The sequence below is a fragment of the Scleropages formosus genome, chromosome 15 (genome assembly GCF_900964775.1).
Source record: "Scleropages formosus chromosome 15, fSclFor1.1, whole genome shotgun sequence".
Classification (NCBI taxonomy): domain Eukaryota; kingdom Metazoa; phylum Chordata; class Actinopteri; order Osteoglossiformes; family Osteoglossidae; genus Scleropages; species Scleropages formosus.
The window spans coordinates 17,822,241-17,892,972 of record NC_041820.1 but is presented as its reverse complement, the minus strand read 5'-3'; the positions used below and the strand labels follow the sequence as shown (position 1 = coordinate 17,892,972).

Below are 70,732 nucleotides of genomic sequence, written 5' to 3'. Positions count from 1 at the left end.
AAATGTATATAAGTAGTGTAGTGAAGGAATCATGAATGCACCATTTGTTTAAAAATTAGTATTGGTTGCAGATATTTAATAGTTAAAAATTAAGATTTAGGAAGCTGACAAAGTTCACCGGAAGCTGACAGGAACTCTATGCTTGTACATCAGAATTCAGAGGACTGAAACGAACAGATTCAAGGGCCCCTAAACCTATTTAAAAAGTATGCCTTAACTTTTAGGGGGTGTGGTGGCTCAGTGGGTTTGGGCGGGTCCTGCTTTCTGGTGGGTCTGGGGTTTGAGTCCTGCTTGGGGTTCCTTGTGATGGACTGGCGTCCCACCCTAGGAGCGTCCCCTCCCCCTCCAGCCTTGCGCCCTATATTGCCAGGTTAGGCTCTGGTTCACCGTGACCCTGCTCGGGACAAGCAGTTTCATTCTGTGTGTGTTCAGCCAGCCTTAACTTTTGTGAATATTTTGGTCACTGATGGCTGAAAGGCCTTTTTCTATCAATTACTGATCTGAAGGTGAAATCAGTTCATCCAAGTTGAACTGAGATGAGTCACAAAGAGGAAAGTTGTAGTATTACCCCTTCAAGAAGACATCCAAGACTTTCAGCTTCAGATGACTTTTGCAGTTTCCCCAACAGGTGTATGGTCCAGACCCCTAGGAGGAACAGTTCCGCGGAGTCATGTCTACTGGCCGCCTAGCCCATCTTTGATGTTTATGCCAACGATTCTCTTTTTGACTAGTTTTTCTCCATTGAAAACTAAGATTTTACCGGCTGCCTCCTCTCTCCAGTTCCTCTTCCTGCACTGCTCACGCGTCATTTTACTGGTCCAGTTGGAGGCCAACCGATTCTCCTGCGGCTCCACCTCATTGGTTGAGAGCGTTCGTATGTCCATTAAATCACTGCTCTTGCCCTGAAGTGTCACCGTGCAGCTAAAGGACCACATGGGAGGGACTCTGCTGGAACTAAGGTCCTTAGCATAGCTCATATCGTCGTCATACCAATATTCATAATGCAGGGAATGTGCATCTATGTTTCCTCCTCTGTCGGTGAAATGCGCTTCTGTTTACTCTGGTTTGCACATCACTTTGAAGAAGCGTGTCTGCTAAATGAATAAATGTAAATGTAACTATAATAATGTTCCAAAAAGCTTTTGTGCAACATTGTTGAGCACAATAGTTGGTTTTGTTCCACATGTACAGAGAAGCTGCTGCATCGTTATGCAACACCTTTTAGTTTCACTTGAGAATCTTAGCTGTAGTAAAAGCCGTATGTGATTAGGGCAATTTCCAGTCTGGTATAAATACCTGGAAAATTACTGCGAAACTGTCAAACTCCACGTTCAACTTCCTCGTATCGTGATTGAGCCGTTCTGGCTCTACCGCTGCTCCCGTGAATCATCGCATTATAATAAGCTAAAACAATATTCTGGCGCCATTAAGTATTTGAGTACTAATAGTTTCAAATTAGTAAAGGTCTCACGGGGTTTTGCCTACTGACTTTGAAAGGGAATCACTCATTCCACTTCATGTCATTACCAATAGAAAAACGCTCAAAACAGAGCAATTAATCAGTATTAAGACCTTTAGCCACAGATTATAATTTTAATTAAACCTGAGATAAAGGAGTCGGGCTCCCTCTAACGTGCTCACGGTCCATGTGACCGTTTGGGAATTTATATTATGCATGTCATCTCCATGTCAGATGCAGCCTTTGCACGGTACCAAGTGACAGCTTACGGAAAACAACGTTTCGTAGGGCGAACACCTAGCGAGAGTAAGGCACGGCAAACCGCACACCAGTCCTCCCACAGAAAGAACGCTACTAAACCTTGCGTCATCTCGATGCATCTTAAAAATAGAATGCGATTTAAAGGATGAAAGTAGTCAAAATGAAACCATCCAAAGTGACTGAATTAAACCATAGGCTTCTGAACCGAAGCGCAATTTGCAATGCAAATTAATGAATTAACGAATTAATCGGCTTACGTGCTTCTTTCCGCTGCGCGGTTTCTGAAGTCCGCATGTTCGCGAGCGTGGTTTTTGATCAGATCGTGCCAACTAACCGAACTAACTAGCAGCACTTACAAAACCTGTCTATGCGCTACTGCTCACCTAGGAAAGCACAACCCTTGCACTGAAAGGGATTCCTTTGGTGGTCATGGTGGAGATTGCGGGGAAGGTGATTTTATGCTTCGAAGGTATTGGTCCTGCCCAGTCTGTATTTACATTTTCCTACTGATGATACAAGGGGGCTGTGGTGATGCAGGGGGTTTGACCAGGTCCTGCTCTCTGGTGGGTCTGGGGTTCAAATCCTGCTTGGGGTGCCTTGTGACAGACTGGTGTCCTGTCCTGGGTGTGTCCCCCTCCTCCTCCAGCCTTACACCCTCCGCTGCCAGGTTAGGCTCCAGCTCCCTGCAACCCTGCATGGGACAAGTGGTTTCAGAAAGTGTGTGTGTGCTTATGATTCACGTCGGCATAACTGAACCAATGCCTTGCAGTTCTTGGTTTGTGGGTTCGGACTCTGATTTGAATCCAGCTCGGCCTGAATAGTCTGGACTAAAGTTTCCCATTATAGTCTAAAGATGTGTGTTGCAGGTAAACTGGTGATTCTAAATTGCCCATAGTGTGTGTGTGTGTGTGTGTAATTTCCTTGTGATGGACAGGCATCCCTTTCAGGATATACCCCTAGGCTCTAGGTTGCCAAACACTTGCACTGGATGAATTGTTGCTGATATGATGGAGAGACAGATGATACAGTGCTGTTGTTATGCTCAGGGCTGCTCCCCACACCTAGAACCTGCTGAGTTGCATCCTGTTTGCGATATCTTTTGCTCACAGCACCGGATTTCGGCTGTATAACTGTGAGGGTCTCCAAGTGGCTCGCTGCCACTGCTTTGCCAGAACTTGCGGCCGATTTGCTTTACCGCATCGTACGCCGAGGAATCTCCTCCGATGACCGGAAGACAAGGCTCTGTGAACATTTGGCATAGCCTGGAGTGACCTGGAGGCGGTGGGACAAAGCTGTTTGTGTGCAATTACAATAAGCAGTATCTCATATTAGATTCAGCATGATTGGATTCCTTCGCCAACGGGACTGCTCAGTCATGACTGAATAAACAAATGCACATGTGTAGCTTCCAAAAATATGCTTCGTTTCTTGCTCGGAACACTATGTTCTTCATCTCAGCTCTCCTGAGCTCACTGCATCTCAGATATTGTTTTTAGATATTCAGAGACCATAATGGGATTTGGTGATGTGTGAAGTAGACCTGAAAGTATTCCAGAAATTCAGGATTTAAGTGATCCCTGACTGACAGGCAGTCACCACCGAAACATTGTAAAATTTAGAGGGAAATTTTTGCATTATGCAGCAGCAGACAAACATTAACATTTGCTCACTTAGCTGATGCTTTTATTCAAAGTAACTTACAGTTATTTACCCATTTATACAGCTGGGCAATTTTACAGGAGTAAAATTGTGGGTTTGGCCAGATCCTGCTCTCTGGTGGGTCTGGGGTTCGAGTCCTGCTTGGGGTACCTTGTGATGGACTGGCGTCCCGTCCGGGGTGTGTCCCCTCCCCCTTCAGCCTTGCGCCCTGTGTTGCCGGGTTAGGCTCTGGGTCACCATGACCACACTTGGGACAAGGGGTTTCAAAGAATGTGTGTGTGGGTAATTCAGGGTAAGTACAAGGGTACTACAGCTGGAGGGGAGGGGGGATTCAACCCTGCAACCTTTGGATCCACTACCACTTGTCAAACGGATAATAAGTGAACCTTCCCTTGTGCGTTTACGGTCCATAAAATGGAAAGAGATGTTCTCTAATCACTGATGTTTATTGTTCGGTTAGCAAGAGTGTTACGCTGTGAATAACAGAACCATCATTACAATAATGATAGTTATCCCTCATTAGGGAGAAACTTTTGTCAGAATTTGGTACTGAGGCTACCGTCATTGCCAGTTTGCATTTAACATGAAAATTAAGAAAATAAATATATAGCTGCAGCAATATACTTAGCTACACTTAGAAACAGGGCCACCACGAGCTTTATGGGGGTCCGAAGCAAGATTTTAGTTTGCGCTCCCCCAGTGCAATCAGTACTGCTGCACCTTTTTAAGACAAACTTAATGCAATTATAATACACAAACCCACAGTTTATACGCAACCTTATAAATAAAAACTTTGGTCTGTTAAGTTTGCTGGAGGCAGCAACATAAGAGAATATTTTTCCATAGAAGCAACTATTTTAATGACACCAAAGCACAAAATTACAAAAACAGCAATTTAGCAGCTGAATGTTGACTATGCCTAAGAATATACACACACACACACACACACACACACATTTTCAGAACCGCTTGTCCCATACAGGGTCACGGGGAACCAGAGCCTACCCGGCAACACAGGGCGTAAGGCCGGAGGGGGAGGGGACCCACCCAGGACGGGACGCCAGTCCGTCGCAAGGCACCCCAAGCGGGACTCGAACCCCAGACCCACCGGAGAGCAGGACTGTGGTCCAACCCACTGCGCCACCGCACCCCCCTTAAGAATATAATGAATTGGAAAAAAAGGAGTAAAAATACAAGTATAATATATACATTTGAAAACACTAAATTCTAGCCTAATGCAAAGATAGAGCGAGCAACAATAAAAACGATGCATTTTTGATACATAAAACAGAAACGATGTCCTCAATAAAACAGCACACATTGTTCCCCATCTAAAGCTACCACCTGAAATCAAAACAAATAACACTGCAGTTAAAACTAAGGAAAAACACTGCTTTGACTACAGCTTTCTTTTATTCTCTCTGTTCTCTGCTCCTGACAGGTACGTTCTTTTTTTGTGACGTTATTGGCATTAATCAGTTTGTAGCAGCTCACTCCCAAGCAAAGGGTTAGGGTTAGGGGGCCCCTGGCACCGGCGGGGCCCTAAGAGACCGCTTACGTCCTTATTAGGTAGGGTCTCCTCGGCTTCAGAAAGATCTAATGCCAATATGAAGAATAAGTTACGGAAAGTGAAATTTGCGGTCCTTTAGAAAACACACGCATTCACATCAGTGTGTATTAATGGCTCTAAAGACCATTTCCAATCCCAGGCTGCAGATGCCAGCAAATACGCCAGGACCACATGGAAGGAGGAGCATCTTACACCACTGCAGTGAGTAAATTAAGGGCCACCATGCTGCCCAGACCCTGTTATGGCATCTGGCGCATCGTCTGCCAGTGTTGGAGCAGGGCTGCTCTTTCCTACCGCGACCACGGCTTCGGTGTGGTATGCGGCATCGAGGCTCGCGCTCGGTGCCCGCGCATTGTGGTCACCGATTATTATAATTACCCTAATCATCGAGTCCTGCTCAGCCACCTATTCTCTGCAATCAGCGGTCGGCAGGCGATCCGTGCGCTCATGCGAAGGGTCGCGACTTGCTAAGATGTTACAGAAAGTTTATAAAGCCTTTCAACAGTACTAAAGGTGGTGAAGGGCATCGCAATTAAGGCTGAAGTGCTGCACCTTAAGCGTAACACAAAAGTCCCTAATGAAAGGTAAAAAAAATGAGTTACAAAACCGTGTAATAATTACCGGGAATTCTTTTACATACGTCCTGCTAAAGGTGAGCTCTATATGTGCCTCTTGCATTTGCTCCATTGGGTGGACTGGGTTGGAGAGACCAGGTTCTACATCTTGCTTTCTTATATTTCTCTCTTTATTCATTTAGCTGACACTCCCCTCCAAACTTACAGTTATTTACCCATTTATACACCTGGGTAACTTCAGCGGAGCAAGTACCTTACTCAAGGGTACTACAGCTGGAGGTGGGATATGAACAAGTAACCTTTAGGTTCAAAGGCAGCAGCTCTAACCACTAAACTCCCAGCTGGTCCTTTCACAGTGAAAAGCTGAAGAGTTACACACACCCAACACCAGCAAAGCATCTTTATGTATGTGGAAGAATTGGGAAAAGACAGGTCTCACAGGCTGGTGTCAAGCGGGGCTACAGTCCTGACTCTGCGCCCCTTGACTTCCTAAGAGCTTTGGTTACTTGGCAGCGCTTGCATTTATTCATTTATCCACCTTTCACCAAATTCACACACACACACACACACTGAAACCGCTTGTCCCACACGGGGTCGCAGGGAGCCGGAGCCTAACCCGGCAACACAGGGCGCAAGGCTGGAGGGGGAGGGGATGCACCCAGGATGGGATGCTAGTCCATCACAAGGCATCCCAAGCGGGACTCGAACCCCAGACCCACCAGAGAGAAGGACCCCATCAAACCCGCTGCACCACCACCCCCCTCTTTTCCCAAATTCCCATTTCACTAAATTTTCCTCAACGCTTCTGTTTTCATTTAGTATTTTCAGCACCATCTGTGAGCTACTTGTTAATTAAACAGTATTTTTTTCTGAAATTGCTTCCCTGTTGTCATCTAAGAAAACCCGTTTCATATAAGTGGCTGAAGTGATTGAACGGTTTCGAGAATTCGAAGTCGGCGATGAGCCACATTCGAAGGTTTGACCACCTTGTAAGGTGGGGTGGAGCTTGTGCGGAGCTCCTGCTTGCACATCTTTGCTCTATGCTGCTGTCACCGATGACCACTCACAATGCCCCAAAACAGTGTTCCCGCAGGCTGGACTGTCCATCGCGGCATTAACCGGCACAGACTGACCAAAGAACTGTGGGGTTGATGTCTTCAGGCTCATTCTTAGTTTCTCTTGAGCCTCCAGATCTGAGGGTAACTAAAAACTTCAAGTCTATCTGCAAGTTCCTTGTTGGCCTTGGGGTACCAAGCATCTCCAACACATTTATTAATTTAGCTGATGCTTTTCTCTAAAGCAACTTACAATGTTAATCTACTTACAATTATTTACCCATTTATACAGCTGAGTAATTTTACTGGAGTGATTCTAGGGCAAGTACTTTGCTCAAGGATACTACAGCTGGAGGTGAGATTCGAGCGTGCAACCTCCGGGTCTAAAGATAAGAGCGCTACCCACGATGCTACCAGCTGCCCGCAAGCGTAGCTGGTTTTATGTCTCAAGTGGGAAAATGGCAACGATTTACCTGGATGATGTTTTCTTGAGGCTTCTGGAACCATCAGTCCCTCTTGCTCCTGGGACCTATGTTGGTTTTGCGTGATCAGTGTCAGGCATCCATCAGCAGCAATAGCACACCACTTCCTATAGCAGTGCTCATTCACGTGCTTACGAGTCACATGGTGGAGGGGGGCACCTGTCTGAGGAGCTCTCCACAGCCAACCGTTTCGTGTCAGCAAGTGTCAAAAGGACCAGGTCCTTGCTTGGTGTCAGGCTAAAAACGCCAAGCATGGGGTCTCTTAGAGGCTCATCGCTGACTGGTTGCAGAGGTCCTGTATGGTCCAGCTGTGTAACACTTTGATCTATAAAGGTCTAAGGTGTCTTTCCAGGTTCCCCCACCTGGAAATGTTTTACACATAGAACGTGGAATGTCAGCCAGGTCCCAGCAAAACGATAGCCGTTGCGGCGTTTCGTGCGACGTAGAGCGCAAACGCCTTCGTGGCTCTTTTTCGCTCGCGGTTTCAAACGACAAATCGGCGCCACGGCCATCGGCAACATCAGCACCCTCCGGTTCGCTTCGTGCTGCACGACGAGTCTGAACCGCAGCGCTCGGTATATCAAAGCGTCCTTGAAAAAGCCCGTTTTAGATCCTCTGCCTATCAATTGTTGAGGAACACGAGTGTGTCTCGAGTGCCATTCAGCAAACACAAACAGCGGTCCTCTTCTACCACGCCGCTTGTTTTCCCTCTGCTATTGATCCCAGATGCGCACGCCGATGCGTGCGAGACTAGACTCTAGCCTCTCGGCATGCCACGGCCTGTGCTGCCCAGCTGCTCGTCTCTGGGGGCAGCGGGGCATGGAGCAGAGCTCAGACCTAAAACGCTGCGTGGCCGTGAATAATTGTTTTCATTAAAGCCGGCAAGAGAGGAAATCACATCTGCCAGTTCTGATGTGTTGCTTTATAACCGAGAGGCAGCTGGGCAACCAGCTGAAACTGCATGCCTCATAGGTAGTGTAATCATATATAACAAATGTCCTATTTGTTAGTCATATGTCCAATTCACATTACATATCCAAATGTTGATTGACACATGCAGTGTGGTAAGAGGGAGCATATGACCTGGTTATGTTGTACCACACTTATTTAAGTCTCCGCTGGTAAACGCTGTGTATTATTTCCATTCCAAACAGTGCGTGCGCATTTATATTGAAGCCAAAACAACAAAATGACAAGCATGGACCCATGGCTGCGTCAGCTCAGGTAATGAAACGGGGGACCAGTTTGATTCATCTCAACGCATCTGGCTCCCCTGACTGTAACTGCTTCATGACAACAGGAGAGGGGTTTGGAGAAACACACTGACCCAAATTCACACTGGCCCGACTTGTTCCCGCAGCATGCTGGAAACACACTTAATTTTACAGGAGGGAAAAATCTGTTACGCTAGCCGACGGCCAGGACGTCCTGCTCGTTTCCTGCGGCATTATCCATTTTCTTTCTAACATTGCAAACCGTTGCATTAGCTCAGTGCTCACATACTTCCCAAAATAAGTACTTGGATTTTCAAATGCAGGGGCAAAAAGAGGCCCAGTATTCTACTTTACTTTTCAGTGGAAAGGAAAAAGTGATTCGTGAGAACAGTGTACATTTGATTCTTGAACATCAGCATACAGCCCCCCTGTGATGTGCATTGTGCACAACATTTACATTTATTCACTCAGCAGACACTTTTCTCCAAAGCGACTTCCAATGAACTCTATGCAGTGTTATCAGCCCACACACCTTATTCACCACGGTGACTTACACTGCTAGATACACTACTTACACTGGGTCACTCACCCATACATCAGTGGAACACACACACACTCTCTGTCACTCACACACTGTGGGGGAACCTGAACAGCATGTCTTCGGACTGTGGGAGGAAACCAGAGCACCCAGAGGAAACCCACGCAGACACGGGGAGAAGATGCAAACTCCACACAGACTGAGCAGGGATCGAGCCCACGTCCTCTCACACCACCCAGGCGCTGAGCGACAGCGGTGCTACTCATTGTGTCACCGTGCCACCCAACAGCACAACAGCATAGTGTTTTCACCTATGGTCCCCGTTTCTTTACTTTTACCTTGTTTATCAGGGTCATGGTGACCACATGCAACATCACACTCTTTGGAAAGTTCACCTTACCTTTCCCAGTCTGAACTGTGGTACTGAACCAACATAAAACCCAGACTGCCACACCCCCCCACACCCACACAGCCTCCTCCTGCAGGGCTACAGCAAGCCCAAGGAGACCAGCACTCTGATGGCTGCTTTAGAACCAGGTACAGGAATCTGGGACCTGGGGTACAGGACTGCTCCTCCTAGATACATCAAGCGGCCTGAGAGTAAAAGATGGTCAAGAGTGCATCAGAGCGCCTATATTCGAAGTCAGCAGCCATTCTGGTAGACAGTGTCAACATCTAGAGAACATCTAAACAAAACATGTGACACTACCCATTCAAACATCAGACCTAAACACTACCCATTCAAATATGGCATGTAAACACCCTCCATCTAGTCCAAGCATGGAAATTCTCTGCTGTGTTAAGAACACCCCTCAACTGCACCATGTAAATACTGCTTAAGTAGAATGTTGTGGAAAAAGTGTTTCTCAACATATTTGCATGTATGGATATTTGATCTTTATTTCAAAAATGCTGACAAAGGTGATCTAGTTTAACCAACAACAGTGGAAGTTATTCTTTGCAATCGCCTATTCTCCAGAAAAGTCAAGAATGCAATTGACTGCTGTGGGGAAAAAAAAAGACACAAGAGACTCAATAGCTGGTGTTGCTCCTTAGGCAGGAGCCACTTATAGGTGTTTCCTGTAATTGTATATCCATCTCCTACATTAACTTGGAGAAATTTTTGCCCACTCCTCCCTACACAACTCCAGCTGTGATGCCTGAGGACCGTTTTGCATGTGCTGTCAACTTCAAGTCCACCTACAGCTTTTTAAAGGTGTTAAGACCTGGGCTTTGACTTGGCTGTTCCATATTCCTCCATACCCTTCCATGTGTTCCTTCATAGCCATTCTTTGTGGATTTGCTTGAGTTTTTTACATTTATTCATTTAGCAGACGCTTTCCTCCAAAGCAACATACTTCTCAGAGAAATACAATTTGTGCATTGCATTAAGAGAAAGAGACATGGCTGCAGGAGTGTGATTCTTAAGTAAACCTAGTTTTGTTACTTTCCACTTGATGCATCGATGTTCATTGCTCAAGTAGGTGCATAAAACGCAGGATAGATGAATCCTGATGACCTTCCTACAATTTTTTTTTAATTTAATAAGGTACACAAATATTTACGTGCAAAACAGGAGTAGTGGCTGTGTTGTAAAGGCTTATCTGGGCAGAATCATAAAGTCACGGTGCATCAACATTTACACCATACATGAGTTGGAGAGATCTTGGGCAAAGCAAGTCCGGAAAAGGTCAGTTTTCAGACCCTTGTTGAATGTAGACAGAGTTTCTGCAGGTCTAAGTGAGAGGGGGAGATCGTTCCACCACAACGGAGCCAGAACTGAAAACCTCCGTGCTTTTTGGGTCATTGTCTTGTTGCAACACCCACTCATAGTTCAGCTTCAGCTTTTTGACAGATGACCTCACATTCTCCCCAAGTGCTCTCTGGTACAATGTGGAATTCATAGTTGATTATGTTGGCAAGCTGGCCAGGCCCCGAGGTAGAAAAGCAATCCCAAACCATAATGCTTCTTCCACCATTCTTTAGTTTGTACAAGTTTTGGTCAAAGGCACTTTTATTAGGTTCTTCACACATGGCATTGTGGACAGAGAGCTCTACCTTTATCTCACTCAGAAGTTTCACAAGTTTGTTCCAGTAGTCCTGATCTTCGTCTGGCAAATTTCAGTCATGGATCAATTCTTCTTCGAGACGTCACACATTGGGTAACGGTGCAGTCTCTTTCGGATAGCTCACTCATGCATTGTGAAAATGATTGTGTAAGGCTCACCTGTAAACCTGTTGATGTTTTCCTGGGGTTCTTGAAGACTTCCTGCAGGATCATCCGGTCAGCTATTGGGGTAATTTGATGGGATGACCAGATCTGGAAAGACTGCCAATGGTTTAAAATTTTCTCCATTCGTGAATGATCATTTGAAGAGTGGAGTGATCGACAACTTGCTTGGAAATGGCTTTAAAATCCTTCCCAAACTCACAGGCACCAACAATCTTTACTTCTGAGGGCCTCAGAGAGCTCTTTTGATCTTGGCATGATGTAACCACACACCTCATTTGCTAATAGGAAACCGGACCCCATCTTTCTGATGTTTATATAAGGCCCTGTCCTCCAAGTTACTCTCTAATGATATTCCAATCATTTGCACCTCCTTTGGTGAATCTGATTCTAATTTTAGGCATTTGATGCAATGATAAAGGTAGGGATGTTCTAAATTTTCCCATACAAGGATATTGGACTTCTGTTGATTTTAATAGTACAAAGGAAGGTAAAATATAATTTATCTTTTTCAAATAATGAAGTTAAATAAACACCACTGCTGATCAGATAATCAAATATCCTTTTATTGAAAAATGTCAAAAAAAAAAAAAAAAACAACCTTTTCATGGGGTCTGCTTACTTTTTCACATCACTGTAGCTCTAATAGTAACAGCACAGAATACATGAAGTCATTTCGTGAAATGAATGGCAAAGGAAACCAAAATTTTAAATGACAGCAGTCATTAGCTACAGGCAGGGTTCTGCTCTCAGATAAGAGATATAATGAACTCACTGACACAAACACACACACACACACACACAGTCTGAGACTGCTTGTCCCCAATGGGGTCGCAGGGAGCTGGAGCCTAGCTCGGCAGCGTGGGCCATGGGGGACGGGACACACTCAGGGTGGGACGCCAGTCCATTGCAGGGAACCCCAAGTGGGACTCGAACCCCAGACCCACCGCAGAGTGGGACCTGGCTAAACCTACTGCACCACCATGCCCCGCTTATAATAAGCTCACTAAGGCTTTTTAACGTTTGTATTAACTTTGAGCAACATTAAAAATCAAAAGATTTAAAACGACTGAAAATAATACATACTACGTATATTCAGTCCTTTGTTAACGGATTCATCCAATAAATGTTGGTACAACGTGTCATCTTGTTACTGATCACTAGCAGCAAATACCAAACTAAAGCTGTAAATGAAGCAAAAATGAGTTGAATTAACACTGTCCCACTCCCCTGTTGTGTCCACACACCTGGATTATTAAGTTTTTATTTGACTGTGAATAATTTAATTATGAAAAGATTTCTGGTTCTCACTGTGTATATTGTTTTTCATTTCTAGTGACACACTAGAGTCGATGGTTGAGATTTCATAAGAAGCATTCATACTGCACAAGCATAAAGAAAGGTACAGCTATAGCTGTAATAATTCAGGATTAATATTTGGTTACACTGACATCTACTGTCCTTGTATAGAATTTAATTTAAAACCAAAAGGAAATGAGCACTAAACAAAATGAGAAAACATTAAAAAAAACAAAGGAAATTGTTTCCAAAAGTGAAATGTCTTTAAATTTAGGGGTTACACCCTGATCATATTTAAGTGTTAAAAGTCTGGCGTGAACAAAGGATTCTTAAATTTTCACAGTTGACTAAGAAATAATTTTATAATCTTATTCCACATTCTGGTTGGCAGATGACACTGACAAAACATTTAGCCAAAGTGTGTGAAGTCCAAAAAAAAAAAATTTCACAAAGTAACCAAATGACATTATGTGCCACATGACAAATACCTTCATTTTACTTCAGCTACTGTCAAAAAACAGGGACGTGACAAGGAGTCATTCCAAGGAAAACGATAGCTGTACTTATAGGAGCAGCTGCCTTTGGACCCAAATCCCTCCTGCGGCTGCAGTACCTTTGAGCAAGGTACTTACCGTAAGTTGCTCCAGTAAAATTACCCAGCAGTATAACCAGGTAAATAACTGTAGGTAGATTAACATTGTAAGTTGCTCTGGAAAAATGTCAGCTGAATGAAGTAAGGTAATACAGCTGATGGTCCTAAATGAGGTTGATTTCAGGGTTCTACAACGCCCTGTTGCTCAGCAACACAGTATTTCTGGTTGATACAAACCCTACAACAGGAGGTAGACTGTACATACAGTGCATGAGCTGCTCTGTAATGCAATAGGTTTCAAAGTGAAGCTCACTGTACTATTGGCTGGAAATGGGTTTTATGAGCTTACATTACATACATGACAATCAGTTTATTTGGAACATGGTGGTCTGTGCTCTGTCTTTGTGCCTTTCTACTCCGGTACGGTTGGCCTGTGTCGGGTTCTGGCGGAATCGCCCGAGCCCCGAGCTCGGCTGCACTCGTTTACCGCACTTCACACCGGTATCTGTTGAGATTGGTTTCCCCACTAGTTCCACCCACAGCCTGCGGAGGCTGTTGGGCAAAGTTGGATGCGTTGGATTTAGAGCTTCTTTACTAAGGTCAGATCTCCTAGTCGAAGGGCGGGAATAGAACAAACACGTTCTGGCTGGGACGGCGTTCGACCTGCCGGAAAGAGAACCGGAATTATTTGCAGACGCTTAAAGAAGTTCCACAGCCTTGGTTGCGCTGCGGTGCGACGTGCACATTTCTCTGATCTCTCTTTTCATTGCGGTAACATCCTCCTTTCTGAGAGAAAAGGGTCAATTAATTAAAACTGTGTCCACTGGAGCTGCAGGACCGGGACTGGTGACCCCAAGGTTGCAGGATCAGGTCTCAAAGGAGGATTTTTGTGTTTGTACCCATGAGGAAACACTAAGGATTCAATAAAACATCTAGCAGAGTAACTGGAAATTTAAGGTAAAAAGCCTCGTTAAGTAATCGAATAAGGAGCGTACCATAGTACAGGCAGCTCTCCCAGGGTAACTGGGGGAAAGCCCTGCCCATCAGCTGCTGGGGGTGGCTGTCCTGCTCCGTGTTGCAGTGTGACCAAAGTCTCTGTGGGGGTCACACGCACTCCTCCAGGCCTTAGCACTCCGGCTATGTCCCAAGGGACCTTCAGGGTAAAAACAGTATTAAAGAGCGCGTTGCCAAGTCCGCCGAGTAACACTTTTACCGCCTGCATCGCGCTTTTAGACCAGCTGGTCTTTTATTAATGGGATCGCTTTGAGTAACGACTGGAGTAGCAGCATCGATCAGGAGGGTCTTCTGCACTCTCCACTCCCTGTATTGCTCCCTTAACCATTAAACTATTTTTAAGAGCTGGATCAATTTTTTTTTTGGGTGGATATAGTATATTTATGCTCTGAGGGCCATGTCCAGTAAGAATCTGACTTGTGACAGCAGGAGCTCGGTTTCTCTGAATCAGCAGTTCTGACCCATCATACTGCTGAATATCTAAACATGGCCCAAGGGAGTCACGATGTGTACCTGCTCAGGACGGTTTCATGTTAACATTAAGGGCACTATTTTTATTCATTTATGTTGAACCTTTCTGTCCCAGCTATGCAGGCTCTGGCTGTCTCCCTGCTACGGCAGCAGCATTGACATCCTGAGTGGAGGTTTATATGTCGAGTACTGCCAGCTCATGGACACCCACATCTTGCTAGGATGCAAGACATCGCAGGGTTGCGATCTTGTCAAAAAATGAAGTGTCCCAAAAAAAAAAATATTTAAAAAAAAAAAAATGGTCTCCTCCCCTACCCTCTACCTCAGGAAGAACGACATATGCAACAGTTGCACATGATGTGATAACTTACAACTTCAAGAAATTAGTTTACTAATTTCTTCTTGTTGAAGATCGTTTCCCTACAGTAAGACCTGAGGAGGCCGACTGGCCTTAATAGAAGCACTCCATGCTGATTGAAGATGAGCAACTGCCATGATGGAGAAGATATGCCCTGCTCAACTGAAGGGGGAAAAGAAAAAAAAAAAAAAAAAGCTACCATACAGCAACAACACTTATTACCTCTAATCTGACAGTCTTGTTTAATAGAGAATGCCCAGGAGGGGGGTCGACAGCCACTGCTACTTGGACACCGAGAGGATTTTTCCTCCAACTTTCAGTTGGGAGTTCTCTTTCCATGGCCAGTAAGCATACCTTATGAAAGCACTGATCGTGTATTATGCTAGTCTGTACTCAACTGTCCTGTTTGTCTGATGCATTCGTTTTTTTGCCTTATGACTATGTTCAAGCGCCGTCTCTGCCTGAGGAGAGGATCCTATAAAAATAAATTGAATTAAACAAGATTAAGCACCAACATGCACACGAGAGCAGGGAGGTCGTTATTATAGAGCAGTTATTCAAACTAGGAGGATGGCATGATGCCCTCAGACTTCAAGCACAGCACAGCTTTAATGCAGAAAGACCTTCAATAACTGTGGTTACTTTACAACTGAGAATGTCTTCACTTTTTCAATGAATACAAGGAATAATTGCTTTCACTCCTTAGCATTGGAGGTTTAATGGAGTAGCCGATCTGGAGGCCTTACATTTATATAATATATAAAATAAAAAAAAAAAAAAAAAACACACATTTCATTTAATGAGTTAAGTCCATAGAATGACATAGGTCTTGAGTTAATTGACTCAGTTTCACAGGACAAGAACATCTTTCCTTATGAGGCAGTGAAAACAAAGACGGGTTGTGGAGGAGCACTCCACAGAAAAAAACCCTGCTTTCGGCAAGTAGACGTCCTGCATGCGGTTCAAACATGCGGCAGAAGGAATTTCATCTTAAGCCCGAGTTGTTCCACTCAAGTAGGAAAAACCAAGTTATTAACCTTTGAGTTTCAAGTTTGAGTTGCTGGAGTCAGCTTTTTCTGTTCCAAAACGGTACTGTTACTAAGTACCACAAGAGGTTTGCAGCTGAAACAATTTGTTTTTACCAACATGCATACCCAAGTTATCCAAAAATATGACAAACATCAACCCCTTTGCAACACCTGACTAAAACATCAGAAATGGAAAGTAGTACAAAGTGTAAAAAATATAGTTTACAGGTAAACTGGACAGCCAGTGCTTGTTAAATGCTTCAGTCTTGGGGTTGATATTCAATCAAAAACCCTTTGCACCATCCCTGATTTCCGCCCCCCCCTTATTTATTGTTTGCAGATGTTGATGTCAGAGACCCAGATGAAAAGTCCATCATGACCTATGTGGCCCAGTTCCTGCAATACTCCAAGGACCTGCCAATGTCTGAGGAAGACATGCAGGTACACGTGGTCTCTCATGACAAGTACAGAATGTAATGAATGAAATATTGTCTTTACCTTCATTCACTGTTATGGGTCTGCTTATTCAGCCTCTTTGGGTCTTGTCCTTGCGCACTCATCTAACCTGATCTTTCTGCCTGTCGGTGCAGATGCACTACCTTTCTTCACCCAAGTGCTTATCTCCTGTCAACTTGCCTACTCACTTCACCCCTGCCATTGGTGTGTCTCCCTTTCGCCAGGTACAGCCTCTCCATGGATGCTGCTTTGTGACAGCAAGCATTAGCCTGCCCTCCTTATACCCCACAGAAACTGCTGTCATTCAGTATGTTACCAGTTCCCCTTTCTTTTGAATATTTCAGGTATCATATGCTGTAATTCCAGCTCCGTTATTTTCTACTAAGCCTGGATTTCTCTGCTGTGACAAAGCCTCAACTGATTCTCTGAAACTTCCTTTAAAACGTCACTATACTGAGCAATACGATCCATACAAAAGAGCTCAGTCTCCTCTGCCAGGATCTCCCACACCAAGGAAAGAAGATGTCAATGTTATTAATGAATCCATGTCCATTTAAAGTGAACAATGAATTACATTTATGCTAAATATTTCCTAAAAAGCCAACACAACTGCTTATTTCTACTAAGTTGTCCATCAAATCAAAGAAGCTTATTTGAAAAGATTCACTACCTTATAATTACTGCAGATGCTGAGTGTTTGCTGAGAGAAGCAATGGTTTAAGTATAGCACACAGGTGACTAAAAACAGTACCATTCAAGGATTTCATTTACACATTTACTCCAAAGCAATATACAATTAACTGCTATCTAGCAAACTCTTATTCAAGGCAACTTAAAGAGCTACACAAAGACCTTCAATCATTTTTCTGTATAAAGCAGAACTCAGATATACACAAATGGTACCTTAGAGTCACCACTTCATCTGAAACTCAGACATTGACTCCAACCCCACACTGAAGAGACAAAGGTATCAAAAGGTACCTAACCCAATAAATCATGCCAAACCAAAGGAGACCAGCGGACTCTATTTATTATACACTGAAATTTCATTGTGATATTTCAAAACACAAAAAGTTAAGACATTACTTTTTGGTTCAATAGTAAAGCTTAAATATGTTTTTTTTTTGCACAAGTACTTTAACACCACACATTTAATGCTTGGTATACCCTGGGTAACCAGGCATTTATCCACTCTTCACAGTGCCTCCTCCTATGCCTTGACAGCCCTGTCAGTCCTCTAAGACAGCTGCAGTACCCCGTCTGCGCCGACTCCCTTTGGACATCAGGCTCTCCTTATCTTTTTACATGCAGTCAGTTCAAACCTAACTCAGTCACAGACACAGTATTCATGGACAGACTGAGATGCTCTATAATGGAACAGGCTAAAGAAAACCCTGTCACACCAAAACAGACTTGTATAGCGAAGACAATGAATACACAATTTATTCTAGCTATAAAGGCACATTTACAGAAGAAAAACAAGTATGGTAATATCAAAAATGCTTAGCACAAGCTAAAGCGGAATAATGAAACTGGGTAGATACCCAAGAGGCTTGCAAAACTTTCACCGAAAGAACAACATTTCCCATAAAGTCATCCTCCTGAAACACCTACTTTTCTTCATACAAAAGTTCTAAACACTGAATCAACATCCTTTCTTCTGGATACCACCATACTAAGGGGTTCCAATACAAAAGCTAAAACTTTTCCAATAGTGTACTAATCTTTTTTTGCATGGCATCCTTCCCACTTAGAGAAACACACATACAACAAACATGTAACAATTATTCCAAAACGGCAGCGACCAGGTAGTCATCCAGACAACCAGTGTGATTATCAGGTGGTCTTCACTCAAATCTAAAAGCAGTAGAAATGGTGAGGGCTGACAAGTTTCAAAACAGCAAAGTACACAGAGGACTTGAAGGAAGAACAGATAGATTCATATTTGCCCATAAGAGTGGGGGTCCCTAAAGGCTCTTTTGGGTAAAAACTTTATGAAAAGGTGCCTATCGTTATCACTTTGTGTGACAAGTGCAAACAAACAATCACTGAGCTGCACATAGTGGCTCTCACCTTGTTTAAAAGTCACTTTTTAGCTCAGTTACAAATTAATTTTAAATTGGGGAGGACCAGGTATGGAATTTAAGTTGTTGTTGTCATTGCCATCATCAAAACATACACATGATGTTTTTCCAGGGAGAACAAAACCTCTAAACTGCTGACATAGGTGATGCCTGTGGTCAGATTAACAAAAAGGTTCTAAAGTACTCTTGACAACAAAACATAGTATATACCAGTCATTGTTAATATGTGACAAACCTTTTTCAAAAACACATTACCATTGAATAGTTTCCTTTAGTTATTTTAATACCAAAAACTTGCATGGATTTTAATTCTAAACATCAAAGTCAATGAGAAGAATATTCCATTCTTCCCCTGAATCATAAAAACTATTTTCAGTCAGTCAATGTGAACAAAACTTCAAAGCAGTCGATTTTCATTATTTTCAATTAGAAGTCTAATCTGAGAATTTAGGTTATAATCAAAGTCTGTTACCCAGTAAATGTACACAAAAGCAAAAACAGAAGGAAAGCAATTAATGGGCAGGTAATGGAGAAATGTTCCACTAATCAATATCCCTTAAGTGGAATGTTTCTCAAAGACGTTAGTCTCAAAAAAGCTCTGCTTAAGATACGTTTACTGTTCCAGCACAGTGTGAGCGGTTTTTCTCCCTTTACAACAATACAAAGTACATGAGGCAAAGCAGCACCTTAAATATGGTACAAGTACTTCATAGGCCAAGACAACAAGCAGGCTATTAAGATACTGAAAAAAGTAATCCAGGCTGCATGAGTGTACATATAAACAAATCCAGTAGTGTGTCATTAAGTATCTTTCCTTTCTGTAAAGGTATTAGGCTAAAGCTGGACTGCATCATCATATGCTACATTTATTTCAAGTATTATCCACTATCAACAAGTGGCCATTTTTAATTAAAGATTAATTCAAACAGCGCATTATACAAACACAAAACAGACAAAAAACCCTTTCTTATACATCCAAAACATCAACTGTGCAATATGACCCTTGTACTATTGGGGTTTGTTGCAGTAAAATGCTCCTCCAACCAAAACAACAGCAAGATCACAGATTCATCAGATCTCTTCCTTTTTAAACACTTAATTTGTATTAGTACACCCCCCAGTATCCTGGCAGAACTTAAGGAACTGGGGGAAAGAAGAGAAGAGAAGGGCAGAGTTAGGAGGAGAGAGGGGAGGAGAGAAAAAAAAAAAAAAAAAAAAAAAAAAACCCCCCCAACCCAACCCTACAGCACTCAAGAAAGCACGAATTGACATTTAAAAAACAAACCCCTTACTAACAACCCTGTTGATTATATATATCAACTGCACAAGAGTACAAGGGCAGTGACTCCCCAGTCCAATGTGATTGTGTGACAAAGTGAAAGCTTCACATTTAAAAATCAACACTTCTTTGCATTTTGTCTTCTTTTTCTTGAAGTCCCCTGTAAAAAGACAAGGATCAGTTAAAAACATGTATATGCATTCTACACCTGTACAAAATCATGGGCGAATGGGGTACAGAGAGACAAGAAGTTTTGTTAGCCTCACAGGAAGATACAAATAAAAGTTATTTGTATAACAGGTATTGCTTGGGTAGTTTTAACTGATTTTTAGTGGTTTTAGTTGGAACATTTTCAAAAAGCCTTAAGAGATTATCATTGAAGAAAACCAGTAGAATCGTGTTCATGACTGGCCAATTACCACAAACAAACAATTACCAAACGCACGGTTAGAATACATATAGCAATTATTAAAACAGTAATTCGGAAAGCACAGGTGGCTCTCAGCCTTGTTAGTAGGTTAAACAAAGTCTCAGATTACTTCAGTATAAGTTGGAGAGCAGGGAAGTACCCATTCAGAGTCAATCTATGAGGGGAAAAAAGCACAGATGAAGAGTTCTCTGGTCCATATTGCTTTTCAACTTTCAAGACTTGCCTACAGGGGGGTCAAAAGTATTCCACATGGTCTTAGTCATAACTGAATTATTTAAATTCAAACAGTAAAATCTGTCATCAACAGGATAACAGATGGTGCCAGGAATGGCATGTACCATCAGTAGTTTCACAGTTCTAACATCAAACCAAAGCTGATGAACAATGAATCTAATACATGCTAACCGTTCTGAAAAAGCCAACACAACCCTATTTTTGCCATCTATGAATGAAATAAGTCTACTTGTCTATAAGATTCAACACCTAACAACTACTGCGGACCTGAGGTTTACTGAAGAGACAACGCAAGTATGAGTAAAGCATGGTTAAAACTATGCAATAAATAAGGAATTGCTTAAACCAATGAAGACCAATGGGTTACAGCGTTAGATCACAGTGATGCTCACACATTGTCTCTTACAGGAGTTAGATGCCCAGCTGTTTGACCTACCTCACTGTATCACACACCCAGTTTTGTGTGTGTCGCTTCCAACTTTCTGGGTTAGAAAATTAAAAACAAAAATGACACTAAGGTAAACTGCTAAATATTTGCAATATTTCTAATAGTCCTACAGTACATACTTTACAAAACAATTTAAACTGTGGATTGTACGTTTTTCCATTTTTAATCTAGCGGAAACTGTTTGCTTAGCTTCCAAATTAAATGCGTTTCTATATTCAGGTAGTCCCCAGATTACGATCGAGTTCCATTCCTCAGTCTGCGTTTAAGTCGGATTTGTAGGCAAGTCGGAGCAGTTCGGTACGGTTCGTGTCTAACGTCAGCCCGTCAAATGTTTGTCTTAGGACATTGTGTACCTTTCTATGCATAAAAACACTTCCAGGTACACTAAAACATCTTTAACAATACAGTAATAAAATGTAACAATGTATTGAAAGATACAACTACAGTAAAATAGACAAGATAATGTTACTACAGTATTTATAAGAGGGGGAGAGTAGGTATAAAAACACTGGAAAAGCAATGTTTGCTGACGTTTCACCTTTTTTCAATTGCTTTATCATTTCCACTTTAGTTTCAATCATTATGGTTTTACTTTTCTTTGATGCATTACCATCACTTGCACCACATTTATGCTTTGGTGCCATGGTTAGGAGGGTAAAAAGGAAAAAAAAATTAAAGCCAAACACAGTAACACATGACACTTAACAGTAACGTGGTCTGACAAAAGGAGGAAGTCTCTGTCCTCCCTTGAGCTCACGAACCGCTGCAGACATGCAATGTTTTGATGCTCGTTGCGAAGTAGCATCCGTTTGTTATTACTAATCATTCTACACAATTCCAATTTTTAATACAGTAGGCTTTGCGGGAGGTGGTTCATAACTACGGGTTGCAGACAAATCATATGTTTGTAACCTGGGGACTGCCTGTACTGAAGTCAACAATGCCTCACTGAAAGAAGTACATTCCCTTCACTCAGACATACTGCATCTTAAACCCACATTCCTTAAATCATAATCTTGAGCAGTTCACAAAAATGAAGCCCATACCTTCGTCCCTGCTTTTTTTACGTGCTTCTGTTTTTTAGGTGCTGGGTCAGGAACAGCAGAGGCAGACACTGGTGCTTCCTGTATGTCTGGCCAATCAGGTACTTTGCAGACACATGTACTCTCAGCCACGCCACATGCGTTGACGTCTGTGGTCCCGCTCCCTGAATTAGCAGTGCCCACTATGTTCTCACTAGGAGCAGCACATTCACCGGGCCCCGAGATGCTGCTTCCATTCAAGTCCGCGCAAGTGCCGTCGAGCGTGCTCAAAGGAGGCAGAGCAGCACCCCCTTGTGAGCGGATAAGTTCGTGACTGGATACACATGCTGTCTCCAAGTCCTGACAGCTGCTGCTCTCATTCACCGTAGGCACATCACCATCTGTGGCTAGAGGAAAGGTGGATATTGTGGAGGTGTCAGAAGGCCCCATGGTTGGCTGCTCCCCAGGAGAATTTAGCTGAGCTTCCTTGGAGTCCTGAGGGCTAATGGGTTGGTCAGTAGCTGGTGACAATACAGGTCCTTCTGATTTGGCAGAGTGCGCCCTTCCCACGTTGTCTACATTTCCTGGGGTTTGACTGGCGGTCAAGGTAGCTACGGTATCCAGTGCTCCTACTTCATTTCCTGCAGAATTTGCACTTGGGTCTGCAGCTGGAGGAAAAGATTACCAGGGAGTTGTGTTAGCACTGACCTCAAAATCTGTAATCAAACACTAACCACAAGCATGAAGCTGGATAGGTTAATGCTGCAGCACATGCAGAGCAGAAACAGCAAGTGGTAAAGCCTGGTTAGGGCTCTGGCAGGCAGGACCAGAGGCAGAGCAGAAGATGGGGGAGGCACGGGTCCCAAAGGAGTCTTGGCTCTTACCAGGCTGGCTGTTATCCCTATGAATTTCATTAGAGGAACGGCTGTCCGTCTCGCACCTGGGCCGTGTCTTCCTCAGCTGGAAACCCTTCCGAATATCCGCCAGCAAGAGGTCCACAATGCAGCCCTCTTCTTGAACCCCGGGACCTTTCCGTACTGAGAGGGCGACAGGACGGACGTCCTTTTAAAAGCTAATCCATCTCCATACACCATAATGTATTATAAAAATATAGCAAAGGAACAATGACAAGGAAAGGGAACTTACGACTGAATATGTAAATAATGGCAACATTATAAGACTCAAGAAACTCGCCTATCTTTCCATTGTCCCCCTTCTGCCTTTTTGATTCTTCCTCCGCCAGCTGTTTCTTTCTCTTCTCTGCCTTGGCCTCCTGTTCCTTCCAGGTCTGATTCTCCTGGAAAAACAGAAGTCAGCCTGTCAAGAAAACACCACCTCCAGCACTGTGGTAAAGCACTATACCTGTCTTGCCTTAGATATACCCTCCACCCACTGTGGAACACCCCAGTACCCAGAAGTCCTGTACCCCAATCCTCTGGACTACAGTATATGAAGCTCTGGTGATCTCATTTAATACAACTGCTCAGCTTCATTACCACCATAGTTCAAGTTATTTAATTCCCCCCCCCCCCTCCGATTAACATAGCTGTTGAGGTTTTAAGAGAGTTGAAACATCTACATGCCCTCCTCCAAGTGTCCAGAGCGGCATCACTGACAGGCCAATTGTTACACTTGTATAAGGGCTGAGGAGCCTGAAGCAAAGACCAGCGCTGCTCACCTTCAGTCCCTTGAGGAAGAGGCTCCGGAAGGTTTTCAAGGTGCTGAAGAGCTCTTCAAGTGAGAACTGGGTTGGCTCCTCACACAGGTACAGTGCCAGGTCAGACTTCTTGCACTCAATGGCAGCAAAGCGGTCCTCCAGGGCTTTAAAAGTCTCCAGGTTGTCCTAGAAAACATAACATGAATACCACGCAGTCACTTCCCCTCAGCAGATAGTAGATGGAGCCAAAGCAGATCCAGGCACCTTAGTCAGGTTTAACACCACAGCGGTCATGAAGCAGTGTACTGACGGTCATAACCATTAAATCCAAAGGATGAGATTCATGAAGGTTGCAGTGATCTGTGTTATTGTTGTGGTTGTCTGATCACCTTGTAGTTCACTGCAGACTATCATTTTGTAGATGCTTTTATCCAGAACAACCAACAATGTTGTCATCAGTAGCACTTTCACTGACATACCCATGCAACTCAAGAAAGTTGTGCAATTTAAGCCCATACCTCAAGAGCACTTAAATACTGCTCTTTGATGTCAGCTGTTGACAGGCTGACTTTCTGTTTAGTGTCCTTGAGGCGTTTGAAGAACGTGCTTGCTTCCACCTGGATGGACTCCAAGTTCACTCTGTTGTAAGAATGGGATATTGTTTACAATCAGCATGATTCAGAGAAACAGTTCTTTGTCCCCATAAACAGCCAAATTTAGGGTCAAGTTTTGCCACCCTTTCGAAAGGCTCATTATAATGGACGACAACATGTTTAACCAAATTCAACCATTGACCCCCCCCCCAAAAAAAAAAAAAAAGAAGCCTGAAGTCCAGACCTTGACCATCTTCAATATAGACATAACCATGAACTTATATTCATTTACATTATGGTGAACAGAGTACTTCTGTGAAGTTAAAGCTGCATTCTGCACATGGAAAGAGACACAAGGACAAATAAAAATAGCTTCCTACCCAGCAGCTTTCTCGCATTTCTCAAGGTCATCTGGGAGCCTCAACAGTTCAGGGTGGTTCTTTTCAGCCTCCTGTAATTAGGACTACAGGTTTAATCTATACTGCTTATCCAATTCCATTTTCCTCGAGTACCCTTAGAATTAAGGTAAAACTTTATACAGGAGTAAATCTATTTCCATACATGTCCTTTCCTGCTCGGCACCATTACACCCATTTCTTCCTCTCCCTTGTTACCTCCAGAATGTGATGAAGCAGCGTGACGCGGGACTTTGTGGCTTTAGTTTCTGTCAGCTTTAGCAGAGTGCTGATCTTGAAGCCCTCCGCATTACCAGTGTGACTCCCCTGTCAGGTGGATGGCAGTATAATAGTCATACAGGATGGGGAGCACAAGAATTTCTTACCTCAGAATAGTCTGGTTATGAGATGGCACAAGATTACTTACATAGTTCATGAAGTTCCCAACATCAAGGATGAGCTTGCAGAAACTGGGAAGACAGGGACTGCCTCGAAGACCTACAACAAAGTAGCAGCACATCTGACCAAAGAAATCTTCTTTGATTAAGTATACAGAAAAGACTGTACAGACACACAATTCCCACACATACACATTTATTTAGCAGATGCTATTCTCCAAAGCGACTTCCAATGAACTCTATGTAGTGTTATCAGCCCTCACACCTTATTCACCGCAGTGACTTACACTGCTAGATACACTACTTACACTGGGTCACTCATCCATACAACAGTGGAACACTTTCTCTGTTCTCTCACACGCATGCACGCACACACTATGGGTGAACCTGAACAGCACGTCTTTGGACTGTGGGAGGAAACCAGAGCACCCAGAGGAAGCCCATGCAGACATAGGGAGAATATGCAAACTCCACAGACTGAGTGGGGATCGAACCCACGTCCTTTCACACCACCCAGGTATTGTGAGACAGCTCAACTTCTGGCTCCGCATCACATGTTTCACACATCTGGATAACTATGGGGTGGACTAATTATTGCAGGATGAGGAGTGCACAGTGATAGTCTGAACAGATGAATATCCACAGAACAAGCATCTATATGAAGTGGGGAAGGTGTACATTACATCTTAAGTAAACTAGCACAGTAACATCATCCTGAAATTAATACTTGCACGTACATGAATAATGAACGGGAAAGAGAAAAAGTAAAAAGCTCATTCCGCAAGCAGCGCCTTTCTTACACTGCTAGATACTTCTTACAATGGGTCAAATCAATGCATCAGCGGAACAACTATCACTCACACACTATGGGTGAACCTGAACAGCATGGCTTTGGACTGTAGGAGGAAACCAGAGCACAGGAAGGAAACCCACACAGACACAGAGAGAACATGCCAACTCCACACAGACAGAGGGGATAAAACTCATGTCCTCTCGCACCACCCAGGTGCTGAGAGACAGCAGGGCTATTTCACCACATCCAAGTGGACAGGAAATGAGGTGGTGAGGGGAGACTTACTTTGACATGCTTCTTCCACCAACTCTGCTTTGGGCCTCAGCGTCTCCAGCAGAGACACTGCTTCCTCACAGAGCAGCATGCATTCTATTCTCAGTGGGTAGCTGGAGAAAGAAAAACAGATCAAAGGACCGAAAGCAGGAATGAAAATAAAGGAGGATAAATGCATCAAGAACCAAAACCTTGATTATCAAAGTATTCCTGCATTTTCAGGACAAATTTTAAATACATCCGCCCCCCAAATGAACACCAAAAGAGATCTCTGCAGCTCAAATTACCAGGAAACTTTTAGGAGCAAAAGGTAAAACTGGTCAGCATTCGCCAGCTTCTCTCTCTCGCCTTGAAAGGACTTCAAGTTTTCGATCTATGAAACGAGAGGTTAGTCACTGTAAACACACCCTGCTCATCTTAGCCATTCCATGTAAATCCACCAGAGGGCTCCCAGATTCAATGGTTCACAGTAACAACATACCTCGTGCTTTTCTGGAAACAGCTTCTGAAACTGTTTCAGCACCTCCACATCAAACTTGGACCTATCTCCATTTTGCACCATGGCCACAATGTCTTCATTAGAACTAAGAGGAAGAAAGATGAGCAGAATTTTCCAGCTTACAGTTTAAGAGCAAATGAGTTTGTTCACAATGTAGTGATGAAAAATGACTTACCATTTAAACTGCTTCAGAAAAATATTCAAATTTAGGCTTTTCTTGGCATCAATGAAAGAAACCTACAAAAAAAAAAAAAAGCAAATCAATTATCCCTCACCAGACCTAAGGTGTATTTTCTCATATGGAAAGCATAAGAACAAATGCCTGCCCATTATTCTGAAGTCTTTTGGGGGTAAACCCCTCACCTCTTTAGGCTCCTTCTTTACCACTGTGACTGGCCCCTTGTCTTTGGACTCAGCCAGTGGCAGGCTAAATAATTCCTCAATGCTGGAATAGTCAGGTTCCACAGGGCTTTCCCCCTGCATTGTGGTCCACATTGACTGGCTTTCTGTTTCAGGAGAGATCAATGGACTCAAACATGTCAACCAAGGGGGGGAATCATTCACTCCCCATTTATTATTCTTATTGCACTTTAAAACACACTTACAGTTTAGAACTAAGTACCTTTCATATACCAGGCAGTTTACATAGTGCTTCCTGGACCTTGAATATGTAACTATGTGCACCACTCCAAAAAAAAAATAATATTGAAAAGCATATTCAGTAGCTCTGGTCAAGTTCTCACCTGTGACAACTCTGGAGGGCAGTTTCTGCCAGTTGAGCTTCTTCATGCGTTGTGTGGGGTAGCGGCCAGCTTTGCAGGAGGAAACGGGCGCACAGCCCACAGAATAGAAGGTGTGGGCCACCACTACTTCACTTCCACTTGATGGGGGAGGGGGAGGCAGTGGTGGACCCCCACCTGGCAAGAAAGGTGGGGGAGGAGGAACCCCTAGAGCTCCAGGGGGTGGAGGGGGCACACCTACAAATGGTAAGGGTGGTGGTGGTGGAGGCATCATACCTCCCAAACCAGGTGGAGGTGGGGGACCTCTTTGTGCCACACCTGGCAAGGGAGGTGGTGGGGGAGGAATACCTAAAGCACCGGGCAGAGGTGGCGGGGGAGGTGGGAGTGGTGGACCTCCTTGTGTCACACCTGGCAAGGTAGACGGTGGCAGGGGGATACGTACAGCACCAGGCAGAGGGGGTGGTGGTGGAGGAGGTGGAGGAGGAACAGCAGGAACAGCAGCAGGATGAGCCAGACCCATATGGGGCTGAGGAAGCACTCCAACTTCAAACCCAGGCAGGGGTGGGAGTGGAGGCGGAGGCGGGGGTACTGCTGCTGTTGCACTGGACTTGGTCACTTCACCCAGGCTACCATCCATCTTCTCTGTCTGGACAGCCCTATCAGTACCCCTGGAAGGCTGAAGCACTGCAGTGTGCTCACTGCTGGGTCTTCCTTTGGAGATTATCAGACGGTCCATTATCTTTTCAGTTGAGTCCAGTTCAGCTGCAGATCAAACACACACTCATGAAGACTACAAAGAGCCCTAGATACCATATAGGGGAAGAGACCAAAGAAAACACTATAAAAACTAGAACACATTTATATGGAGAGGAATGCAATGAATGGTCTTGCCGAAATTTTAACATTAGTCAACAGATCAGTTTCACTAAAGCAAGAATCAATATCTGGGAGGGACTCACAGTTCTGAGCCAGCAGCAGAGCCCTGTTGCTAAGGGCCTCCAGCACCTGCCACACATCTGTCCGTTCTGGCCCTAGCTGCAGCAGAGCCTGCAGGATAGAGAGCAACTGCAAGGAGGCTGGGGAGCTGCTAACCTGTAGGGAACAACCCCGTGGCAGGAAGAACTGTTAAAACCCACAAAAAAAGACCACAGACATAGAACCCCTTGTTATGATTCTCTGGGGTAACAAATCTATCATTGCAAAGCTCAACTCTCAAGGCATAATGGAAAAGGGGACCTCTAGTAACTACACAATTAGGATGAATGTTAACGTTCAGTCAGCCAAATTTCCAGTGATCAGGTGTTCATCTAGACAACCAGTGTGGTCATCATAAAGGAGTACAAATAGTGAGGGCTGACAAGTTCCAAGGCACACAGAGGACTTGAAGGAAGAAAGATAAGATTCATATTTAGCCATAAGCAAGCAATTTTTGCTCAAAACTTCATGAAAAGGTACCCATCACTTTGCATGCCAAATACAAACAAACAATCACAGAACTGCATGAAGTGTCTCTCACCTTGTTGAAAAGTGTACTGAACACCTCTTGGTGGTTTCCCATATCAATACCCCCATAGAGCCTCATCAGTTCCTCTTCATCCTCAGCCATGGTCTCCTCGAATGCCTCACACTGGATCATTAGGTCTTCATCTTCCTGTTCTCTGTCATTAACACACCCACAACTTAGGGGTCATGACAAACAACTAAAACTTCCCACATTGAGGTTGTTTACCGCCAAAGATGTGTGCAGTGTACATGCTCTTCTCCTTAACTGTATTACATATGGCCAACCTTCAGACAAACTTGTGAAGCACTAAAACAAACCAAAACCAAGTGAAGATTCACACAAAGCACCTGATGATCAGACAGTGTTTTGTGAAAATGAGAACCAGGTGCAGACCAATTAAGCCCACTTAAATACTATTAAAGAGAGAGACAAAAAATGTTAAGTTGTGGCTTTGGTGTGTTCAGTATGGTTATGAAAGTTAGAAGATATTTGGAGTGGTTGACTTTGTAAATGATTTTAGTTGACTGAAATTCAATTTTACATCAAATGCTTTAATTTCCTGCTTCTTCTTGTTCCTATGGTTTTGTTTCAGAGATGAAGGGCAACTTTAAGTTTTAAATATTCATTTTTTCTTCAACTGGGCAGCCTTTTGTTAATGTTTGCTTTTTTTTTTTCCCCCATCATGGGCTGTAAATGTAAGAATAAAGGTTGTAAGTCCACTTGTTGCCGCCCCACACCTGGCGTCTTGCTGGAACCGACACACCCTGGGATGTCAATGACACAGCTGCATACTATTAACATAAAAATCTAACATAGCTTTATTGCAGGAATTTTAGCTTTCAGAATTCAAAAATGCTTCACATTAGCACCATAGCTTTCCTCTCATTAAGAATTAACAATAGTATGTAGGAAAGAAAAAAATCTTACTTTAATTTTGGCAATATATCCAGTAGTTGTAGCCCTAGGAGAGAAATTGGATACATTACAGACATTTTAAAGACACTGTGGTACTTTAATTTTTGGCAGGAATTAATGTGAAAATGTGTGCTTTGTGCTTTTTATTAACAGAACAATAACCACTTAATTTCTTCCAAGTGAGTAAAGCAAAATAATTTTCAGGTGTGCCCTTAAAGTGTACATCTTAACCAGAGGCATGTAGGTTGGTACAAGAAGTTTCTTTCTAGCTCAGTTCTAAATGGAATTTTTTTTCAGAAAAAACTCACTATTGCTTATATAAATGGTCCTTGTGATCACATTAAAAAAAAAGGTTAATAGCTTTGACATCAACAAAACATACCTGTCATTGGTACCATTGCATTTGTGATGACATTGAGAAAAATGCCCAACCATTCTACTACTTTTTCATTTTAATACCAATATGGATGTTCACTGTAAACCATATTGCCAAGAAATGAGAATTTAATTTCACCTTTCCTTTGAATAATAAACCCAGTGATTTGTAGCTGTAAATATGAATAATTGAACAGAAATTCTACAGAAAATAGTCCACATTCATTAAGTCAAATCTGGGGTTAATTATGTAATAACTATCCCTATAACATAGTGACTGCAGTGCTCTTGCTTTATTGGAGCCACACTAACTTTAAAAGAACCTGGTGACTTGTATGTGTGGTAGGGTAGTTATGTCCCGTGGTACACAGGGATACTTTTTTTGTACTTCTGAACCATGCAGATTGAGTACTTGCTCTTTCACAGATTGAAAGGATAACATATCTGGGCAGTACAGCAGTGTTCACACAGATGGTTGTTTGGCTGGACATACCAACAAACTCCTTGCGCACTCTGTCCCTCCGCCGCAGGTCCTCAGTCCCCAGAATGAAGGCATTGATGACGCTGAGCAGGGTGACCATGTAAGGAACATTGTCTGTTGCTTGCAGCTCATTCATGATCACACTAAAGCGGTACTGCTGCATCTTCACACTCTGTTGGAAATAAAGGTACATTCTCACACAAGGTACACTGGCTGAAGACCAACATTACAGAGCAACCACAGCATATTAAAGTGTACTTTACTTCCAGATTTACTCCACAGGTAAGCAAATGTTTTTTGAGGCAGAACCTAGCACAGTGGTTAGAGCACTTGAAAAGACCTGGGCTTGAACCCCACTCCTGCTGCAGTATGTCATCCAGGTACTTACCCTGAATTAATACCCTAAAAATACCCTGCTGTGTAAATCATTGTGTACTATGGATTGGTTCAGTTGAGTTGTCAGTGCTTCTTTTTTATTTATCTCCAATTCATTGTCCATTTGTATGCTCTTTTGCTTATCGGAATGTCGTATCCACATATCTCTGGAACGCCCTAGAACGTCATTACTAGAGAGCCTCCACCAGGCCAGAACCATTAGAAGAGCCACTAACATCATCAAGGACAATAGCCATCCCCAGCACAGCCAATTTTCACACCCTTACCATCAGGCAGACGCTACAGGAGTGTTAAAGCCAGAACTTCAAGGCTAAAAAACAATTTTTACCCACAGGCCATCAGGCTTGTGAACGACACCCATCCACTGCCTCTCCACCCATCACGCCAGACCCAGATTACCCTCTGAGCCTGAGAGGTGTGAACTACCCCATCCTTCCTACACACGCATACACATCCACAACGCCAATAACATCAGAGACCACAGACTACGCCGCATACCTTGCGCACACAAATATACACCCCCTTTCAACTGCGAATAGACCCAGTCTACCTCTGCAGGACTTTGCATATGTACGTCTTCTGTGTTTACATTGCACTGCACTGCACGCTTTATATATGCATATAACTTTGTTTCTTGGATTTTTGCACTAATAGTAATTTTGTAAATTTGTGATTTACGCTTTGTGTTTTCTATCCTTATGTTCTCATAATTTATGTCATAGGCTGCTGAGAGGATTCACAGAGTAAAACTTTCATTGTACAGTGTAACAAACTGTTTACTGTATATATTACAAACTCTTGAATATTCCAGTGTTGTTCCACCGTCTTCTGTGACCACTTTGTTATATGTGTGTTGCGGCACTCTTGAGCAATTTCCTTTCTGATCAGCAAAATGTTTAACTATATCTGCATTTATTTATTTTAGCTGATGCTTTTCTCCAAAGCAACTTAAAAGGTTATGTAATCTTAAGGTCACACTTATGTCAAGATTACAATTATTTACTCATACAGCTATGTAATTCTACTAGAGCAATTCTGAACAAGTACCTTGCTCAAGGGTACTACAACCAGAGGTGGGGATCAAACCTGTGACCTTTAGAGCCAAAGGCAGTAGATCTTAACCACTATGCTACCAGCAGCCCCACTTCACAGTGTAAATAAATCATGCTGGAGAAATGCCTCAAATAAATGCATAATTTTAAGAACCCATTAGCCGCCAGTTATTCCGCTGAACACCATAGTAATCTGACACCGATTGTGATACTGTACCTTGTAATGGTCCAGGGCATCCAGGGCCAGGTTGTAGCCATCTGCTGAAAATATGCTGAGGGCAGCCAGCAACTCAAACACCTGCTTCTTTACCATGATGTTGGAGGTGTCCAGGGCTGTGAAATAAGACTGGTCACATTTATCCAAGCAAAAAGTGACAACTGCATTGATCTTCTCCCTACATTTTTTCTACAAGACCCCAGTATATATTATCTTTCCCATTCCTTTCTTTCAACAGACACCCACATGGATTCAGTAACATAGCCTGAATGTTGCTCTTCTGTGAAGGACACCTTTGACCTTAACTCCTCAGCCACAACTCCCCCCTGCCCCCCAGACTATACTTTAAAACAGCCTTTCTCTGTCCTCTTGGCTTTCCACTGCAGACTGCATTGTACAACTATTTTAAAAGTATTAAAGTGTTACAACTATTTTTAAAAAGTGTTAAACTGCCCATCTCTTGGGTAAACTTGGTAGACAGCACTGTAAAACAGCCTTGTTCTGTCCTCTGCCTCACATTGTGCACTGCACCACCTCACAAAGATGGGTTTGTCTCTCTGGGGTTTGATGACCCCTTTCAACAAATTCCCATTAACCAAAGATGCCTAAAGGAAAAGTCTTTATCTGGGTTAACAAAACCGTTTTTTTCTAAACAAATCCCATAAGAGGTAAGGGAGCATATGAGCCGGCTCCACCGGTCTGTGCAACAGATTTTTCCCTCAAGCTGTCAGGATCCTGAACTCTCTGTACCACCCTTAACCACCTTTAACATACCTGAATCTTGAAGTGACCTCTGCAGCCACACCCTGACCCCCAACCCCATCCAGAATGACACCAGACACTTTAATACAGTCTGCAGAGATTATGCTCTCGTATCACTGACAGTTTCTGCTGAAACCTCACTTAAACTGGTGTTCATCCCAAATTTACATTTCTATTTATGGAACTGACCACACCACTGCACTTTACCCATAGTGTTCTTACTTTGGTTGCTGTTATTATATGGTAGTTGTATTGTTATTGTAAATTGTTGTAGTAGTAACCATATATTCTGTAGTAATTATAGTATGTTGTCCTCTGTCACACCGTGGTCCAGGAGAAATGTTATTTTACTCCTGTGTATGTTCTAAATATATTGTAGGAATGACAATAAAGTTGACTTTGATAAAGGATTACTACATGACTATGGCTCTACACTCCTTTTTCAATCCTTGTTAGAGGAGAAGGATAATGGTGGACACAAACAAAGGGCTTAATTCATGACTGCAGAAGCCACAATGCCTTCCTCAGATCTGATCATTTGAATGGGTTTGCTGCATGCCCTGGAACCCCGTCTACTAAATCGACAGGCCGCAAGGGGCAGATCTGTGAATTTAGCATGGAGACTACTGTAGAAAGCCACTTCAAAGGCAAATGCAATCTGTTTCACAGACGGGGCGCATTTGTCTGTATTAAATGCAAGTGTTGAAGAAGCCTCATGATTTGGAATCACTCCTAGTAGTAAACTATTTTGAGACATGAGGTCTCTCCATGTATAAGACAAAGTTTTCCAACGCAGCTCTCTGTGCTGCGCCAGTGTTGCCACCCACCTTGCGACAGCTTGCGCACATAGCCCTCGTTGTCCACGATGAAGTGGATGCCAGCTGAGGAGTTCATGACAGCACGCACACAGTTGACACAGGTGAGCTGCAAAAGTGCATCAGCAATGCGAGAGCAACCGCGGCCTGACAACCGGTCCAAAGCCTCCAGCAGCAGGTCCAGTCCGCTGAGTTCCAGGAACTGCGTCATCCAGGCTTGGTCACTGCCTTCCAAGCGACGCTTCAGACCCGAGTAATTGACCACGGTGGGCACCTGCAGCAGCCGGATGCACAGCTCCGGGTCGGCATTCTCCAGGTTTGCTTCCGCTGGCTCTGCCTCCTGGGAGCTGCTGAGGCGACCCCGCACAGCCGCCCATTTCAGCTGAGCCTTGGCTGATTGTCCCAGCATCCCTGCAGAGACCTTACACACGGTGAGGAAAAGAATGGGTTGTATGAACTACTAGAGTTCCATTTGTTACATATACATCAATGTACGTTTTCCATTACATTTTGTTTCCATCTAGACACAAAGATAAATAACATTCAAAAGGATCCTGTGAAAGTAACATTTCAGAGCGCACTCAGGGCAATTTCGAAAAGCTGAAGAGCGAGCTGAAAAGTTATTTTTTTTAGATCCTGAGCAACATTAAAATCTGATAAGGTCAGTAGGTTCAGTGAAAACAGGTTTCACATTACCAGCAAAAATGAGTAGGATGTTGTTAAAAGGTGGCTTCAGCGACAGGCATGTTGATACATGAGGTAGGGGTAAACTGAGCAAGAAAGACCATGCACCTCAAAGTTCTACCATGAATCAGACAGAGCAACAGTAAAACAGAAAAGGGATTGTGGTACACAAATAAAACTTCACATAACTCTGAAATCACAATCATCAAACAAGGACAAGTTACCTTACGCTAAGACATTTAAAAACCAAAAGTAGAGAATTTAATGGCATGTAATGTGACATAATGACAGTGGTAATTCCACCAATTCAAAGGGGCCACCAAGAGCTGCTGCATACCAGCTTTTGCTGAGCGGTTATCTGTCCGCTGCAGTCTCCACCAGCACAACAAGACACCAGTGGAAGACCACTGACCCAGCAGAGCACATTTAGGGAAAGTGACAGATCTGCATTTTTGGATGTGGTATAGCAGCCACTCAGCGCAGGCCGTGCCAAGCGTCCTGCTCAGATCCGGTGTGGGAAACCGGTTTGGGGGGGGGGGGACACAGTCAGCTATTCAGGGATGGATGTAAACAATGCAGAGTTCCATACAGTGGTGGTCAGTGAGAGCTTTCACAGTAAATGAGACTGGGTACTTTTTGTTGCTCAGAAAAAATGAGAACGTACACGTTTTACTAAATAAGGATGACAGGAGAATTTTAAAAAACAGAAAAAAAGTTCCGAATCTGTTCACTGAATCCCGTCCAGGTGCAGATGCCAGGAAAAAAAACAGGGCGTTATGTTAAGAATACACAAATGATTTTTTTTTTGTCAGGCATGGGAGAGATAAGAACCCTGATGGCTGGGACAGGTTTTCAGATGGACTTTCAGAATATTACTCAAGCTTTCATAAACAGACATCTGAAAACTCTGTAAATGCAGACACGAAGCCCCATGTTCATAAGAACCACGGTATGAAGATAAGTGTGAAGAACTATGTGCCACCTTGCGTGCCTCATCTGAAAGCTTGTGTTTAATGGATGTGATCCATGAAGTTGCTTAATATAAGCAGCATGCTGATGCACACCTTTCATCAGTGCCATTACAAGTTGCCACGGAACAGTGTTTAGCCACATACCTGCATCTCACATTCAGAATGATAAAGCTGAGTTTGTAATGGCTTGAATAGTTATACGCACTTTTAGCACAAGGTATGCCAGAAGTTCTACTTCTGGGAAATAAGTGACCAGGAATCTGTCTCTCTCACACATACACAATCATCTGCGTGGTCAACGCAATTAAAAGATCCCTCCAAAAAGCCCCTTGGCAAAGAGGTCTTACCAAATAAATACAAGATTCACCAAAAAACTCTAACTGCAGCAACATGCAACATACCGAAGCAGCCTTACTCACATTTGTAAGAGGAGGACCCACCCTGATTCTGGAATCTGAGCTATTTAAATAGTCATAACTATGATGCATGGGTTGTTTCACGGTGAGATAAAGGAAAATTGACCCATCAAGACTGACATGTTGTCTGCTCTCAAAGTTCTTTCAGCTTTTTACAAAAATATCCCATAAGTGGCTGGGCCATCTGTTTTGCCAATGTTTAGTTAAGGTGTGTCACATAAAAATCCATTACAGTGCCCTGACACATCCATTGCCAAAACAAGACCGGTACACAAATCTCTACTAGTTGAAAATAATCTCACAAATCTTGGAATTTAAGAAAAAAAGAAAACAAGGAGCAATACGGTTTCCAACAAGTAACGCAACACAACACTGAATTCTAATGACAACGTGTAGAACGAGACGCTCAAGTATTACTAAATAGTGCTAGAATAAATTTCTTTAATTAAGTGGTAATTTGAAACTTCCAAAAACATTTAACTGCACAACTTTTACTATTATTACTACTACTACTAATAATAAAAATAACAAAAAAAACAGTAAAATCACAAAACTTTACAAACTTTCAAAGATAGAAACCGATCTGCAAGTAACCATGTTGCTACTGATGGCATTACAAGAACTCCCAACATTCTGTTTTTCCAGCAGCTCCAGCCCAGCTGCTGCTGTTATTGTTATAATTTGGCTTTCATATCACTAAAGTGTGGTATCTTGCCTGCAGTTGTTGTTTACTAAATCAATGCAGTTTGTCTAAAAGGTGCTATTAGTAACAGGCAAAGAATTGCTGCAGAAAACAAGTAGAATTTAAATCATGTTTAACAAATACGGTGCAAAATGTTGCACAGATCACAAACAGATCCCGAACCCCCAATAATTGTTTGAAAGTTGACTTACTGCAATATTAAGAGTCTTTCATTGCTCATTTAGAATTAACACTGGAATTTAATAACAAAGGAAATGGGAATAATGTAAAAGTTATTTGTAATATAATTTATAATTTAAAATAATTTGGATTTTGTGTATTCATTAGTGTCATATGGGGCAGAGAGAACCGGGACGGCAGGACCCAAGTGCAGAGTAGTTCGTCTGGATTCAGCGGATAAGGCAAGTTCTCGGAGTCGGGGACAGGCGAATGGTCGGTCGATCGGCGGTCGGAGTCAGAGCGAGGATCCATGGACGAGGTCAGGGGACGAAGCGAAACGTCGGTCGGTCTGCGGTCGGCGTTGGAACGAAAATCCGTGGACGTGGTCGGGAAACAAAGTGAAGGGACGAAAACCGGAAGACGAGAACGGGGAACAAGTGTTGAGTGTGCACTGGACATCACGAAAGAGGACGGTTGTCTCTGACGAGATTCCGCGAACGTATGGGAGCTGAGGAGGGTCTTTTAAAGGGTGAGCAGTTGTCGTGCCGGACCAGAGTCAGGTGCTGTCAGCTGAGTTGTGGGCGTGGACGTGACAATTAGAGGGGTAGGAAAAGTATTGTCAGAGAAAGAAAGGATATTCATCGTAATTCTGCAAAAACAAACATCACTCCTGCTTTTTACAGACATACAAAATATGGCATAACTATGGCAACACGGCACTGTCAATGAGCTTACTGTTTCACAAACAAGGCTGAAGGATTCTCCTGTACAGGAAAAGAGTAGCGCTCTGAAGGTCTGTGACTGAATATATTAGAAAAATAAAGACTGGCAGCGTGTGTACTGAGGTAGGTGGGAAGGACACTGTCACACTCCGCAAGCACGTCTCCTCAGTCACTTGCGCTGGGTAGGCATGGTAGAACATTACTGCTGGAACATTGTGTCACAAGGTCCCCCACCCACACAGCAGCTCAGCTCCATAGCCTAGAGGGATCCTTTCAGTCAGAAATAAAACATTTGCCGCCTTATCTCAGCAGTTACCAGTCTATGATACCGGCAAGGCTGAGGCCATCAGAAGCATAACAGACTTCTGATGCATATCAGATTTATATATTTAAGAATGAAACATGTAAAACCTGACATTTTTTGTACATAACAAGCCTAAACACCTGTACAATTTTTAATAAGCATGAGATACACCCTGGATCCTTAAGAATAGACAAGGTAATTCTCCTGTAGTACATTTTGCTGAGTTGCTCAGTAGCCACAGAATGGGAGGGATCTTTCTGTCTCTCTCTCTCTGTCCTGATCAAATAGCTACACTGCCTCTGACAACCGGAATGAGCAACATATAAGACCCCTTGGGATTCCTAAAAATCATCCTCTTTCAGGGAATCACTGTAAAGCTGAAACAATTAATTGCCATAAACACAGCAAAGCAAATTTGTACTCACAATAAAATCAGATGTCACTCACTTTCGTTAACTGCTTATCCTCGTTAGGGTCCCAGCAGTCCTAACCCTACCCCAGAATTATTGGGTGCTAAGCTAGGAGGAGCACACAGTGACCGGGAAGCCAACAGATTGCAGGATAACCACACAAGCACACTTCAAAAACTAGAGATAATCTTGAGTCATCAATTAACTTTAAATGCATGTCTTCGGACTGTACGTTGGAATCCATGCAGACCCGGGGAGAACATGCAAACTGCACGCAGACTGAGCTGGCATGGAACCCGTGTCAGAATAGCCCAGGCGCCATACTTTAAAAACTTTCTTCAGTTATTTAGACAGTATTAACTTATGATAAATGACCAAGATTTCATGAGACCTAGTTACTGGCCAGTGCTGCATATCTTCAAAATGCAGTGATGAGTAAACAGCATGAGAGGTCCCAACTTTTGGTCAGGGAAGTCGTGTCTACATTCTCGACTGGTCAGCTTCAGGAATATCCTACAGCTGCTGGAGAAAGATGCAAACATAACAGGAAAGCTATACATCCTGTCAAGTCGCACAAGTGCCAATTTTATCATCTTGTTCCATTGCTTGGTTCCCTTCGGTGTTTTCGACTGGCTGGGTGCAGTTTTCGGACGAGGCTGGTTTGTAGAACCAGTGTAGAATTCACCCACTGTTGTGTCGTCGTTACAAACAATGGACGTCTCAGCCGGGGTCTCACTCAAAGTTGGTCTCATTGTCTCTGCACATTCCAGTGTGGAATCCTGGCTAATACAAGAATTCTTATAACACAAATATTTCCACTTGAGTCCTTGCACTTCCTGAAAGGAAAGCAGTCTGTTTTGAAACCACCAACTTCAGCGGTGAATTTCCTATAGTTATTACTATCAATATTAAGATTTACAACAAAAGACTTAAGTATAACAGCAGACTCTTTCAGGACTATAAACTAATTTTTCCCTTTTCTACACTAAGCCACACTAACTTTTGCCCAGGAGGATTACTGACAAAAAGGCATATGCAGCTAACAGTACCTGATGTGTACTCCATCTTGCCTCAGTTGAGAAGTTGGAGAAAGAAAACCAAAAAGTGTCAACTATTTATAGTCAGAGGAGCTGTGAAATGCTGTGCGCACCTTACAATACGGATCTAGGTCTAAAATGTCTGCAGTGCCACACTGGCCGCTTGTGACCCAGGAAGAGTGAAAAAGCTGGGGTTCTTACCCCAAAACTCAAATGGAATAGAATCTGGAAAATACCACTCCCCTCCAACCATGTTATCTTTCACACTGAGTCCTCCAGGCAGCAGAATGTACAGATGGTGTGTCACAGACTGCAAAACAGAGGGGTGTGAGTGTGCGTTCAGTTCTATGCTGGGTATCATGCTTTAAGGGAGAAACATAACGGAATTAAAAAAAAAAAAAACATGACAAAACTGGAGCTAGGAAGGCATAAAACTTCAAAAAATGCTAGTCCTAACATGTAGTCCTTATTGTTCCAAAACATGCCTAGGTAAATGAAATTCACCAAATTCATTTAAGCCAATATGCTGTCAAATGTTGGTATCAAACATAGTTTATGGTTATGCGACTGTATATCAAAACTAGGCCCAAAGAGTATGTTTCTGCCCTAACAGAATTACATCGGAGTGCCACTCACACATCCAGAGAAACTGATCAATTGTTGGCAAACACACTTTGCTGATATGCATGATCAATAAGGGTATTCTTTGTCGAGTCAAATAATTGCTTAATCACAAAGTAAGCAATCACTAGACTTTTGAAAAAGAGGGGGACAAATAATCAAATATTTATTCCTTTTTTTGAAACTATGCCCCGTTTTGTCAGCCAGTACTGCAGAGTGGCTCACACCAGAAACAGCTGGAAGTTGTAGATATGGAAGAAGCGGGAAAGAAAAGACGCACACAGAAAACATTCTCTCATCCAACACCAGGGTCAGCGTGGTCCAGAGCCTATCCTGGAGGCACAGGGAACAAGACAGTGTACTTCCTGGATAGGACACCAGTCCACTGCAGCTTGGTAACACAAGATTTACTCACACATGCGCATTGCAAGCAGTTTAGAAGTACCAGTCCACCTGAAAGATGTCTTTGGAATGCAAGGGGCAACCAGTGGCAACATGCACACCGGACGGACAGAACGGACATCGAACCTACATCTGATTGCACAAGCCAGGCATTGTGAGGCATGCATGCTACCCACTTCTTATAATAAATAAAATAATAACAAAAATAGAATAACACAGTAGCATTCAGATTATCAAATGCTCCATTTTAGGCTGAATTTTATTAATATTGTGGGTGGAGCAGCATGAAATCACTGCTATCTAATGTCTATGTGATTGAATTAAGTATGACGAAAGCATTGTGTTATGGAAGGCGTTCAGTTTGCTTTAATCTACTCTAGGCAAACGGTCTGAACAAAATTCATTATCACGGCAGTTTTTCCATATCTGTAGTATAATGCCCAATGATGAACTGCTAAAACCATAACAATAACTTGTAAGGTAACAGGCCTCTGTTCATTAGCTCAGAAAACGAAACCGAGGCAAATGCAATATTTTCAAACAACCAGATTTCATATGACTATCAATTTGATGGATAAAATACTTCCCAGCTTTCTTGGTGAGGATGTAACACCGGTCAGACAAACAGCCACTCCGTACGGAAGGACCGATTCACCAGAAGCCCGCGTCTTCGGGTCATGGCAAGAACTAGCAGGAATTGAGAAGAACCCGGTGCAAATACAGGGCGAAGCTACAAATTCCACAGGAATGAAAGCAGATCTGGAACTATCGAGTGACAGCACAATGCCACAGGCATGCATGTTTGTATATAAACAGAAAAGGAGAATTCTCCATACTTGGACATGCAGCAAATATGGTTTGGAAGTTATGGAAAGAGGGGTTATTTAAAATAAAATAATAAATCGAAAAAACATTTTTAAAGAATCCTAACAACTCAGGCTATTATTAGCTTGAGCTGGAAATCAGTGACCTCGTGTTTAGGCTCCTAATAACACCAGACAGTGGCATAGCAACTAGTCACATCATGTAAATAATCCAGCACAGCAGCGCTGACTGAGCGGAGATACACACATTACACACATTTACACGCATATGCTATGCACACAGACAGACAGAGGTTTCATTAAACACTGGTGGGACGAGCCCCCACACTCCTTCCTTCAGTCAGAGGTTACTCTCTCCGTCCGTGTCAGGCTCTGGAGCGACGAACACACCGCAAACGCTTCACGCTGAGCGAAGGCGCTGGCGTTCGGACGGAACAGGGGAGCGCGAGGCGCCCGGTCCGTTATGTGACTCACGAGTTTCCCAGGAGCTCGTGCGGCTGCTGCCGTCGCCACTTCTCCTCCCCCGGCCGCGGACACACCTCATAACTTCCAGAAGATAAACTCAACTAAACATCCCCGAATTTGCGAAAGGCGGCGTGTTTCTAAGCGAACGGGAATAGGGGCACAAACAGGACAGTATTATATTTGACACAATTTGTCCAGACAAGAAAATCATGTGAGGAGAAAAAACCGCAGCAGTAAGGAGGGCGGAGACGGGTCGGGTCCCCACTACGAACCTGACCGTGTAACCCATATTTCTGTACAACTGCTACTGTTAATACTGCCGCCACCTATATCTGACAAGTTGAGTTACTGCAGTGCTGAAAACAAAATCTCCACAAATCACGACAGCGGTTACAATTTCCAAGTCTGCACGACAAGTTCTTCATCATGTAAATTATTACGTACAACGGGCTAGTAATGCGACAGCGACTGAACTTTTTTGAGTCTCATCTTCTTTCCTCCTACCAACCTTAACGTTAGTTACGCCGCAAACAGTTGCAGTAAGAAACTGAAGACTTTGTCTTCGAAGACCCCCGAACAGCGTCTTCCTCCTCAGGAAAGCGCTCGAGTCTCGTTGGAAATCGATGTATCGGCCGCGGACTCCGTCACACTCACTGACTCGCGAGCTCCGCTCCGGCCGCTGACACAGCCGTATGACGGCAGCGCATCTGGACACGCGCCTCCCTCCTCGAGGCGCTCGCGCGCCCTCGCGGCTCCGCTGCCCGTTCGCGCTGAATTCCAGACGCACGACGACGCGAACCGACGAGCGCGTTGCCTTTCGCCTGCGCTTCCACACACACACACACACACACACACACCTTACTGTTCTCCCCTCCTGCAGCCATGTGTCCATCTATTTCCAGAGAGACTTCGGCGTGGGATGACGGCTGCACACGCCTCGGTCCCACCGTAACCCTTCGGCCGCCACACACACGCTCCCCGGCGGACGTAGTTTCGCGGATACTTCGCTCCTTCTTGATCCGGTCCGTTATAAAACACACTAATCCTGCAGATACGGCGCTACTCCCTCAGAGGAAAGCATTAAACGATATCAAAAGTTGCAATAAAGCTAAATGACGGCAGCGCATCTAGACACGCGCCTCCCTCTTTCAAGCTCTCGCGCGCCCTCGCGGCTCCGCTGCCCGTTCGCACTGAATTCCTCACTGAATTCCAATATAAATGACAGTATCCCGGACAGCAGGAACAACAGCTGGGTTTTTCAGCAGACTCTCTTGTAGCCGTCTGGTGCGCTGGGTTGGCTCTTGCACATGCCTGGGCATTAGAGTCTCTTGGCAGTGGTATTTACGACATGTTCTAGTAGTGAGGTACAGAAGAAGGAAATGTGGCCCAGAATTAGATAGGGTGTTTGCCCCCATCTGCAATTCTCGGATCACTTTTTTTTGCCCTACACGTCACACGAAACTCACTAATACCCATACACACACACACCGACTGAAACCGCTTGTCCCAAGCGGAATCGCAGCGAACCGGAGCCTAACCCAGCAACACGGGGCGCGACGGCTGGAGAGGGAGCGGACACACCCAGGATGGGACGCCAGTCCATCGCAAGGGACCCCAAGCAGGACTCGAACCCCAGACCCACCGGAAAGGAGGACCCGGCCAAGCCCGCTGCACCACCGCGCCCCCCACTAATACCCAATACAAGAAAAATAATTTTAAAAAAGTAATTTTTCAAAAATGTCAGTTGTATACAATCACATTCGATCCGGAGGTTCTACATGGAGGCGGAGGATGATGGAGGCAGCGCTTCACTAATAGCTCAGAAATGCTACATGCAGAAGCCAGCACATCTACAGCTTGTTCACTACCCTCTTTGCTTCTCCAGTATTTTAAAAATGCAAAGCAGCACTTATCTGTGAGCCCTATCTATCAGTAGATCAGGTGGGGCATTGGCGTATGATTGGTATGAAAAATTAAACGCTAAAGACTTCCCAAAAATTTTGCGACAGCAGAAAAGTTCATTACTTGAAAGTTTGAACTCTGATCTGTGATGGTGAAGCAGGAGCTGATTACTCCAAGTTTTCAGTTTGCTGATCAGTCTACTGTTTACTCTCTTCATCGATGGTTCCAGGCTTTGGGGAGCAACCAAAAGAACAAGATCATGAGTACAAGCGGTGGAAACAAGGTCATTCACGGGCTGGAGGAACGAACTCTGTGCGACACATTGAGGTTAGCAGTGAGAGACCTTCGAACTGAGTTACCGCTCCACCAGATCTAGAAGAGCCAGTTAAGGTGGTTTGTGTGTCTAGATCCAGAACAGGCCAAAGATTCCATCTCCAGGCCAGCCCAGGAATTCTTGGTGGAACTCTCATGCATAATTAGAGATTGTCGCTGTGGAAAAAGCAGCGCGGCCTGTCCTGCTCAGCTTGTTTCCATTCAGACGCTCATCAGAATAGAACTGAAAATAGGTGGGGTGGATTGAAGTTATCACGTACACTAAATAGAAATAAAATTACTATAATCAAACAAATGTACCTTTCGGAGTCTGAAATTTTTGAAGATAGCGTTGGTATTTTGCTTTAAATCTTTATGGGAACCAGGTGATATCAATGTTTAGTGCCATACCAGGGTAAATGTACAACATTCCAGCCTCATTAAAGACATTTTCCATTAGTTATTTTGGTTAAAAAAAAAAATCCCTGCCAAGATGGGCTTTTCTAGTCCATACTAGCAACGTCAGGCAGGGATCCACTGTATAATCTTTCCAGTACGGCTTGTTCTTTCTCACCATGTTATTTCCCTTCCTTTTCATTTATAACACTTTATGTTTCGTAGCAGCTTAAACTATATTAAATTTACCCCATGAGGGTTTTCTGCCACAGTATTATTTGGATGTTTCTGCTGGTAAAATAAGCAAAAGTACAGAGCAGCCTAATGTATCAAAAGCGGTACGGAAAGGTGTCGCGAACAGCCGAGTTATTCAGTTATTGGGCAGAGCCGCTTGTCAGCGTGTGTGGGCAGAGGAATTAACACACACTTTGCAAGATCATGCATTACTGTTTGTGCGTGGTTTTATAACAATCTCACATTAAAAATTAGACATGAGCTGAAAACACACACACACACACACACACACACACACACACACACACACAGCCATATTCTTTGTATTCCGCAATAATCAATTCTTAGTAATTCCCCCTGAAGACCAGAAAATAACAGTAAAAATTAAGAAGCCGCAGCGAACCGCAACGGAAGGACTTGGCTTCATCAGAGGATAAAGAAAGGGTGGTGCGTTGGCGACGGAGGTCTGATGATGATGTCGCTTAGGCAGAATGAGAGCTGGAAAATAACGTGTAAATGGCAAGATCTTCAAATCTAGCTTCACTGAAACTTACCAGTGAGGAGAAGTCAGATGTTTCATATATTTGAAACAATTCCAGTTCGTATGACACTTTGCCAGTTACATTTTACAGGTCTCAAAAGTTGTACCCATGCACGTATTGTAGTGATTTCTGCCTAAACACACACACACACACACACACACACACACACACACACACACACACACACACACACACACACACAGACCATCTGAAACCGCTTGTCCCATATGTGGGGAGCCGGAGCCTAACCAGGCAGCACAGGGCAAGGGGGCGGAGGGGGAGGGGACACACCCAGGACGGGACGCCAGTTCGTCAGAAGGCACCCCGAGCGGGACTTGAACCCCAGACCCATCGGAAAACAGGACCCGGTCCAACCCGCTGCACCCGCCCCCCGCTCCGCCTAAATATTTTTGTGTGATTATAAAGGGTTTTCACTCTATGTTCACATCAAAGCAGATGTTTTTAATTCACTCTTTCAGACAGTAAATGAACAAGTTGTAACTGATGAAGGAAATATTGCTCTGCTGTAGGGTTCGTAATGGTACGAAATTATCCACAGTAGGGACATGGGCTTTTATCGCCTTCCTGTCATTCAGGAAGGCCTGAAACAATAGTGTGTCATCAAACAGGAGCTGAGTCACCGCTCTGCCAAAGCCTGCCAGACTTGTATCTGACAGTCCAAGATTCCTGGGCAAATTATTATAGCAACACAAACCAGCAAGTATAATAACAGGGCAAGTTATGCCTGCGTTGACAACTTTTCAGAATCCGGTCTTGAAATAACATTTCAGCATAATAAGGGAAATTTAAAAGGCTTATGCATGCTACAGATATTGAAAGTGTTTCCAAAGACACAGCACATCTACGTTTGAAAAAGCAGAAGTTCTAGCAAGTGGCGACGAGGGAGTGGGGCTCCACCAGAGGTCTGCCGGCAACAGTAGTTCACTAGTAGTGGATAGTTAATGAGCTACTAGTGAACAGGGTTGAGGCCAAAGACTTGATGTGATTTGTAAGATCTCACAGGCAGAGCGAAGATCAATATGACACTTTCACCTTCTGAAGACAAAGAACCAGCCTCTGAAACCAGAGTATGTACTCAAAAATAAACTGGCACGCTCTGCTCCAGTGTATTATTACCTGGAGGAAAAAAAAAAAAAAAAAAGAGGTTGGCATTTGGGAATTAATCTTTCATGACAATCTCATTACTTAACAATTTCTCAGTTGCTTGTCTGATAATAAAAGTAAAGAAGCCACACCCAGCCTTGTCTCTGGTACATGATGGGTGTTGGTTCTGCTGGAAGCTGACTATTCAAATATTTAAAAGCATGCATTATAATGCAGTCCATTTGTGCCTAACAAGAATATTTGTCTTGGTATTTTTCACCCATTACACTCCTTGTAACTCAATTTCATTTTTCGTATCCTTTGATACAAAGATTCAATTTTAATCCCTAAAGACTTCTTCGCATATGCATGTTAAGGCTGTTGAGTCGTTTTGGCCAAATTTCAAGACCACACACTGTAATGTGACTCAGAGATTTAAAGACGCTAGTAAGAAAAGAAAATGTTTATATGTACATTTATTTATTTAGCGGACGCTTTTCTCCAAAGCGACGCACATCTCGTAGAAAATAGTTTGTGAATTATCTTAGGAGAAAGAGACATAGCTGCAGATGTGTGACTCTTAAGTTGTTTATTAGTGTTATATATTTATGACAATAAAATGTTTAAGCCTGATGTATTTGTATTCTGTAAAGAAGTCTTCAGGAATAAAAATGGGATTTTTTTTGTATTAAATGTGGTATAAAAAGTGAAATTAACATTACACTAATAGTGTGATACATTAAATCTTCTTGTTATACAATTCCTAGGCTTCTTTTCATTGTACTGTATCATCATATGTATTGACAGTTTTATACAGTGTTTTAATCTGGAAATTTTTTCAAAATCTTAATTTGTTATATGTCGCCACCTGCTGTTAAAACATTTAATTTTGTTACTATTCGTTGTCTGATCTTCTTCCATGTAGAATGTGTAGGGTTTGTAGGAATTACTTAGTGATTCACCTGTTTATACAACTGTGTAACATGTACACCTCGGACAGGATGCCAGTCCACTGCAAGGTAGTCAGCCAACCACCCACAGAGTACAATTTATTCCCATATTTACCCGAAAGACGTGGACAGTGAGAGAAGCCCACGCAAACCTAGGGAAAACAAGCAAACTCCACACTGACTTGAGTCGAACTCCAATACAAAGTCGCTGGCAGTTCGATTATTTAAAGGCTTCCATCACACAAGGACCAGAATTTCTTCCTGAAAAATCTGCTGTAAAGCAATTCTTCTAAAAGGAATTGTTAATTATCATTAATCTGTACGGTAAAAATGAACAATACGTTCCTGAGCCATGGAAAGATTACTCATTTTTCCACCAAACATGCAAAATTCCTGCCTCATTTTTTCAGCGTGGAGAAAATTCAATTCAAATTTCAAAATTCAAATTCAAATATCAGAAATGCTCTGGACACTTAAATCCATGCTGAAGGCCCACATGTTAAAAATTAATTTTTTTAAATTAAATAATTTTAATAATAATAATAATAATAATAATAATAATAATCTTTTTTTTTCTGTTTTAGGGCCCATTATTGCCTACATTAATGTATGTCAGGAGTCAGGCACACAAGCCACGGGACAACACGCGCACAGAAAAGCCATGCCTTGTGTGTGTGTAGCAGGGTGTGTTTTGTGGTGCTCAACATCATCAAGGCTCATATTCTGAGATGAAAATTGCATTGTCATAAGGAGCATTCCATAAGTGTGAGTTGACAGCTTATACAAATTAAAGCGTAACAAGTCCCATTTGTACTGTCAATTTAGAAGGACAGATTCTTGTAAAAGGATCCTTCGCTATATAAGGGAATCCTGTACTTATTGGAGGCCTTTGAACAAAGGGACTTACAATTACACTTATAAATAAGCAATGTTTTACATTGATTTACCTATTTATACCAGAGTAGTCTGACAGGAGCAGTTCAAAGTGAGCCCCTGATTCAGGGCTATTACAGGAGGAGTAGGAATTTTATTCACTTACTGAACTATATAAAACGGATTGGTCAGCCATTGTAAGTAACCTAGAAACCTAACACTAAGTTTCCTTGGACAAGAGCATCAAATGTGGTCAGTTACATTTTTTACCTTTGAGTGACAGTAAATTTCAATACTGTCTTCATATTACCTTTTAAAATATGACAAAGTATGAGCCCACAAAACTAAATTCTAAAGTATGTAGGGGAAACTCAAATAATTGGTTTGTCACATGAAACGGTCAACTGATCAGGAGTAATCTTTTTAGCAAAATGTAGTTTTTTTTTTTTTTTTTTTTTTAAAAAAAGCACTGGATGATGATGAATTTCTATAGTAATACCTCTATTTGTACAACCCCCTTACAGCACTGCTTCATCACAGCACTTGTTAAGTGAATACATACTTTTTTTTTAAAAAAAAATGAAAACCTGTTAAAACTCCAGATTCGACCGACCCACTGAGAGCAGCCATCCTCGTTTACATTGAGAAAGGCAGCGAGAGCCCATCGCAAATATGTTTACATCCAGTCGGAGGTGTCCTCCAAGTCCTCCTCCAGTAAACTCTGTTGTCACCAGTAGTGGGGACACATTGCGACTGTCTCACACAACTCTGTGAACATTTGTCATGATCGTACCCTGGGTACACCCTTTCACGGTAAAGGCTGGGGAATAATTCCCTCTCCAACCTTTACGCTAGTTTGTAAAAGAGAGCTGTGATTAGGATATGAATGATGTTTAAAAAAAAAATTAAGCTTTTGCCATCTTTCTAGAACTCAGTAAGACATTTGTTTCATCTCAACTCTTCAGCAACAGCTGTAAGCAATCTAAAATGTGTCAAAAGTAATAACTTTCATGGTAGCCTCGCTCCTCAAACTGTAAAGTCATACACCTGTGAAAGTACAAACGATAACTGCATCTTGATCTTCATGTTCCTGTTTTATAAAAAGGAACATAGGAGGCAACACAACCTGTCTTTATCTACTCCATGTATAAATGTCAGTAAACTCACCCAGACAGAATAGGAGTGTGGGACCTGGTTCACCAAAGTGTTTACAGCTGTTGTCTGATGTTTGTTAGTGTTGGTGATTATAACAGAGCCACTAAGGAGTCCTGTTACCATGAAAACAAAATCGGAGATGGTAAACAAAGCTGAAAGCCATAATTGTTAGCCCCTTAAATTTACCTAGAAACCTATGCAAATTCACATCTTTGGTCAGTGCAATTACTAATTAATGATATAACTTTCTGCAGCCCATTATTGAAATTTTTAAATTACCTTTTCCTGAAGCGCTAGCGGTAAAAGCTGGGACTGCACTTGACAGGTCAAGGAGAAAACAGTGACTGACAGCCAAAACTGTTGTTAATGGTTCACATTGAAAGTGACTTGATTGATTGAAGGGAAACTGTGACTGACAGCTGACAACAGCCAATGAAATGCACAGAAGCCAGGTTAACAGTGGTGTTGCTCTTATTTTGTAGTAGAAGTATATTGGCATGAATGTGTCAACAATTTAAAAGTAATGAGAAGTAACGATTGAGTGAAAGTACATTTTTTGTTTACAAATGTATAAATAAAAAGCATTGATGCCAAAAGTATCTCCAGTACAAGTAACAGAGAAAACTTACTACCATCTGACTACGATCTGTTCATCATTTGTGTTATTCATTTGTCGGCCTTTGTTTGGGGTTGCCTAATACCTGTCTAAATAAATTTTACTCTTAAAATGTTTGTTGAGAATTAGGAATGTTAAAGCCTACAAGCAAATAGTGTCATGCAGCAAAAATTCCCACTAGTAAAACTCATCTGACATATACAAGGTGCAGCCAACTGGGAAAACTTTTTCTCACCATGGCTGAAATAAATACTGCATAAATCCTGGCTTTAATATGTTACTAATCAGATTTTTCACCATCTTTGATGATTTTCCATGCTTGGAAAATCCTTTTTCATTTTTACATCCTTTTCTCCAAAGTGACTTACAATGTTACGCTATTTACCATTATTTACCCATTTATACAGCTGTGTGATTTTACCAGAGCAATTTAGGGTAAGTGCCTTGCTCAAGGATACTACAGCTGGAAGTGAGATTTCTTTTTAAAAGGCTACTAATGCCAAATGTAAGGCTCATTTGGTAAACCATGGTCAAATAGATCTAAAAACACAAGCAGAGAACATGCTGAAGGCCATAAATGAAACTACTGAGCACTGCTGCTTTATCACAAAACAGGTTTAATTTAATATCTCTTTATTTTTAAAATAATTAGACATTTTTCTTTATCCAACCCCTTTTTGTACTGTATATCTGGGCCATCAAAGTACACAGTAGGTCTGGATGGGAAGCAGACAGGCTCAGTGTCAGGGAAATGCTGACCCCAGCTCACCCCCACCCCAGTGCTGCTGAAACCCCGCCCCCTTATCCCGACTAAAAATATCTCAGATGATCAAAGGAACTCATTAAAAATGGGGAAAAAAAATACAGCATCATAAATACCAGGAAGTCTTGTTCCATTATACCACTTTATATACTGGATACTCCTCAACTGTTTCTAAGAAAATAGAAGCTAAATTACTACAAGATACAAGATATCAATGTACTGCATTCAATAACAATGTACAGGTTTTAATACTGTGAAGGACTGACACCGCAGTGTTCCTTTTCACAATACAAAAGTCTTGGACGAAACACCACTCATCCGGGAACTGTCACAGTCCACAGGTTTTAGCCTGCTCCTCACTGGGGGGGGGGGGGGGGGTTCCCAGTGGACGGGACCAGTTCCAGACTGATGTCCCTGACACGGAGGAGTGACCACAGGAGCAGGAAAACCAAAGCAACGGGACCAGTTCCAGCTGTATCAGCTGAAGCGCTGCGTGAACACAGATGAACCAGGTAAAAGGGGGAGATAAACTCAGCAGGTCGAAGTGCTGCGCTTGTTTTCCTCCTCTTACCCAGGTGAATGAGGGAACCTCGCAACCTCACACTTAAGCTCACTCTTCTTACATGGGGTGGGCAGGGGTTTCATTTAATTTTCTTTCTTCTTTAGACTTAAAGGGCGGCAGCAGGCATTTGGAGGATCTGGAGGTGGTCACCACTCCAAGGGATGGGGGGGATCGTGTGCCCATCCAGGCCCCCGCCAGCTCCTCAGCAGAGGTAAAAGCACAAATGCACCTTGTCGAGCAAACCGGCCACAAGGGGAAAGAGCTTCTTTCAAGGGATGGGGTGCTGTTAAGACAATCTACCTTTTCTTTTTTAGTTTTCATTTTTAATTTTTTTTTAAAGAAGAGTTCAATGCAAGTCCTACAGACCAAGTCTCTTTTCCCAAGGTTACCTTTTCTTGTTTAGATTTTTTTCATCCTTTTTGTTTTTTTCTTTGTTTATTACCATTTTAAGGAAAAAGAAAAAGATATTTACAGTGCTGCTGAAATAATGGAATAAACGTGTCAATCTACTTGTAAAGTAAGTCGCACAATACAGAGGGAAAAATGACTGTCGCTCCACCTCCAGTAGGTGGCGCTGTGTTAAGTGGGGATGATTCCATCACTCCGAAGGCCCCTCTTCAACTCCAGGTCTTCCAGCTTCTTCCACAGCTCCTCCCTCTCCTTCTCCTTCTTCTTCTCACTGTGGAAGAGAACAGGAAAGAGTGGATTATCCATCTACCTTTCCCAAAACATCACCAGGTAAAGCTCATTTGTGTGTTAAAGAGGGCAGCTGGTGTAGGGGTTACAGCTGCTGCCTTTGAACCTAAAGGTCACAGGTTGGACTCTCACCTCCAGCTGTAGGACAATTGAGCAAGGTACTTACCCTGAATTGCTCCAGTAAAATTAACCAGCCGTATAAATGGGTAAATAATTGTAAGTAGATTAATATTGTAAGTTGCTTTGACGAAAAGCATCAGCTAAATTAATAAATGTAAATGGTAGGTTCATTCTTGTCTGTTAGTCAAAGCAACTCTACCTGCAAATCCACTTTGTTGACTTGGCAATATTTACTGACAGACACACATTGACTGAAACCGCGTGTCCCAAGAGGGGTCGTGGCGAGCTGGAGCCTAACCCGGCAACTCAGGGCATAAGGCTGGAGGGGGAGGGGGAGGGGACACATCCAGGATAGGACGCCAGTCTGTCACAAGGCACACCAAGCAGGACTTGAACCCCAGACCCGCCAGAGAGCAGGACCCGGTCAACCCCGCTGGGCCACCACGCCCCCATATTTATTAACCCTTCATCCTTTTAATTACTTAAATGTAAAGCTGGCAGTTTATATTTCGACCTCCAATTAAACCAAAGCAACCTATGAAGCCCTTACCGTTGGCGGTCTGACTTGTAGGTGGCCGTGAGTTCATCAAACAGAGTGCTGTTCATCTCCATGAAGGCTTTCAGGACATTGTACACAAGAGCCACAATTGCCCTGCAAATGAAGGCAAGAAAATAAGGTGAAATGGTAAAAGATGGTGGTGTGTGACAAATGGAGCAAAACACACCAGGTTTCTAGGAAAAGAATGATTCATAGTTTGTGGCCACAAAGATCTACCCACTGAAGCACTGCAGAAAACTGAACCTATCGGTCCACATTCGGTTGAGCCCCTGCTCATTCCTACTGACTAACCTTTTTGTTAATCCTGCATACCCCCCCCCCCCCACACACACACACACACACACACACACACACACACACACACACACACACACAACCAGCCCTTCACCCAGTATCTAAACCTAATTCATTCCTGAAAATCTGTTTATAAGGATGAGATACTGAAGCCATTCCCTTTATTTCTTCCTGGATAAATTTTAACCATTTCCTGTATTGAAAAGTTCTTTAAAAAAATACCACCCAAAACATACACAACCATTAATAGCATTATTTTAATATTACTGACGTGATCCAACTACAGGCATGGATATTTTACCAATGGAATATAAATTCCATCTCTTTTCACAATGACATGAAAACAACTGAATAAGAACAATGTTTAATGACTTATTTGTCGGTTGTTCAATGAAAGTATGTGTAGTAGACATAATTTAAATGGAATGTCAAAGTCGAAAACGATAAACAATTAACTACAAGCATCGTTTATCATTCTGGAGTGAGACTGACTATGATTCAACACATTAGAAAATAAGCAGGAAAACGTTCTACACCAATCGCTACTTTTTCTGTTAGTATGCTTCAACTCAAACTAGGGTGTGCAAAGAAAAACATAGCATGATGCTTCATGTAAACACAAACTGAGATTGCATCCCAGTTCCTAGTGTCCACTAGGGACTAGTCACCAATGTGAGGCTTCAGTTTCTGTGGTCAGAGATGTTTCACCCTGGATTTGATGCGATTATGGGAGGGTCCAGATAACTAAAAGAGTCCTTATACAAGGGTGAGTGGTACAAATTCTTTAGGTCTGAATACATTAGTGAGTGTCCATATAACTAGGGACATGTGCATACATAAGCATGTGTGACTGTATGTGTGATAAGTGATGTTAATGCGTATTTTAATTTGCAGAAGCGTGCTTTAAAAGTTGACCATTCAGACAAGTACCAGCATTCAACCAAACTCGTTCCTCTCCCATCAATAGACATGATTTATTGGGTAAAATGGTCACTTACGGATTCCAGTGCTCTTTGGAGATCCGGTAGAGACTGGCAAACATGATAGGCAGGATGACACTGGAGTTCTCCTCAATCAGACTCATGATGTATTCATTGTTCCAGTAGTATAGGGCACGCTCAGCCACCTGGGGGCGATAAGCGCATTCCTACTGACACCTGGCCCTGTCATGTGTACTTCTTATAGTCCATAAGCCCTTTATAACAACTTTCCAAACTATGATTTACTAAGCAACCAACACAGTTTTCAGTTTACAACTGCTAAAGGTCATCAGGTTAATACTTTGCCCAAACACCCCTTCCACTTCCCAACAAGAATGCTTTTTTAATCCCTTTGTCCCCTTTTCATGAGATGATTTGCCTGCCATCACTGTAAAGAACAGGAACACACGGCTAGTTCTGCCCTCACTGTCTACCCTCAACACCACCCAATGAGGGGGCCACCTGGCTGACCTGGAAGTGAGGGCTGGAGACGCATCTGGAGATTTGTTTGAAGAGGGGCTCCTGAATCTTAACAAACTGCGTGGGCTCAATTACATCCAGGATTTCCTCCAGCTCCCCCAAGAACATGACCTGGAGATTCGGGAGACAGGTACAGATAAGGACAGGGAACCAGAAACGTCTGTTCAGCCACTGCATTGTCTTGAAGAAGATGAATGTTTAATTTTCCGGTTTTCTCAGATGTACTTAAAGAGTGCATGGCAGAACTGAGGAAGCAAACTGTAAACCAGCTTTCCTCAAAGACCCTACCACAGCTTGCGTTTGCTTAGCATGCTTAAGAATAGCCAGTGACTAACTCCAAATTCAATGAGAAGTGCCCAGGACTGTGGTACAACACATCTTTCCAAATAAATATCAAGTGTCATTAAAGTATTACCTCTTTTTGACTGCATGTTTTCGGCCAGAACTTCAGCAAACCTCTGATGACCTGGAATGAAACAAAAGTAAGTTAAAGGACTAGCAAAATGGTTGTTTAGTCAAAAGGAATCTGATCTTTGGTTGGGGTGGAAGCTGAGCTCACTTACTGGTTCTGTTAGAGTTGGGTCCTTCTCCAGAAACTGTACAATACAGTAAGCAAGCTGTGCAATACAGAGCAAAGTACAAAGTTCATTTCATGTAAATTAAGTAATGAAAGGAAAAGCACACCCAGGAAGTTCAGAGGAAACGGTACAATTATTTTAAAAAAAGTTTGTTTTGTCAAAATTTTAATGAACTAATTCTTATAGGAGATCCTCTCAAAAAAAAGTTTAAACTTAAATCATAACAGTTGTCTGCATCCCTTGCTTCCTCTTTCACACTTGGAGACACACACAGTCCATACCTGTGCGTGAAAGAGGGACAGGCTCCTGACAGTGTGCAAGGGGATGAGCACCTTGACCAGGAACTGTTTGTGTTCAGCCTTCAATGGCAGGGCAAAGCCATTGATGATGCTGAAAGGACATACAGAGCAACAAAGCACCGAAATCTCACTGTTACACTAAGACAAAGACACACAGACAAACTGGGTAAAATACAGTAATGACTGCAAAGGCGACTCTGTTATACTTGACTTTACATGCACCTATTGTTCAAAGGGTTTTGCTGAGAAGGGTAATTTCAGCAGAAACAGGTCCGTTGCAGGACCCTACCCTTGCCAACCACACATACCTTCCCAGGATCTCCAGCAGCTCTGCTACACCATTGAAGTGCTCAGTTTCATAAACAAAACTGTGCAGGGAGGGGGGGGGGGAAGAGGTGGGAGAGTGTGAGTGAAATGCACTGCATAGTTCAAGGTGAATTACATGCTCAAGCACATGGATTCTTACCGTAGAAAAATATTATTGATTTGTTTTCGTATAAAAGCCCGCAACCCAAGAAACTTCCCATAAATTCTGTGCAGGACTGTCTTCAGGTAGTCTCTCTCACGAGGGTCTTCGCTGTCAAAGAGCTCCAGGAGCTGAGAAAAGGCACAAGCCAGAACACAAAGTCAGCATCTCCCTAAATCTACCACCAACAGAAGACCTGGAGGTGTCATTCAGCATGTCAACTTTCTGAGAGTCAAACGAGGAAAAAGAACAAACATTTCTCAAATCTGTCTGCATACGTATGGCTCCACTTTCAGCGCTTTCATGAGTCCAAATATTACCTACTCACCAGAAGAAAAACTGCATCAGACCTTTTACTTTTTTGACAATTATCAAAGACTATAAAAACAAAGTTTTACAGTTATTTATGTTTTAAATAAACTGCAAAAACTGAAGTCTGTACCGCAGCTTGTCTCACGTACCTGCAATACAAACTTCTGGTCTATGTACTTTTTGGCAATGCTGGGTTGGAATTCTTGACTCTCTAAGAAGCGAATGAAGAACTCGTACACGAGCTGCAGAGACAAAGTGTGGTAAAGAGGTGAGAGCGCTTGACCGCAGTGTACAAACACTGGAAGACATCACCAGACATCACCAGACTCAGGGCAGTATCTACTACAACCACAATGGAGCGCAACACTCTAATCTGAAACCTCTATTACAGTGGTGGGGGATATGGAAAAGAACTGACAGCAAATTTCAGTCAGCTGAATTTGATTTTCAAATAAAAGAAGGCAATATAAAATGAATACATGAATGAAAAGTAAAAGTTTTACCAGGAAGATTCTCCTTGAGATATGTATCTCATTTCTAAACGAGTGCTGGAAGACAGAGCAGTGGGTACACAAGACAGGGGTGAGAGAGCACCCGCACCCAAACAAGCTCAAAGTATCAGAAGAGGTGCCAGACAAATAGGGGAAAAGCATACACACACACACCCACACACACAAAATAATAAAATTAACAGCTTTACAGCAAGGAAAGCAATCCAGTGAGTACCTGTAAATGTGGCCAGGAGGCCTCAAGCGTTGGTTCATCCTCTTCTGGGTCAAATTCATTACTGTCACTGGGCGGTAAGGTCCGGAATATGTTGTAGGACACCTAAGGGAGACACGAAGAACCATGCGTCAGCAATGGCTGCTCAGAAGTTACTCCAAAAGGCCATACTCAACTGCTGATGCCATGACTGATTCTGAGTATTAAATGGTCTGCAATGATCCAGAGTAACATAAAAGTATTTCTTTTGTCATTAATCTAAAAAATAATGCATGGACATTCACTCACCATTTTGACCACCTCCGGATAGGCTTGCTCTGTCAGGTAGCCCCGGCTGACCATGACATAGTCCACCAGCTCATTGAGCGTGGAGCGTTTATACTCCTTCATCTTGAGGTCCGACAGCGTGTCCATGAAGTCAAACACAGTGCAGCACTGCTGCAGCTTCTTCAGGAACAGCTCTGGCTGCTCTGGTGCTGGGACATCTATGGGGGGCAGGCACAATGACACTAGTTAGCCTTTTTCAGTTCATCAATAAAGAAAGGAGAGGCAACACCCTAACAGCAGCATGGGACAGAAAGGCTGGTGGACACTCATGGACAGTCTTTTTGCAAAAGACATAGAAGCAAAGTGGTCAGCCATGTGGACAGTGATGAATCAGTGGGAATGTTTAAAGTGGGATTTCAAAATGCTGCACAGGTAGGACGTGGAACCAACTGTTGTGTCGTGTAGGGACATGTGTCTCTGTGGTGATGCTCCAGTGCCCACAACCTTAAGGGACGAGCACAGCAGTTTAACTTAAAAAGTGGTTTTGTCCCCAGCCAGTTCAGAGAGCCAGTCCAGACAAATACTGTCACCTTTTGATGCTTTAAATTAAGTTTTAAAGAACAGAAGAAGAGAAGTAAAGTAACTCAGTAATTGTGGAAACACGTCAGTTTGCACTAAAGTCACTCGCCAAGTGATGCGAGTTGTGCACGTCTGGACGAGGAATTCCCTTCACCACCACTTCAAGGACCCGGGTGAAAAATGTGAATGAAAACTTCACAAACCTCAAGGAGGTCCAACTCCATCCAATTAGCTAACCGCCTGTGGAACTGCTTCATCTTTGCTGTTTGAAAAAACATCTAGCAATGTACCAAAATAGTACACAGCCCTACCCGCAGGCACTTGAAAACTTGTACTGATGAAGAGGCAGAGTCCACCACTTCAGAAGAGCGGTCGTTTCAGGCTCAACTGCAAAGCTCCACGATTACATGACTAACCATACATCTACAGCCTTTTGGCCAAGACACAGCCGTAGCCACACACACACACACACACACACACACACACACACACACACACACACACACGAAGAGAGAGAACATCCAACGTCGGAATCATGCGTCACATCATGAAGGTACCGAGGTCACAGCCCACAGAGCTGATCCTCATTGTGAACCCCTGAAGCAGCATGGAAAGGAGCCATCCCTTCCCAATCAGTGGGATTTCCCTGGGACATCCAGCACGTACTAATAGCATCACATTCTCCTATAAGTAGCAAACATAATCACAGAGGACAGTGGAATCCTTTGTGGGCTGCCACAAAGGACCTCCTACCCACCATGCAACTCTGCCTTCACTCTGACCTGGGATGGTCAGAGGTCAGTGACAGACTACAGATGCCCAATACCTCCTTAAAGCACTTTCAGCATAGGTTCCAGCCCACCACAACACTGACCAGGACGAGCAGTTGACAAGAGTGAGTGAGAGCAAAAGAAAAAAAGCTACTCCATCCCAAGAAATGGAACCTGCAACTTTTGCTAAGTCCCACTATTTAACACCTACACAATGCACCATCTAGCAATGAGTTTGGGATTGAGGTTATTATTATTCAGTTTTGACTCCTGGCTGACATCAGAAAAGGGCACTTTTTGATATCAGAACCAACTGCTGCAATTGCTTGGACTTCACATGGGGGTGGAGGAAGACCTAAGCTGCAATGAGGAACCCAAATCTGCCATCTGCTGTCTTTACAGGAAGTTCCCCTTGTGATGAACTCTCCCACTGAGCCATGGACACTTCAGCTGGGACAAGGCTAAATGCCCATCTGTCCCCCGCACACCTGAAACACACCCATTACTGACAATGGTCACACTGCCAATATGGTTGGGAAAAGAAGGTCCAGTTCACTTGACAGTTGAGAATTTCATTGGGGGCCTTTCAGATAAAGGAGGATTGCGAATGGAACTCAACTCTGGGCACTGTAAAACTGAGGACATACTGTATATTCCTGTTAAGAGTATGCCTGGCAGATCGACACACAGCGCAACACGAAATGACTAAAGAGAGGATTAAGGAGAAGTCGTGTTTCAACAGATCACCGCAGAAAGTTTCAAAGTTTATTTCATAATTATTCATGTTCACATGCAAGAGAGTCTGAGCTAACTTGTGTCGTATAACTGAATAGGAGAAATCAGCATCATAATTCATTATTAACAATACTTATTAGAAGTAAAATTGTCCAGGTGTATAAAATGGATAAATAGTTGTAGGTTGCTTAACATTGTAAAGTTGCTTTGGAGAACAGTGTCAGTTAAATTAATAAATATAAATTACAAATTATGATTATTACCTGCAGAGGAAAGGAACTGAGAGCAGAGTTCCGTAGAACAGCTGGTAAGAGGACTCACTTCATTGCTGGCGTCTAACTTAAGGGGAAGGACTAACAGTCTGACCAACGTCTGTCATTTGTCCCAAAATGACAGATGAACCAGTCTCCCCATTTCAGCACCACAACAAGACCTGCCCATCCCACCCCATCCACCACCACTCTCCCCCAGGCTACAGGGGGAAAACCAGAGCTATAAACGCTCTGGTGTGTGACCCAGGTTAGATTACTGCCAGAGAAAGTGAGCTGAGCAAGCAGGTGTGTCCAGCAGGTGACTGTGCCACTCTGTGCCAACAACCAAGGTCAGTACCCACACTGACATACACCCCCGACCCCCCATTGTTTGCATGCACGTGTACACAAATTGACATGGAGACAGAGCAGCACACTTGTATTTCAATTTACTTCCAGTTGGGACTGGAAGTCTATTCCTAACTCAAATCGTTCTTAAGTCCAACCACTATATCACAATCTCTTAAATAATACACATCTCAATCCCTTGATTTATCCACAGGTTAGTTTTGTTACAAACATCAGATCAATTGCAAATTTGCTATAAGACTTATTTATCTTGTTTCCATCAAAAGCTCATTCAATGTAGAATCCCAGCGTTGCTCTATACCGGAAACAAGAGGTGTAAGGCAGGGAACACCGTGGACAGTCTGTCAGTTTATTATCTTAACTTGATGCAAAATCAAAATGCACTTTATACTGACTTGAGAATAAAAAAAGTCATCTCCATAGCCTTCTGTTCAGTATGTTGTGTTTTATGTACACAAGACAGTATTGTATTTCTCCTGTGGATTCACGCGCCACTGGATGATGAAACAGAATAGAGAACAGGATCAAGTTGGGGAAAATATAAGAAGTATTTCAAATTAAATACTTACTATGTGTCATTTGCCACTGAAGACAACAAATACTGGCCACAAAGAACCAAGAGATTCATCACAAACGTGTTCATCAGCATCCAGTCACTTTCACTTTGTAATCAAAAGAGCATAATAATACATGTACCTCTCCTTATTTGTGGAATATTTTCTGTAAAAGTGTCAGATACAGCAATAAATTAAAAATATGTTGTATGAAAGTGGTCTGAAAAGCTGAGCTTCCGCTTCCACCTCTCCCTCCCCCCCCAAAGTATCATTTCAGTTTCTGTCCTAGTAATTTTTCTGCCATCCAATGGTAGCAAGTGTAAATAAAGGTTGTTTTCGCTCTCCAAAAGAGATTATAGAAACTATAAGGATGGGGGAAAAATGCTATTTAAAAAATTAACACAAGGTGTATGAAGCACAGCGGGGTGAGAATCACAAACCTGCAAGGAACCTTAAATTTCTCAAAGCCAGCACATTCACGTTCACTTTAACACAACCTATCAACGATCATTTCAACTGCTGTTCATTTACACACTGCAGGGAAGAACTGTTTGACTCCACTGCAGTTCATGAAGAACAACGTTTAACAAATGAGCCCGATAAGTCTAGTACTATACTTTCCACTGCACACTCAGGTTATTAACCATATCAGCACTTACAGAAAGGTCATTTTTAATCCCGTTTCCTAAGAAGCAGTAGACACAAAGATTGACTAATCATCACACCAGTCCACATTTATTCATCTCCTCTGAGCACGGAGATGCCTCGGCAATGCAAGATCAGGAAGCAACAACAGACTTTCAGATAGAGGGAATAAAAGTAAGTCATCAGTAATCCATCTTTAATTTATACTATAATCAAGAATGACATGTATGACATGAGACAGTGCACACAGATGAAGTCCAGAGCACTGTGGAGCAAATGCCAGCGATCCCAGTGAGAGACCTGTTTCTAAACAATGGGTCTCTGGCTTTCACACTGTAAATTTAGTGAGGTTGTCAAATAATGTGGCCAGCTGGGTTTGTCAGATTAGCATTACACACACCCCCCCCACACTGAAGCGCAATCCTACGCTGACATAAACAAATGTAAATTATGCTCTCATGCCAACACTAGTGATTCACTTTGCTGCAATTCCATTTTAGATGAACAGCAGCAAACCCCTTACTCTCACCTTTGACAGACACTTGTTTCCTACACCCACAACCAGGAATCTCCCACTATCAAACACCCTGCATCCAAACCTCCACCCAAAAAAAAACAAGGCGAGACCACACAGCCAAAGCAGAAGTGGAACCTGCGGCTCACAGTGAGCAGGCAAACACCACATTCCTAGGCCCAGGGGCAGAGAAGGACTCACTCAAACACGGCATCCGTTCATCTGTACCACAGCCTGTGTCCAGGGGAAAAACAGAGAAACATGCACAGCAGCGACCCACCCTTCTGCTTGTTTGGGCTCTCAAGGGACACCTGGGGATCTGGTTACGAGGACAGGGAGGGGTGTGGTGGAAAGTGGAGCTGGCCATCGACTGAAAGGGCTTGCTCTCCAGAGCAGCTGTTACCGCCGCTCTTGGAGTCTTTGATAGCAATGATGACTGGGTGTAGTACAGAGTGGGCGGAGCCTGTAGTACAGAGGAGGAGGGGTCTGCAACAGGTCACCATCAGGTCAACCAGAAATACTCACTTTCGCACTAACATCGCCGAGTTATGGAACACACACGTACATATGCATGTGTATACACACACACACGGAAAACACGATGCTCCAATTACACTCTAAAGTTTCCTGACGCTTTATGTTACTGCTCTGCTGCACACTTTCAGTACTGGACTTGTCACCTGGGCAAGGAGTTGCTGGCTCTGCTAGAAAAGGAGGAGCTGGTTGACACTGTGTCTCAATTGAACATTTCTAACTGGAGCTCGAGCGGGTGTGCTGACTGACTAAAACACAGCCTAGCACATCCTGCCCACAGCTGGAAGAAGACATGAACAGTGACCAAGATATCCGGTTTGAGTCACCAGTGTCCGCACTGAGAGCACATTGCGCTCTCACACGGTCACCCAAAAGAGGCATAACTCATGACCACTTAGCAGACAATGCAGGTGTCAGCCATTTGACCTACTGAGGTTCAAGGCACCCCCCACTGAGGGGCAGGGAGTAGAGACCAGCAGCGTCAGTTCCCATCTCCTGCCCCCTTGCACCCCACGCTTCCTCTGCACACAGACCAGGGGAAAAGGAGCAGTTTCCTGTCCACCCTCCCCCAACAGGAAGCCTTAGCTTCTCAGGCTGTGCCACACCTTTCAGAGCAGGCGGACCTGTGTGAGGAGGAACAGTTTCAGCCATGGGCGTGTGGTGACTGCACTGTGGAGCTGTGCCTCTTAACACTGGCCTTGAGACACTCCGGCACACGTTGACTTCTTTTCCAGCTGAGCGCTTAATTATAAATCATGCCGACTAAGTGCATTGCATTCCTCAAAGTTAAAGCATTCGCTCAAGACTACATTTTTTGGTTTATTCAACTGATTGCATGTTATCCAAGGAATACCTGAAACAGTGAAAAGTTGAGCAAAGACATTTCTTAATTCTTTATTTGCAGTGAATAAAACAGAGGTCAGTTTTAAAAATAAACTTATTGCTATGACTACCTACTTTATTGTCCTTGGCTTTTCAGCAATGAAGTAAACAAGAAGCTGACTGCACCAAAGGAGATCCAATTCCAATATATTCAGCATTGCTCAAATTTATAAATGATCCAAATGATGAGACATACTTTATTGGCAGAAATAAACCTGACAGCTTTGTTAGACCATCACAAATTGGGTTTCACACAAAGGAAGAAGTTTTAGTCCTCTGCCGATGTGCTGGGTTTGAACAATGATTCATTCAGTCAACAGCTAAGTCGGGGTCCGTGAATTAAAAATTCAGCTTGAACAGAAACCACAATGTGAAGCGTCTGTGAAGACCAAGGTTTAGAACCAAGGGTTCAGAGGTGAAGGCAAGTGTGGGTTCACTGAAGGACGCAAACCAAATTCATGCTGAGCTAAACCCAGTTGACTGAGCTGTAATATGAACAATGGATGTGGAAGCCCATACGCTGTGCAGAGCTGGAACTTTCACGCAAGGAAAGGGGAGCAGTCAAGGCCAGGAACCTGGGACCACAGTCTCAAATGCTACAGCACGCAACAACCATGAAGTGAACAGCACTAGTATCTCACAGCTCAAGGGCTGTGGGTTCAAATCCAGTACATATCCTGTTTGTGAGGAATTCTCATATTATTTTCATATTCTAGACTGGTACAGAAGACAAGTGAACTGGCAAATCTAAACTGCATTCAGTGTGAGAACCTAGTGCTTTCACAACTCATCCACTGGTACCAATTCTGTAACCAAGTTCTCCTGGACAAAGACTTTTGCTAAACAAAGAATGACGACACTGGATCCTAGATGTCACTCGGTGGACTCTACACTCTGTGCCATTCCACCTTTTTGATCTTTGACCCAGGAACATTTCCCATAACTCTGTATGGTCTTAATAAAGCGCTTCTCGTTTGGCTGTTCACCTTACTCTTTCATCTGTACTTAAAAGTCATCACAATGCTATCATGGGAAAACTCAACGCCACCATGGGATCATCTTGCTTGAGGTGATCAGTCTCTGTGATAGAAATTTGTTTTTTTTTCCCCTCTTTAAATTTGCAGAGTTGCAAAGACAAACTGCTTTGTGACAAGGCCCAACTCTTGGGGCAACTAATCATTTTGCCGCATATAATTACCTAAGCCAATTAAAATCAGCACATCGACAGCCTCTCTCAGAAATCACCACGCTCCGTCCTGAAGCACAAGCGTGAGATCCTCTCCGTGAGAATGGGTGGAGTAGGCCATTCTTCCAGTCCGGTCCAGCTGCATTCCACTCATCATTATCAGCCACTACACCCGCAGATATCCATGGCAATGATGTCTGGGACTCACTTTCCTGGACCAGGATGATGCCACCTCACACGCAACTGCGCACAACCACACACTCCACACACATACACGTACGTCCTGGGTGGTTCTGCAGTAACAATGATGTACATAGAACATTTTTATACCTGAGACATTCACACCTCATGCATTCAGCCCCAGCCCCCAACAAACTGTAGGAATATGGAGTGCCGTCACTGTGAGCCAAATGGGATTTTACACGGTTCCTCCCACTACACAGACTAGGACAGCCGGACTGGGAGCTGGAAGGACTCCCTATTTCCCACTGATTTTTTTTTTTTTTCTTTTTTTACATGGCAGCTTTGAAATGGGAAGAAAACAGTGAGACAACAGTGAGCCATCCCCACTGATGGACAGCCAAATGGTAGGAGCAGGGCTGTAACTGATCCAGCAGCTCCTAATAGCTGACTCATTCAGCACATTTTGCTAGGGTACAACAGCAGTGCTCTTCCACATTACTGAACCGGGGACATGGATTATTATTTATCCACTACGCCACCTGTTGTCTTGTTAGAAGTTCCACCAGCCAGTGCGCTGCATGTACCAATTGAAGGTAGTGCAAGAACAGCTCACAGCTCACTTTACATTCCTTGGCACCTTCCAAAAAAAGGGGAGGAGTCGCGAAGCAAGGGGGCAGTCCTTTCCATACAGCCAGAAAAAAACAAGGTAAACCATAGAGTAAGCGCACAATGGCTTACCAGTGACCTCCTGACCCCTAGTCATGTGACTTGAACATGCCCAAGATGTGTCCTGGAGGGATCCTGTCTGCATTCCAAGCCACACCCTCACCTCGAATCCAAGCTTCAGCACACAGAGTCTGAAAATCCCAAAATCAGCCAAGCCGGGGCTAGGACAGCTTAGTGTCGTTTTCACAGCATTATTACACAGATATCATTATGAGCTCTAACTGCTGGCCTTAAAGAACACCATATGAAGTCATTTTAAAAACTTTTTTAAAGGAATATTCATTATAAAGATAACATCTGTGAATATTGATATGATGTATATTCAGAAAAAATTAACCATACATTAAGTTCAAGACACTTGCCTTCTACTGACAGTAGGTTCACCCAAACACCCTCCACCCTCAGTGCCACCAGTCCCCTGCTGGCCCCCACCCCTCGAAAACCAACAGGCACTACATAAAGTACTGCCATGGCTAGAGTCCCCTTTCTATCCTTAGCAAAGCACTTGACCATGTAGGCAGGAACAGTCCCTTAATGTTGGACCCTGTCATATCCCATGAGCAGGGAAGATGTTATGCCCCCAAATCCCAGCCTGGTGGGGGCACCGCAGAATCAGGCCTCACCTTTCAGAAGGGGCAGCGGGGTGAGCTCGATGGGTTTGCCCTGAGACCGGAACTGCGAGGAGCTCTGCGACCGTTTCTGCTTGGCCTTCCTGACAGACTTCCGGGAAAATCCGTCCACTTTGTCCACTGATGGAGGCGTGGTGGCTGCTGAGGACATAGCCCTGCTGGAGAGGGTGGAGAGATGGAGGTCAGCAGCTTGCCACTAGGGTGCAAATGCAAACGCACGTACGCGTGCGTGCGTACGTACATACGTACACACACACACACACACACACACACACACACACACACAGAGCTGCCGGGAGAAACAAAGAGCAGTAAGGTTCATATCAGCATGACAAACAGCAGCCAACAGCCCTCTGCCGACTGGAGGAATGAAGGACACATCTCCACTCTAACAATGTTTTACTATGGCAGCCATGAGACACAGACACTACAAAGAACATTAAAAATCAAATCACTACCCAAATCAAGTTGGTCAGGGAGACCCTTGTAAGCAGAGACCTTGAATCCCTCCACAAGCACACACACCTGCTTTTTCAAAGTGAAGCATGGTGCAGTGCTAACTGGTAAAACCACGGTCAAAATAAGGTAAGTGGATCCACCAGCTGAGATGAGCCAGGCAGCCAGCAGAGTGACATGCCCACATCTGTGGACTCCACTTCCCACAGCACTGGGTGGACTGGACACCAGCATCCCACAGCATGGCTACCATGGGAACAAGAAAGGCAACAACAACCCCGCCGAGGCAAGCTGCCCAAATCTGGCTGTCATCGAGGACACAGGAAGGTCCTAGTGCTGTGTGTCCTCAGTGCGGACACCCCTACGAGTTCTGTTGAGCATTCAAAGTGTAGCCTGTTCTGCGGTGCAAATTCTCAGCGGAATGCATCTGATCAAGTTACTTTCTTTCAAAATGACCAAATCTCAGGCTGTCATTACCATCAACCAACTTGTCTTCACTCCAAAGTTCAAATCACTGTCACAGCACCACGGTACTCCACTAAAAGCAGTTTTATACTCCTTAAAACAATGTCAGCTTAGCTGTAAGGGTGGGGAAACGTTATTTGCACCACATCAACATCCAATGTCATGTTCTTGGACACATTTGAGTACTTCTGAACGCTGCTGCCTCCTTTCCATACGTCACAGCCTGTCTTCATGGTTTCCTACACAGAACTTACATGACAAAAACAAGACCACTCTATCCTGGTCCAGCGCCACGACGAGAAGCCGGGAGGGACAATGTCGATGTCAGGCTCTCGGCAAACACTGAACAGTGTAATCCTGGACCCAGGAGTTAAGATCAGGCATCTCCAACTGTCCACAGATGAAGAGTAATACAAAACATGCAAATTGTGTGCTCGCAGCACACGCCTGCACACTTTGCAATCCAAAGCAAACTGTGGAGCGCTTGCCGCAAACACATCACTCGGGTGGAGGAGGTCACTGAGAAAAGTGCGTCAGTCCAAGGCAGAGGGGAAAAGAACAAAAGTTACCACCACAGAATATGCAACATGAGTGACAGAACAGCGGCCGGGCTGGAGGAAAGCACGCGCTGGCTTCCCGGCCGTCCGTCACACTTACATAAGCGGCCAGATGACAAACACGCAGGCGGATGGATTAGAACAGCAAGCGAGGGTCCTGGCCCGGCCAGCCCGGACCACACAGAAAGGGGACACAACCTGCTCTGGGAAGACAGGACACCTGGGAGACAGGAAGTGCTGGACTCCTCAAGCAGGGAGCGCATGCTGGTTTGGATGAGAACTCCTATCCATGAACATGGTGGAACACATACACCCAGCAGAAGGTCAAGGCACTGCTGAGGGCACAGTTTGTAAAAACTACCATCATCATGAGTTGTCACGCAGATGTCAAGCAGCACGTCTCCTTCCCAGGTCACCGGAAGGGTAGTGGTCTCTTGTTATTGTACGCTGCTGCTGCAGAGTATGCGAAGCCCCCGTGTCCCTTAGTTTTACCAAGAAATCGTTACTGAATCAGAAGCAGTCCTCATCTGACATAATAGGTGTGTAATTACCAGTTCCATATCATTTGTTTTAGAGGAAATCATGCATGTAGTAGAATTGGGAAGTAGTGCAGGTGGAAAAACAAGTAAACCCCAAGTTGCACTGGTTAAACCAAGTAGGTAAGTAGAATCAGGTGTGTAAATCATCATTTATTCATTTTAAGACTCAGGTTTTATACATTTACTTCAGCATTTTAAGCAAGAATAATGGCTGATGCTATGGGGTTCACATACTTTCAAGCAGCATTGTGTGTTCTTTGCTTAGCTCATCCTTTAGTCCAAAGTGCCATACAGTTTCACCCATAGGTATAGTCAGATATTTTACTGGAGCAATTCAGATTGAGCACCTCACTCAAGTGAGCCGAAGCGCAGCCTCTTCTGGTACTTGAACCAGCAGCATTCAGGTTACATTTCCAAGTGTATCGCCACTGCACTAGCTAAAGCATAACATGGTTTCTCACCTTAGCCCACTGAAATACCTCTGAGAGTAACAAGGTGGGATGGAGTTCAAAACAGCATTTCGCTCTGCATTTCCCGAAAGCAAAGAAGTCCGTGGGCCCAGCAATCCCATAATGCAGCGGGGCACGCCACAGTACATCCACAACTGGCAGCAATAAGGAAGCAGAGCAGGAAAGGTGCCAGCAAAACAGGCCACAGAGTCCATAACTCCAGTCATAAACCTAAGGGACTTTGGAAGGGAGCAATGAATCTTACCTGTCTTCCTGTGACATTTAAAAGTCACGAAAAGCATTTAAGAGCTCATATAGGCAGCCTACGTGTACTAAGCGTACGGTTCTCTTCCATAAACGGGAGGATGCTGGCGACGTATACAAGCAGCCGGGCAAAGTTCAGCGTCTCGGAAGCGCGACACCCGCTCTCATCGTCACCGATCCGTGGCCCGGAAACCCTAGCGGTTCTGCTTTTAAAAATGGGGGCTGGACAGGAGTGGCGGTCGCCTTGGGGAGCGCGTACGCGCCCAGAGTGGATGAACCCCAAGGAAGCACGGGCAGCACAATCGAAGGCATTCGATTCACATCCTCCCGATGCGTGGACTCCCCTGCAAGGCTCCACGTGAAAAGCACAAAAGCGGCTTGGGGGGAAACTTAATACCAACTCCTCCAGCCCAACAGAGCCGCTCGTCTCCCGCACCCTCCTAAGATCTTAAGCCTATAAAATGCACAGAGGTAGGAAAGGCACCGAAATAAAACGGCAGCTGCACGGCTCACCATTTCACGGCAGTCACCTTTGCGAAGGATACGCCGCTGCCGGAGCAGGATCGCAGGAGATAAACGGGGATCGGGGCGCCGGGCTGATAAAGAGGGTCCCAGCAGCAGGGGCAAATCCGCCGTGCTCTCGAGATACGGGCTCAGCGTCTAGGGGTGCGAGGAGTGGGTCTGTCCCTGCTCCAGAAGAGTGTTGAGGAGGAGGGCCTTCGCATATGGAACTGGACTTTACTTTGGACACACACACACACACACTCAGGTCAGGCCTCCCTCTGCTCTGGGCAGAAGTGTGACATGCTCGTCCGGCAACAGTGCAGACCCAACGAGGTCCACTTCCCAGTGACCGGGCGGCTCCGACCACTTCACTTGTCTCAGCAGAGAGCGCGGATCATGTCCCCGCCACTGGGCATCGAGCACATCTCGATCTCCCACCAGGACTCCGCTCCCACCGTCCTGCCCTGGTTCCAACCGCAGGAAGAGTCAGGAAACATCCATCAACAACAAGTCAGTGAAGACATATGCGGTAAAAGGAATGAGCTGAGAGGAGCGAGGGGAAGGGAAGAGAAGAGACTGATGAAGAAACAGAAAGAAAGCGATTTTTTAGGGCTTTTTTTTTGCGCTCCGACTCCGAGGCCTCATACGTCTCACGCAAGCGCGGCCGAAGCGATACCCGCTGACGAACCGAGCCGAACAGAGTCCGTACTAGTCGCGTCTCAGCGACACTTTCGGTCGTGTGAGCCGAGCCGAGCCGAACCGAATCGCCTCAGACCTCCGCAGTGCTCCGCGCGGCTGTATCACGCGACACGTCGGACAGGCTCAGGGCTCAGCTGCACGCGAGCGCGAGGCAGGCGGGCGACACTCTACCTTGATCCTCGGGGTTCTGGAGCGGATACAGCGGTGAGGAGCGATCCTGTCCAACGGTGTTCCCTCTGCAGCGTCTCGGTCCAGTCCGATCGGCCTCTCTCGGCGGACACAGCACCACGAAACGGGCGATCCTGGCCTTTCACAGAGCCGAGCCCAGTACCGTTTATCTTCTAACGAAATAATCCCCCGCGTCCCATTAACAGCCGAACACGAGTGCATAAAAGGACTGAGCGGACCGAATCACATGCCCCGCTTGCTGCCAGATTCGCCCACTTGCAGCGCAACCCCGTGTTTTCTTCTATTTTCTCCTTTTGATTCCGTTTAATACGGGCGATCTCTTTTCAACCCTATTGTCAATATTACTGGGCTGAGTCCATGGCACACATAACACAGCCACAGTCTACCTTGCTTTCAGACAGGGCCAGCGGACACCGACTATTGGTTGGTTTGAAGAAAACGCGGACGCAGATTGGATAGCTGTCGACGTCCGTCACAGCGCTGATAGGGGGACGCTCTTGAAGAGATGAAAAAGTAAGATAGGTTGAGAAGCACATGACTAGCAATGAGATTGGGCAGAAGGCGAAGGTGGGATGTTGCCCGTATGGAATGAGGCCTGACCCGTTCCTGGACCTGCCCTCGCGCGGCCATACGGCGGCGTCCCGCTTTGCCGAGTTGCGCTTTGTAGTTTCGCACACAATGGCGAAAAGTTTCGCAAATAAACACAACGGCGCAAAGCAAAGCACGGGGCATTAATCTGGCAGCTGGCTCTATTCGGAGAAAGGGGATTAAACGGGGATTTGTTTTCAGGAACTACACACTAGGACTTCACGTTACATAACGACGACAGTCGTGACACAGAAATAGTATTACGTTTTACGTATACATTTAGTAAATATTTTCACAAATTACTGCAGCCCAAAGTTTAGTTGAAGTACTGTACTGATATTTTCTCTATTTAAATATAACTATTTGAAAAAAAAAAACATCAATATGAGTAGCAGAGGTCACCAAAGTGTTAAATACGAACACAGGCAACTTTGCCCGATGAACAGTTTATTGTCAAAACCGATTGCAGTGACACTTCTATCTTTATTTATGGAAGCTGATGATAATAAAAAATGAGTTATTGTGTCTCGGTCTTAGCAAAGGCGGCCCACAAATGGTGTGTGAACTGTCCATGGGTTTGGGAGAACTGTGAGCACGGGAGCGATACGATACGTACGAGGACTCATTCATTTCTCCCAAGATCTCTCCAGCTCATGTAAGGTGTAAATGTTCATGAGCATAACCAGATAAAGCCTTTATTCAGCAACTACTCTGGCATTGTATTTGCTTGCTTGTGTATCTTAATATTATTTTTTTAAAAAAGGGTAGGACGGTATCAGGGTTTGTCTATCCTGTTTTTTATGCACCTACTCGAACGATGAACCATGGTGCAGCAAGTGGTAGGGAACAAACCAGCTTTGCTTGAGACCTTCTTGTCTGCAGCTATGTTTCCTTCTCTTAATGTAATGCATAAATTGTACTTTTGCTGAGATGTACGTCGC

At 43.8% G+C, this 70,732-nt stretch overlaps 2 protein-coding genes across 11 annotated transcripts; both read right to left on the bottom strand.

Annotated features, from left to right (window-relative positions):
- Positions 1 to 19,602: 19,602 nt before the first annotated feature.
- Positions 19,603 to 49,176, bottom strand: LOC108919632 (inverted formin 2). Of its 7 annotated transcripts, XM_018727781.2 has the most exons (23): positions 42,199 to 42,577; positions 33,636 to 34,044; positions 32,047 to 32,162; positions 30,394 to 30,553; positions 29,538 to 29,571; positions 28,623 to 28,764; positions 28,066 to 28,198; positions 27,110 to 27,868; positions 26,730 to 26,872; positions 26,542 to 26,603; positions 26,349 to 26,451; positions 26,155 to 26,240; positions 25,880 to 25,980; positions 24,831 to 24,901; positions 24,623 to 24,730; positions 24,389 to 24,459; positions 23,934 to 24,054; positions 23,437 to 23,601; positions 22,953 to 23,055; positions 22,643 to 22,795; positions 21,783 to 22,426; positions 20,725 to 20,770; positions 19,603 to 20,208 (listed from the first exon to the last, which is right to left on the bottom strand). In XM_018727781.2, the coding sequence occupies exons 1-22, from the start codon at positions 42,223 to 42,225 to the stop codon at positions 20,726 to 20,728; spliced, it is 3,756 nt and encodes a 1,251-aa protein (XP_018583297.2). In that variant the 5' UTR covers positions 42,226 to 42,577; the 3' UTR covers positions 19,603 to 20,208; position 20,725. The 7 variants fall into 7 exon arrangements, with proteins under 7 accessions (XP_018583297.2, XP_018583300.2, XP_018583298.2 ...); XM_018727784.2 differs by lacking the exon at positions 42,199 to 42,577 and adding an exon at positions 49,089 to 49,176 and having other exon boundaries at positions 19,603 to 20,770; XM_018727782.2 differs by lacking the exon at positions 42,199 to 42,577 and adding an exon at positions 48,822 to 48,910 and having other exon boundaries at positions 19,603 to 20,770.
- Positions 49,177 to 51,056: 1,880 nt separating this feature from the next.
- ppp2r5eb (protein phosphatase 2, regulatory subunit B', epsilon isoform b) lies at positions 51,057 to 69,586 on the bottom strand. Of its 4 annotated transcripts, none has more exons than XM_018727823.1 (14): positions 69,186 to 69,586; positions 65,076 to 65,239; positions 56,546 to 56,742; positions 56,261 to 56,362; positions 55,684 to 55,776; positions 55,223 to 55,353; positions 55,065 to 55,124; positions 54,739 to 54,847; positions 54,443 to 54,496; positions 54,295 to 54,345; positions 53,871 to 53,990; positions 53,418 to 53,545; positions 52,117 to 52,218; positions 51,057 to 51,429 (listed from the first exon to the last, which is right to left on the bottom strand). In XM_018727823.1, the coding sequence occupies exons 2-14, from the start codon at positions 65,230 to 65,232 to the stop codon at positions 51,330 to 51,332; spliced, it is 1,404 nt and encodes a 467-aa protein (XP_018583339.1). In that variant the 5' UTR covers positions 65,233 to 65,239; positions 69,186 to 69,586; the 3' UTR covers positions 51,057 to 51,329. The 4 variants fall into 4 exon arrangements, with proteins under 4 accessions (XP_018583339.1, XP_018583340.1, XP_029114423.1 ...); XM_018727824.1 differs by having other exon boundaries at positions 65,076 to 65,236; positions 69,186 to 69,257; XM_029258590.1 differs by lacking the exons at positions 65,076 to 65,239; positions 69,186 to 69,586 and adding an exon at positions 61,143 to 61,189.
- Positions 69,587 to 70,732: the final 1,146 nt, after the last annotated feature.

Bases quoted from the DNA above. Each gene is read 5' to 3' on its own strand.
- ppp2r5eb (XM_018727823.1), bottom strand. From the start codon at position 65,232: ATGTCCTCAGCAGCCACCACGCCTCCATCAGTGGACAAAGTGGACGGA. The intron at 54,497-54,738 runs GTATGGACTGTG...TGTATTGCACAG, and splicing joins TGTCCCTCTTTCACGCACAG to CTTGCTTACTGTATTGTACA. The intron at 51,430-52,116 runs GTAAGGGCTTCA...TCTCTTCCACAG, and splicing joins TACAAGTCAGACCGCCAACG to TGAGAAGAAGAAGGAGAAGG.
- LOC108919632 (XM_018727780.2), bottom strand. From the start codon at position 42,225: ATGGCTGCAGGAGGGGAGAACAGTAAG. The intron at 26,873-27,109 runs GTGAGAACTTGA...CTCCTGAAACAG, and splicing joins GCCCTCCAGAGTTGTCACAG to AAAGCCAGTCAATGTGGACC. The intron at 22,427-22,642 runs GTAAGAGCCAAG...CTTTTCCTCCAG, and splicing joins TAGGGATAACAGCCAGCCTG to CTGCAGACCCAAGTGCAAAT.